The following is a 72,089-nucleotide window of genomic DNA, read 5'->3' on the forward strand; positions in this document are numbered from 1 at the left end:
GAACTATAAATTTAGGCAAACACATTAACTAACGCATCAGCTTTCTCTTCATCTTTCACAGCTAACCCTCCCTTACGCTCCAAAACAGGAAAACCCCATTCCCTTCTCACACCGCTCATCTTCCCCTTTCTCCTATGTGAAGTGAACGCAGCATGACCGGCCATCTGATACACACGCTTGCTTTTAGTCAGGCACTGTGAGAAGACACAAAATTGAGTGGAAGACACGCCCCGATTCAATACACTAGCTTACGTGGGAATTTGAGAGGACCCCACTGGCCCTAAAAGCAACATGGCTGCTAGCAGTGGGAAGTCGGTTTTATTCGTTTGCTTGGGTAAGAAAGGTGTTGCTTGTCATTCCGCTCAAAAAAAGTTTTGTGGCATGCACGTCGTAAATGTTGATTAATACAGCGGTATTTGGAACTACATAAAAACATGCAAATGTTTGCACATGCTATACATCCACCATCTGGTCATCGCAGTGAGTTCGCAGCAACAACAACGCATATAGTTTAACGTTATTCACTAGCAGTGAGCCAATAATCGACTAATGTGGACATTGGGATTCTGGGGTGTCATATATATTGGATACTTACTTGGATACTTCCAAGATTAATTGCAAACACACGTCTGTATACCGGTAGCTAACGTTAGCAAATCGTATGCTAATTTAGCAAGCACGCCATACTGGTCGCAGCCAGCAAAACGTGGAAAGTTTAAGAGAATTACACGCTCGCTGTTAGGTTAGGTTTCACAGAACGTAAATCTTCACTTGCTTACAGTTGCATTGAAAGATCATACTTATTTGGCACTCAATGGCGTCAAGCAGCAATACATAATGACACCGAACTAACTATCAATGCGAGGGTGACGAAAAGGTCCACGGCGGCTCAGTTAACTAGCTAACCAAAGAAATTAATTTAGCTATCGGTAGTTTTGGATTTAGTCTATCGCAATTGGTAAAGCAAGGGAGATTATGGTCGCAAGCCACAAACGAATGAGCACAGAGTTACCTATCGTACATTCAAACTGTGGCGCACCTATAACTGCTCCCTCCTTATAATTTATTTTACAACCGGATCCTGTAAAACGAAAGGATTGTCTTAATCTTCACTGCTTTATTTTTTTAGGCTGATGAAGTGGCGACCGGAATTTCCTAAATACATTATTGACATAGAAAACGTAAGATGTAAACGTAATAATCAGGCTGGTTCGAAATCAGCTCGGTACCATTTCACTATTATGAAAAAACTGAAACTATGACAAAACTATCAAGTGCATACAAAATTATTGTACATTTAGGGTTTTTTTTTACAATAATTGATAATTATCGTTCATCTGGCAACACTGCATGCACCAAATGGGAAGTATAACCTCTTTTTCTCGTTGCCTGTTTAGTCATCTGTCCTTCAAAGCCAACTTGGCAGCATGTGGACAAGCTCTTTTAGAGTTCATAGCGAACTCTGCCGTCGTTTTCAGGCACCATTCATTTAATGGAAGAAGTTAATCACAAAGAATTTGGTGAAGGATGCATCAATGCTCCCTTCAAATCAAATGAAGGCACCTTAGAAGGCATACTTTTTGGCACACTTTGGAATAGGATGGCACTGAACGCCTTCCTGCCTTAGAATGCCGTCTAAGGAAACATTTTTGCGGTTCTGGACACATCCAGTGTGAAAGTCCGTTCAATGGTAGTTTTTCTCCTGAGGAATGTGGTTTATCATTATGGTTGCTTGTTCGCAAACCCCAGATTCTAAAACACTTGGATTCATGTGAATTTAACCAATAATTATACAGGAAACAATAATTAACAACACAACTTGGTTCATGGTCCAGAAGACCATTCTAGCTCACTATGTTCCAAACAGCACCTGAAGCTACTGCTAAGGTTTTGCGCTCTGTTATGCAGGCACATCTATTAAATCTTTATATGATTAATCTTAAAAATCTTAATTAAAAACCGATACCGTCTATGTAAAACAATGTGTGGACGTGCGTGAACAGTTTTACCAGGAACACTTTTGGCTGCGCCGTATAAGCCTGCCCAGTTCATGACTTGTACCAAGTTTTATGAAAATGAAAGGAATTAGACTTTACATGCACACAAAAACCAAAGCTGATCTGGAAGTAATTTCTTATGTATTTGTGATGAAAATTGCACTGTTCGGAACATTGTGAGCTTACTTGGTGTTCGGAAAACACGGTGAGCCCACGTTAGCCTATAATTTTTGAAGTTCAACAATATAAAAAAAACACATTTCGAAACATAAGATTTTGCAAGGTAGCTAGTCTAATAGTTATAATTAGTTTTCAGTACCTCAATGTCTGTTTTCTCGTTAATTTGCCTGTCCTGGGTGTAGTTCAGGCAGTAAAGGTATCACCACCCATTCTTCCACAAAGACATTCATTTTACAAGTTAACTAAGCTAAATGTAACGAGGGGCTAACAATATCCTTTACATAAATCGACTTTGATTCATTTATGTAGAGACTTCGGAATGCATTGGCTGGAGTTGCGAGCTGTCCGGCCACTTGGAATCCTAGTTTTGTAAATTAGATCACTTCTATAATTATTATATCATTAGTAGCTCTTTTGTCTAGACGCTGCACCTTTAAAGTAATTACTTGCATGCAAGTAGGTTTAGAGTTAGTTATTTTCTATGGACAGGGTGGCTTGTAGTGTAGTGATTCAGGTACATGACTGGGACCCACAAGGTCGGTGGTTCAATCCCCAGTGTAGCCACAATAAGATCCGCACAGCCGTTGGGCCCTTGAGCAAGGCCCTTAACCCTGCATTGCTCCAGGGGAGGATTGTCTCCTGCTTAGTTTAATCAACTGTACGTTGCATTGGATAAGAGCGTCTGCCATTAATGTAATGTACTGCCACTGTGTTAACCTCAGTTCGTGGCCTGAGCAGCCCAATGCATCCTATCAAATCATGTTCAGTCTTACAACCATTTATTAATTACCAATGGTAGTTATGTATCTGCTGAAACATGGAAGTGAAGTTCATTCAAATTCTAATTGAGAGGGGAGTGAAAATGAATGGAGATGGGCTTGGGTTGAAGAAAATTATGTCGACGGGCAACCGTTTAACACTTGGTGCCAGAAACTTTGTGAAGCTGGTTGTTATTTCTGCATGGTGTGCAACAGGACATTTATACGCTTATAATGATGATCTTGGCAATGTTATAAAGTTATACAGTTGTTCCGATACCAGTATCAGAAATGCCTCGGCAAGTATGCATGTCTATGTACCGATCCGAAACCACATAATTTATCGTGATGATGTCTCATTTACGCTACTCAGGCAAACAACAACACATGCGTTGTTAGCAGAGAGTGCAGTAGAAGCTAGCAAAATGTCAGCAATTTGGCAATATTTTATATAATCTTAAAAAAAAAGATAAAAAAAGAGACATGACCCCTACATACGGGTAAACGTTATATACGTCTATATATATTTTTACGCACAGGTATTGGATCGGTACTAGGTATCGGCTGATGCACAAGTTCAGGTATCGGAATCAGTATTGGGAAGGAAAAAATTATATATAGTTGTTTATAGTTAAGGTGGGCCGCCTTAAACGTTGGATTAGCTTGGAATGTCCTGAAAAAGAAAGAAACCACTGGCGTACTGAGACATCGAACACGTTGACTGAGGAAAACAACAGCAGTTGATGAGAGATTGTGAGAGCTGTGAAGAAAACCCCACCAACATCAGTCAGGGATATCACAAACAATCTCCACAGGGCAGGGGTGAAGGCATCTCAATCAACTGTTCAGAGAAGACTTAGTTAGCAGCAATAGAGAGACTACACCACAAGGTGCAACCTTCAGTTTGACATCTTGCTTTTAAAAGCTTAAAAACTATATATTTTCCCTGAATTGGCATTAAGACATGCAGATTATGAAAGTCAAGATATGATCTACAAAACTAAGATAAAAGCCTATAACAGCCAAAAATAAACATTTTGACGAAATGATTGATTGATTTATGTGAAATTGGCGGTCGCAACTTACAACGGATTATGATAGAGCACGTCACATACACTACCATTCAAAAGTTTGGAGTCACCTTGTCTTTCTGCTTTTTCTGATTTATTTTCTGTATTGTAATCAAATAATTAATATGTGGTTAAGGCACAGACTCAGAGCTTTTATTACAGGTAATGTTCATAAATTCTTATTCCACCATGTAGTAATTACAGCACTATTTATATGTAGTCCCCAATTTCACATATTTTTGGTTGCATATTCTTTGCATGCCATGACTTCTTGATGTCTGTGACCCATCAATATAATCAGAGTCGGGATATCTTATTTTCAGCTTGTCCTACAAGTGATACTAAAACCCATTTCTTTGGGAATTGGGGGTTGGAACCACATTCAGCTGTAAATTATGCTGATACAGTATGCAACACATTTGTTGGCTAAATGGCTTTTAGTCATCAAGTGTCAGATATGCAGTAGATACTACAAGAATTCAGTTCAACAGGAAAAATTGTCAGGAAAAGAAATGATTGTTTCTGACTTTGATGATGATGATGATGGGTCACAGACATCAGGAAGTCATCGCATGCAAAGGATATGCAACTAAATACAAAAAATGACTCTTTCACATTGTGAAATATGTGGGGACTACATCTAAAAAGGGCTGTAGTTACTACATGGTGAAACCAAAATGTATAAAAGTACCATTTTATATAAGATTCCTGCGCTTTGACCACATATTGTTTGATTACAGAGAGAATAAAATATTAAATCAGAAAAAATAGAAAAAGACAAGGTGACCTCAAACTTTTGAACGGTATTGTATATGTGGCGAATAACTTGAATTATGTTCACTGTTTCTCAAAAGCAAAAAATTTGATACACATTCTGTTCCCTCCCTCACAAAGTAGGTGACTGCGCATGCTCGTGTGAACCATTTAATTAGTTTTGTATCTTCAGAGTTGGTACATGCAATTCTTCTAAGTGCACAGATAAACTCTTTGTTTTCCTTTAAATAAGGGAACATTTGCCGATCCCCAATTGCTGAAGCCGTCTTCAGGAAAATGGTAACAGACAATGGCGATACAAATAATGTAAGTGTGCTAACTTCTTGCATTTTAAATCTCCCTAGACTGGACATTCAACCGTGTGAAGGAATTGTGAATTGTGTACTCTTTGTATCCCATACAGTCTGTGACTCTGCTGTGATCCTATTTACTATTGAGAAGTTATTATAATCTTACACTACACAGAGGATTGATTATGTGGCTTTATTGATCAGTTTTTCTTTGGTCTACAGTGCAGTCCATGTGTATTTGGACAGTGGTACAATTTCTGTTCTTTTGGCTCTGTACTCCGATTAAATGAAACAAATGAGGTCAAAGCAAATGGCTAACCTGGTCCAGGGCAGATTCAGGCTATCGTCTTGAAACATATAAAAGCACTGCCCTTTGAACAATCAACTCTTTGGAAAGGGGCTTCTCTCCCGGACGTTCCCGTAGAATTCCGGGGTGTATTTGGCTGGCTTTCTTTGTGGTCACACTATGCAAAAGATACAGGCTAGAAACGACATAACGCAAGCTTCTTGAACCCTGCACGTCAATATCGACTTCCCTTAATTCTTGAGTTTAAGAATAAACTTTAGTGTGAATTTAATAAACCTTTTGGCTTCAGACATTTTAAATAGCCTATCGTGTGTCAAGTTTAAGTTTTAGGAGCTTGAGAATGTGTAGCATAGTTTCCGCAGCTGAAATGAACTGTAGGAAAATTTGTGAGATTATTTGTTAAGAGTGGCATGATAGCCTAAATAAGGTTTTAACTAATAAATCTACACTAGCCTGTTTTTAGTTTTTTTTGCAACCCTTAGCTTTGTTGGCAGAATCAAGGTTACTTTTTGCAATTTGCCTATGAGTATTTTATGTTCTTTATATCCGTCCATTATACACTCACTGAGCACTTTATCAGGTAGACCTGTGCACCAGTTTGTTAATGCAAATATTTAATCAGCCAATCATGTGGCAGCAACTAAGTGCATACGAGCATGCAGACATGGTCAAGAGGTTCGGCTGTTTTTCAGACCAAATGTCAGAATGGGGAAGAAATTTAATCTCAATGACTATGACTGTGGAATGATTGTTGGTGTCAGATCTGAATATCTCAGGAACTGCTGATTTCCTGGGATTTTCACGCACAACAGTCTCTAGAGTTTGTGTAGAATGGTGCAAAAACCAAAAAACATCCAGTGAGCAGCAGTTCTGCAGGCAAAAACACCTTGTTAATGAGAGAGGTCAGTGGAGAATGGCCAGACTGGTCAAAGTTTACAGGAAGGTGACAGTAATGCAAATAACCGCACATTAAGACAGTGTTATGCAGAAGAGCATCTTTGAACACACGTGTCAAACCTCTTACATGGATAGGCTACAGCCGCAGAAGACCAATAAGTTGAAAAAATATGTCTACTAAATACCTAATAAAGTGCTCACTGAGTGTATTTGTTCATATCAGTATTTTTCTCAGGTGAGAAATACACCACTCTTGTTGCCTACAGCCCATGTGACACTGTTATAGGCATACACCGCCAGTTTTATGGGAGCGGGCATAGCTTTTGGTTAACAAAGCCTGTCTTCACTTTGCAAGTTGATAACAATTTTCATAGTACTGGTAAAGCCCAAATGCGGTTGTTTGGTTCTGTGAAGCCAGGTTACACAAAGAAACCCTGGGTATGCTAAACTCCCATCGTAGTACACCCCCCCCAGCTACTCTGAAGCAGCTGAGAATCCAACTGTCCATTTACATGTGGGAATGTGCATAAAAAGGCATGTGATTCCTACATGGATCAGATCAGCTGTAAATATCCTTAAATTGAAGGTGGCAGTCTGCACTTTGACCTCATATGCATTATTGAAATCATTGTTTTGGGGCAGCATGTAGCGTAGTGGTTAAGGTACGTCACTGGGACCTGCAAGGTTGGTGGTTTAATCCCTGGTGTAGTGCCCAGCTGTTGGGCCCTTGAGCAAGGTCCTTAACCCCACATTGCTCCAGAGGGGATTGTCGTCTGTAAGTCACTGGATAAAAGTGTCAGCTAAATAACAAGTAATGTAAAATTCAAATGAGCTGGAGTACGGAGCCATAAGAACAGAAATTGCGCCACTGTCCAAATGCTTACGGACTGCACTGTATGTCAAAACACTGTATTTAAAGGCATACTAGACAGGATTTCTTTCCTTGTTTTTCCCTCCTATGTTTACACCAAAAAGTCTGTGCTCCCATTCTTAACCACACCGACACCCCTAAGATGATTCTGGCTAGATGTTGGTAGCTTTGTAAAATGATATTTGTGTGATGGCAATGAGCTAAGCAGTCTAATATGATTTGTTACTCCTGTTAGCATTTAGTTTGTAGCGAGTTGGCCTATCACGTCTCTTTCAAAAGTAGCTTATTCATGCCAGTCAAGCAATTACTTGTGTGTAAGTTCTTGCAATTAAAACAAGCTCATGCCTAAGCATATAATGAAAATATAGGTGCAATGCTCATTATTCAGGGTGCTTTTTGAATTTACGTAAACTTATCTGCTACTATATATACAATAGAGAATGTGGTTTAAAAATGGAAAAGAGGGAAGTAAATCCTTTCCTTTTGCTGTACCATAGATTGTACAGTGAGGTCTGTAAGTATTTGGACAGTGGTACAAAAACTATTGTTTTGATTTGTTTGGGGGATTGGATGTGTACCCATGTCACAGGTGCCAGGCTGTTGTGGCTGCGTATGGTTCTTCCCCCCGCTACTGAGGCTCCTGACTGTTTGTTCAATGAGTAAAATGTAAAATTACCAATATGTCTTGTTTGTTCCTTGTTACTGATAGATTTCAATCATCCAATCCCCAAAACAACTCAAAACAATAGAGTCAATACCAACAGGAGAATACACTGTTTGACACTGGCAGGGAAATTTGACACATTTCACTTTGGACCCCACCCACACAATCAGCTGTGCTGCTCATCCCACAAATGCATGATCCTTACAAATACTTACATCATTGTAAAAGGAAATTAACAGTGAACAGCTTTCCAATGATATAAGATACAATGCTGGGTCATTCTACGAAAACGTGCCATTTTGCGTTCTGAAAATCAGATTTTCAAAGTATTGTTTTTGTTGTGTTTAAGGATTTATTTGGATTAAGTCGACCCTTACCTGTCAGAAAAAAATGTGGTGCCATCTCAGGTTATCTTACTTATTTATTTATTTTCTTAAAATAATCAACATGCACAAGTGTGTTTTGTCAACCTGTTACACACATCAAATTGTATTTAAAATTATTTGAAGTCATACTTATAATAAATCTGGTATATTATGAAAGATACATCATCCCTGTTTACATTAAGAGTGTTTATAAATTAAAATAATGAGGAATATGTTTTTTTTACATGGATGAATACACTCATGTGCAATCTGCTCAGTCATTGTATCTTAGGTTTTAGGAAAAAATCATGAAAACAAACTAATGTGTTTATAAGCATATCCTAACTACTTAAGGGGGGTATTGTTATATTTTACTTAACATATCAAAAGAGTTTATGTATATTTGACTTTTATTTCTATTCATTAAATAAGAGTATTATAAGAGTAACAGGATTGACGGTAGCATACCTGTTCAGGAGATGAGTTTGTTTTTAGACTGTAGTCTAAAAGTCTTAAGTGGATTTGGCATAGAACATTATGGAAATGAATGAGGACACTGAAGACATATATGTAAAACAGTTATTTTATTAAAATTATGAAAGAGTTAAAACTAAAATAATTTGCATCAAAATGAAATGATGCTATCTGATGCATCCTCTCAAATACAATCAGTGTCAATTCAAATCATCTCCCAGGAATTTCTGATGAAAAACAGCAGAGCAGCCTCCCCATTAATAAACTGAGCTGCAAGTTCAACAAACTGGCCTGGATTCCTCAAGTTCAAGTCAGAGCCTTTTTCTCTCCTTCTTTGATCTTAAACGCCCCTCATGATGTTGCCTGCAACACAATGAAATAACAAACACATTTAGGGACAAAACATGCTATTTGTAGTATAAATATTATTTAAAATTATGTATTGTATAAATAATTCTGGTTTTGAACACACAGTAAACATTGGGACATGGCAGGGAAAGGGTTAATAGTAACAGGGTTGACGGTAACAGGGTTGACGAAATATGTTTTTGGCAGCCATTACTAGCCTTGTGGTTAACACAATGACACCACATGGTGTGCATTCTTGAGAGGCTAATATGCTTGTTTATATGTACATTTAAATTTTACATGAAATAACTTTTTAATACATGATATCATGGCAACAAGATTGACACTATGACTGTCCCCTTCTGTCAGACTAAACATAACTCAATGAAAATCCATCAAAAGAGAGGAGCACTTGTCTGCTTGGCATCATCTTCATAAAAGGCAGAGGATATCACTTCCTGAAAATTATGTCACTTTTGGGATAGTCCATGGTCCCTGAGGGGGGTGTTTATCCAAAGTAACTGGGTTGACGCAAAACGCAGGAACAGCACTAAAATGTTATTTTTTTCAATATTCCAAAAAGGTGAAGAATGAAATGCATGCATTATAGGTTAACTCACAATTGAAGCTTTTCATAAGTATAATTTGTTTTCAGATAATAAAAGCCTGTTGTAATAGAAATATTTTACGCAGGGACAAGCCATTTTTTAGCTATTTTTACAATGTTTACAAGATATACAATACAAAAAGTCTTTAAAATTCATGAAATAAATCAATGTATACATTTTTAAAATGGAGACTGTTTGTTTATCAAATGATACCAACTAAATGTTTTGTTACCAACTAAATTTTGTTGTTAATATAGCTTTATGAGGTAGTTTTTGTGTCAGGGACATAAAATGGCACGTTTTCGTAGAATGACCCTGCTAATAATATAGTGACAACAGAGATATGATCGACCAAACACAAATTTCCTAACTTTTTTGGAGGAGTTTAGTTTTGGCATGTACGGCTGCCACAGGTGCTGATTCACATGTCTTTCACTGATAACAGCAGTAGAATTAATTCTGAAGAGTACAGAAGCATCTTATCTGCTCAAGTTGAATCAAATGCCTCCAACTTCCTTCACTTTCAGTGCCCCAACTCTTGTCCTCATGTTGACAAAAGCCAAATTCCAATGACAATCAAAGGCCTTGAATCAGGACTAGATACAAAAGTTTTTCTTTTTGTACCTGCAATAAGGAAGCAATTGAACACCGCTATAAAGCCAACTGCCAAATTACTTTTGGTCCTCTAAAGTGGAGGGGGACTGTATTGAAAGGGATATAATTCCTACATGGATAACCTGATATGGCTGTAAATGCCTTCAGATTAAAGGTTGCAAGTCTGCACTTTAACCTCATTGTTTTATTTCACATCCAATGTGCTGGAGTACAGAGCCAAACGAGCAGAAATTGTACCCCTGTCCAAATACCTACGGACCTCATTGTATAGGCTGGCTATTCCAGGTATTTTAATATGTTTTTCTAAAATATGTTTCCAAAGTACCAAGTCCAACAGTAATCATGAATTAGGAGCAGGAAATTGTACCACAGTAATGTAACTGAAATGGGCGTGCGTCCTGCATGCATTGTTTTGTTGGTTTGTTTTTTTCCTTTTTTGCATAGTGGAGGATAGACAGTGCAGCGACCTCCACATATGAGATAGGCAACCCGCCCGATTACCGAGGGCAGGCCTGCATGAGGAAGCACGGGGTGCCCATGAGGCATGTGGCCAGGCAGGTACGGCACCCTCCTGTTTCCTCCTCCCCCTGCCCCGTATTAGCACCACTTCTTGTGCTCTCTTGCAGTGGCTCATAGACAGTGGTGCTGTGTCTGACTGGAACACAGGCAGCTCCCCTGACACTCGTGCTCTGGCCTGCCTCAGGAAACAATCCATAGAGACAGACCACAGGGCCAGAAAGGTATATGGCTTTCCCAGCCTCTTTCTGTCATGGTTTTTGTGTGTCCTTGTAATATTTGTAGGTCAGGATGCCAGTTCGAGAATTTCGGTGCATACCATTTTAAGCTGCATATTGTATCGATCCCCAATTTGAAATATTTGAGTTGTAATTATAAAGCAGTAACTTTTTGCACGAAGATGCAGATAGATTATACTTGTTGAAATATGAGTGTCTGTAGTGGTAATACCGAAGTAATAACAATGATTCAATGACATAGTTATAGACTACTGGATGGCAAACTATTGTAATTCAACTGCAGGTTACAGGAATTGCAATGGTAAACTGCATTGCCACTGCTTACCCAGTTCACCTAAGGTTTATTGGCACATAGTTTATTGGCTATAGTTTCGGGGCTAAGCCGAGCATACACTACATACATACATCACACTGGGGTCACACGTTACACGATTTTTAAGGATTATTTTCACGTTGCCAAGGCTATGCAAGTGTGGCTTGAGCTGGAGGGCAGCCAATAACCAAGACCAATAGGTAAAATTATTCCAATTTGTTTTGATAGCATTCTGAATAATTATTTGTGTTCAACCATGGTTTGGTACACGTATGCTAACAAGAGGTTTTCTAATGTTTAAAATCGTTTTAATGCCATCTTAAAATGACATTCGTGGTGAGAAAACACTACGTGAGGTAGTGGGCTACTATTCAGAGAAAGTTTTAAGATTACTGTACGCTGAAACAGCTGACATGATACACAGACACACGTGCAAGATCATACTGAATGAAAGGTGTGCGAAAGAAAGCAAGCTAGATAGGATAGATAGCTAGCTAGATAGCTTGTCTTCTGTGCTTCCTCCTCACCACCAGTGTAAACATCACTGCATGTCCCTCACAACTGCTGACAAAATCAAACCAGTTTGAAATTGTTGTGGGGTCCTTAGACAAATTCAAGACTGGTTTGGAACGTTGACAGTCGCTTAACAGTAATTGTCAAGATGGTGGACTTGCAGAATTCATTGTGAATTAATTCCATCCGGACTTCACTATAAGGGAAAAAGTGTGAGCTCGGCTTTAAAGTAGCCAGCTCATGACCGCATGCTCATGACCACCCTGGTTTTTACAAGCTATTCTCATCAAGCTTGGCTATGTATGTGATTTGATTATTTGTACTACGCAAATTCTTCCTATTAAAGGTAAAATCCTTTAAGTGATTAACGAAAGCAAAAAGAGAATTGACCTCGCATAAATGATTTTTGAACTTCTGCAAGTAATTGACTTGGTTTTGAAGTTTGGTGTTCTTTCCATTGTTGTATCGGACTTGTTGTATATGAGTGCTTTCAGGTAAAAAAACTGCTTAGAACCAAAATTTTACTTTTGTCAAATTAATCAAAATGTGCACATGTAGATTCTACTTTGTCCAGTTTACAGCTTTGAAATGATTAGTTAATCCAACCCATCCATTTCTTTTGACTCCCTGTTTTTTTAATATCTTTTAGGTGACAAAGGAGGATTTTCTGTCTTTTGATTATATACTTTGCATGGATGAAAGCAATTTGAGGTATGTACTTATTCCTGTTTGTCTGCTTTGAAATATTTGCATTTTATAAGATGAAATCCATAAATAAATAAAAATGAAATCCATTGACAAATGTGTGCCACATTAAATGTATGTGTGTATTTCCGTCATTGAGTAGCAGAGGCAGTGGTAGGTTGACACAAAGGTATAGTGAAGAAGTAACTGAGATTGAGTCTCTTAGATTTTATGTTAGCCTTAGAATTTTACCCTGATAATTTGGGGAAATTAAATTAAATTGTCTTTCTTTTGGGCTCGATTGGTTTATATATACTATGATCACCATGGAAAAAACAAAAAGAAGGTGAAGTGCCATAAGCTGTTCTGAGGCAGAATGTTAAATATGTTGCTACTTTGAACACTCATAGGTCATGTGCTCATGTGGATCCAGTCCGTAAGCAGCTTATGGAGTTCCTTGGATGCTTCATGTTACTTTGGGAAGAATGTATTTTCCAATGCAGTGCTAAGTGGGGTGAAAGAGAGAGAGCCAGATGGCATGCAATGCACTAAGATTTGGTTTTGGCATTAGCTAACTTTAAAACTTGAGTTTGTTTATCAGTATGTCCTGGGGATTATTGTGGTCAAACAAAAGATTCTGCAATTAAAATACTCTCTGGAGCTCTTTTGGTGAAACTTAAATGATGTCTGTTGAGGTGAAGTATAGATGTGAAGATATCTGTATTGGGCAGTCATTTCAGATGGTAATACCCACAACAAATCTGGTTTAAAAGCAATAATATACAACAACCTATACTGTACATAATCTGATGTTGTTAGTTTTCTGTTAGTTTCTGCAGTGCCTTAGGCAGTCCAACATGATTGCATTGTCCCTTTTTAGCAAAGTCAATCCTAGCTGTGCTTGCTATCATGAATATGCATGCCCTGGAATTCTTATTGACCAGTCATTAGGCTGTATAAACCATGTGGTTTTCTTTTAAATATACCCCCACCCAGCACTTTATTAGGAACGTTTTTACTTTATTACACCTACTTATTCATGTGATTATCATAAAAAAATGCATACAATCATGTAGATACGGGTCAGGAGCTTCACTTAATGTTCACATCAACCATCAGAATGGGGAAAAAATGTGATCTAAGTGACTTTGACCGTGGAATGATTGTTGGGGACAGACAGGGTAGTTTCAGTATCTCAGAAACGGCTGATCTCCTGGGATTCTTTGCAAAGAATGGTGCAAAAAAAACAAAATAAATCCAGTGGCCAGACTGGTCAAAGCTGACACGAAGGTGACAGTAATGCAAATAATTACACATTACAAGAGTGGTATGCAGAAGAGCATCTCTGAACACACACCACATCAAATAATAGATATTTCTTATGTTACACAGTACATTTTTTTTATCACAAATGAGGCAATATTCACCTGCCAATCTGAACTGGCAATATAGACATGTCAATCCAAATTGCTTAGCTGCAGTGAGACTGAACATGGGGCTCTCCTCAGTTGAAATGCATAGAGTGATTCAAAATTCATTAACAAGATTCATTAAAAAAAAAAAAAAAAAAAAAAAAAAAAATGTGTTGATAGTCAAGTGATGTGATTTCTGGTCTGTAGCACAGCCAGGTATGCCAGTTCTCAGTCAAGCTGTTGAACATGTTTCTCCTAATCCTCAGAATCAAATAGATTTTTTAGGTCAAAGGTTAATGTTTCAGTTGACAGTAGCTCCTAATAGGATTTGATAATCTTTCCCTTTAGTTACTGAATACACTAGGGCGGCGACATGGCTCATGCTGTAAAAGCAGTCGTCTGGCAGTCGGAGGGTTGCCGGTTCGATCCCCCGCCCGGGCTGTGCCGAAGTGTCCCTGAGCAAGACACTTAACCCCCAAATGCTCCTGAGGAGCTGCTCGGCGCCTTGCATGGCAGCCAATCGCCGTTGGTGTGTGAGTGTGTGTATGAATGGGTGAATGAGAAGCATCAATTGTACAGCGCTTTGGATAAAGGCGCTACATAAAAGCCAACCATTTACCTATAGCGTCATAGCAGTCAGTACTGTGTACTGTGTACTGTGAAAATGCACTGTAATTAAATTTGCCAAGTTGATTGATGGTAAAGAACTAACATCTAAAACTGACCATTAAGGACCTGGATTTTAAAGACATTTCTATGTTTTGTGAAATATCTATGTTTCATTTCAATACAGGGATCTCAACAAGAAAGCAAACTCAGTAAAAAACTGCAAAGCCAAAATTGAGCTCCTTGGGAAGTATGACCCTCAAGAACAGCTGATCATCCAAGATCCCTATTACGTAAGTTACTTTTGAACTGTTATTTGGTTCCATAGGTAGTTGGTTGCTGTTAAATTTCATGTATAAAGTTGCATGAAATGCTTTTGTCAGTCTTGTCCAATGGCTAGAAAAAAAGTTTCAGCCTGCAGCATATAATGGGATTCAGTGTTTCCTCTCAGATTTTTTTTCCCAGCCATGGAGCATAATGTCTCGGGTTTACCATGCTACTCCATGTTACACACGTACACAGCTGATTTGTGGAACTTTACAACATTTGCTCAGCTGATTCACAATGTTTGTGCCAGCATCTCTCATGTGTACAATACAACCAGTCGTCCTTTACATTACATTACAGGCATTTGGCAGATGCTATTATCCACTGCAACGTACAACAAAGTGCATAACCATAATCAGGGACAAGTGTACAGAAAACCACTTGTCCAAGTGCTAGAAGTGGCTACATACATAAGAACTTGGACCCTGTAGAGAACAAACAAAAGCAGTAATAAAACAGTCTTGGGAAAGTCATCCACCACTCGTATGTGTATCACTTGCTATGGATGAGTTAGGGTTGTGAAAAGCATGGTTTGGCATTTTAATGAAGCACAGGAACCAAAATTATAATTATACTTGGGATTATCAATCAGGGTGGGTTGGTTCTTGTATCACTCTATAGGTCTTCACCAGCTTGTATTCACCATCTTCTACACTTGTATTATGAAAGGTAACATAGTTACCAGTGATTATAACATTGAAATCTGATTTGCGAAAAAAACAATATTTTAAAATGGATTAAATTTTCACCAAAATTAGGTTATAATGTCAACACCTTCTCCAAATTCGGTCTTGGATATTTGAATCGTTGCTGAGATGTCATTACTAGCATCTGACGGTTTTGTATCGCTGATTTCTGGTTTTCTACCCTCCCTTTACCTGGGAGTCATGTGTGAAGACAGTCTGGTACTAAGTAGCACTAATTACCGGGAGAAAAGAAAACTGGGGCTGGTTTTGGAATCGAGAGTTGATGATCCGTGCTTTATTGGTTATGTATCTGTCTAACGCTGAAGAAATTATGGAAAACCATATCTAAAATGACAACAAAGTTGTCGTTTTTTTGATCTAGAAATAGCAATTAAATATGTTATAACTTGTAAAGTAGCTGGTTCAAAAATATAATTGGTCTCAACTAGACATACAGTATGATTTTTAATCATGTCAATGTAACCGGTCTTGTAATTTCATTGTTCCAAGGTTTTAATAACTGGGCGGCCTGTAGCGTAGTGGTTAAGGTAAATGACTGGGACACGCAAGGTCGGTGGTTCTAATCCCGGTGTAGCCACAATAACATCCGCACAGCTTTTGGGCCCTTGAGCAAGGCCCTTAACCCTGCATTGCTCCAGGGGAGGTTTGTCTCCTGCTTAGTCTAATCAACTGTACGTCGCTCTGGATAAGAGCGTCTGCCAAATGCCAATAATGTAATGTAATTACTTACTTTAGCCCTTACTTTGTCTTAACTACACTTTTACTGTTTTGAGGGATCATGTACCCAAATAAACTACATTGTCAGAAATAACTGTGCATGGCGTAAATAATAGAAGTACTATATACACATTTCTGTATTGCAAGGGATTGCATGAAGAGAGGACATTTTTTAACTGATCAAATTTAAAGACTGAGGCAAGTCAACAGCCTGCTAATTGGCTGAAGTGTGAACGCATGGTCACTAAAACTTGGTTGATGAATGAAGAATTCAAAGACAAAGAAAATTATGAAATGTCAAACCTGCATTGTGCTCACAATAGCCCCAAGAAAACCGGATCAGACCCAGAGATGTATTCTGATACAGTTTTATGATCAGACAAAAGCCTCCCGTTTCAGGGCTAGCCCTCAATGCTGTGATTATAGGTCGCTTGCTAGTGGGTACTGGGCTGCCAATGTCTGACTATCAGGCTATAAATCAGCGACATTGTCAGAAACGAGGCCAAAACATTAACTTGCCATACACATATACCCAAAACGAGATTGGCATAAGCTATTTAACTTGCACATGCAGTTGACTTTTATTCTGGGAATTTCCATTTGGTTCTCTACAAAACCGAAAGTAACGCTATTGGGTTCGCTTATGCACCCTAACAGTTAATAATATGCAGATAATACTGAGATGGTCAAGTTAGATAGCTAGCTACTACTCAGAAGGGTGAGAAAGAGAGAATCTCTGCCGCTGTTTGGTTGTGTCCCAAGTTTTATATGGGCTTCTAAATTTATTTTGCCCTCTGCTTGTTTCCTGTGCTACAGTATTAGCTACAGTAGCTCATGGCCACCATAGAGGCGGGGTCAGCGATGACAGTCATGTTCCATGTGGACTCATGGGAAATGGTAGTTTCCTTTGTCTCTACAGCTGCCTATGCACCAAAAAAGTAATAAATGCTACTCAGCGCTAATGTGTTAATATTAACTATCTTACATCTGCATCAGTCCTTCTATGCTCTTCTTTTCTTTAAAACTCCTCTAATGATCAAAACGATATCTGGTTTTTGGCACAGTTGCCTTCAGGTCTTTGCTTTGGTTTACTTCTTTTAGTGGCTTGAGCCAAGGTTGAAGGATCCTGGGAGTATTTCAAAAAGCTTGATTAGTGAGTTAGCTGGATAACTGTGCCGAGGAAAAACCAAGAACAGCTCTTTTTACTTAGTCCCATGTTCCTGATTTGGGAGGGTTCCAGATTTTACTCGGTGCAGTTATCCAACTAGCTCAGTAATCCTACTGTATGAAACAGGGCACAGGTCTTTCCTTCAGTAGCTCAGGCATATTTGTAATGAAACTTTTAATCACCACACTTGAGTAGGCTATTAATTGGCTATAGCTTGCAATCTGCTGCCTTTTTCCACATTAGTGCTGCCAGAGATACTTTGATTAGAGATGTCAGGTGCTAGCATTAGCTGTAACACCAGAAATGAATGGTCACAACAGTAAGCACATTTTTCATTCATTGAATGGAATGGACTCGCTATGGGTTATGGGTATCCCTTGTGTTTCACTGAATATGTAAACTGCATCACTTCCTGTGCACCGCGTCAGGTTTGGTGGGAGTGTTGTCCCCAACACCAACCGAATCCAGAGTTTGAAAATAGCTAGTGCAGAGATGTTTTAAGTAAATGAGAGCAACCATTTACGTAATTGCCTGAATATGAACAATATTACAAAATTTCTGTGATGGTAGTGTCGATGGAAACAAAGGTTTCGCAAGATGATGTAGGCCACAGCTTTACTCCTTTGTTTCAGTTCTTCTGAGCCAAAGCTAAGCATTGTTTTAAAATATTTTAACAGAGACGCATAAATTCTGCTGTGGCACTGCTGCTTCTATGTAGGGGAAACACTGGGATTTCTCTCTGCAGAAAGCGATCTGATTGAATTCCAATTGTTCAAAGGCAGTCATGTCTATGGGGGGAAAAATGTTGGTATTTTGTGATTCAGGCAAACTGCATATTTGCGTCATGCTATTTCTGTAAATCTTATTGTCATTTTATAATTCTCTCATTTTCATTCGTTCTGTCTACACTAATACACACACGCTCTGGTATGTGACCCCTTGAGAAATAAGTGGACTGATACATTGGATTGAATGGGTGTAGTTTGTTTATTCATCTCATTGATTAGTCCCTGCAATTTCAAGAATTTCTTACCATTAAAATAAGGCAGACTATAAAAAGTTGCAGAAGGTTTATGAACACCGAGGTTAGCCTACATTTGACTGAGAACAAAGGTCCTCATATTAACACAGTGCTGTATAATTTGAATGTGTCAGACCTTATTTCTATGATAAATCCGGGGCTTATTTTTCAATTGAGCCAAGTCTTTGTGAGGAACAGGGATTAGCTGGGTCAGGTTGTTGTGCAATTCGTCAGATGTCTTTGCAGTTGGGTCTTTCCTTTAATCATTCAAATATTTTTGCCCATTTTTAAAGATGTGTAAGAAAGTGGAATAAAGTCAAGAGTTCCAAAAAAGGCAATGCAATGACAGAAAAATTGGGAAAACACTGAAAAAAATGTACATTTACGGGACTTCTAATGCGCTCTAATAAGGCCGGTTCCTGCTGCCTGAGGAAGAGAGGCTGGTCTCAAAACATGTCGCCAACACAGGGACATTTGTGCAGTTAGCCTCCTTTGCTCCACGGCTAGTTATTTACATTAGAAGTCCAGTAAATTCCCAGCACCTACACTGGGCTTCAGAATGATATATTACCTATTAATAAAAATTTAGAAAATCTGCATATAATAAAGAGCAGAGATAATCTGTTATTTTCAAACATATGTGGAAACTATATACTTTTCCTCTCATTTTTCAAAGTTTTTCTGAAAACCATAGGTGTCAAAATTATTGGCACCCCTAAACATTATTGGAAATAAAATCAAACAAAGTGAAATTGCCAATTTATTTACTTAATCTTAGTCTAAAAGAACTATATTGTGTCATTCCACCACTTTATTCCACTTGGTATATGACATCCAAACTTCTATAGTGGTTATAATGTTTCATTTGGCAGTTTGCTTCTGCGGCCAGCATGCTGCCGACCAGGAAATAATACTTGTGAGATTCCGACAGTAGGGAGCAGCCACGTTGCATTTCGGCCTGTAACAGGCGGAGGAGTCATTTAGCAAGATTACCCATAATCCAAAGTGGTTTTCGCACAACCATCACCAGGTGGCAAATGTAAGCAATCTATTCCACAGCTGAGGAAGATACTTTTGTAGTACATGTCATTGATCCCGCATGCTCTTTTGTTTTTGTTGTTAATTGCTTATCATTAAAACAATAGGTAATTTCGGACTCCTAAGGGTCAAGAGAGGATTTACAGCAACAAACACCCTCAAACCACTGTTTATCCTTCCCACAGTCTATGAATATAAAGCGTAATATAAAGTGTTATTATACAGTTCCGTGTTCTCATGCCCTGTTTTGGAAAGCTGACAACAAAACACGTCAGAGCCTGCCGTCTTTTCGCAGTGTTCTAGTAAGAAAATGTTCAAACAGGTGACTTTATGAAATGTTGACTCGTGTGCTACACAACACTATTTATATTTTTTGTCTTTTTGAAGTTTTCACTTTAGCTATATTATGAGCAAGCAACTTATTTGGCTGTGTAAGTAGTTGGCTGTATAACTAAGATATGATAGTCTACCGCAAACGATGCAACTGTAACTTACAGTTTGAGACAAATAGGTTTAGCTAAACAGGCATGATTGACGATGTAAAGAAATAAAAGGCACGTGCAGCTATATAATGTTAAAAGGACAAAAACTGCTCAAGAATGCGAGGGACTGGAGTTGTCAAGTGTAACTACTCCGCCCCACCCCCCAATTGGTGGAAGGTGAACCAAGGCTATAAAATCTAGGAGGGTGTTAGACTGTTAAGACTTTCTCTTTTTTAAACATATTTAAATATTCCTGCCACCCAGAGCCATGAATTCTACACAAAAGAGCGTCACGTTCACACCCCGTACAAACAAGCTATTTAGATACGATCACATACCAGTACTGTCGGCAAATCTCCAGAGGCAGGAACACCAAATTAAACATGAAGATTAACTGTCATTTTTCAGTATGTGGGAAGCAAACATTGCTCCTGGGAACAAAAAAAAGGCATCTATATATACAGAACTATTTACATAAGAAGACTTGATATACAGTATACCAGCCATTTGTTGGTTAGAATAAACAATGAGGTTTTCAACAATCAAGAAGAGAAATGTCTACAGGCTCTCTATACTGCAGTATTACAGAGGCATGTTAAAGCCAAAGAACATAATAAAATAAGTACTTTTGCACAGTAACACATTTATGTAATAATTGAACTAATTGAATTATGTTCTATTGGAAATATGCAAGCAGTGCTATATCCAGAGTGGCCAAGTGAAACCAGAGAATAAAAGGTTTTCTTCTGTCCTGATAGTCATCTCATTGGAGAGAATATCTATCTAAATTGTGTAACTAGAGTATACAGTTGTGTCTTACTGCTAATTAAATCTTAGGTTAGAGACTTTTGTATGTAAAATGTGTGTATGTAAAGGGAAACTGCTTTTGATTTATTCCAGTGTTTGACTTGTTTTCTTTGTTTGTTTTAGGGGAGTGAAGAGGATTTTGAAAAGGTGTATGAACAGTGTCTGAGATGCTGCAAAGCATTTTTGGAAAGCCATTCCTGATGCCTTATTCATCAGCTTCAGTAGCTTATACCTTATTTAACTTGTTGTCGCTTTACAATAAGTAAGCAGTAATAATTTTTCTGTGATCCATTTCTGGCATGGCAGTAATTAAAGCGAAACCTTGATAGAACTGGTGTATGTGACAGCCCAATTAGCAGTGAATGATGTCTTGTCAAATTTTACATTGTATGATGTGAATTGAATGTCAAGTTGGGTTGTTTCCTAACTGGTTGATTTAATGTAGAAGTAAGAATAAATACGAGATAAACCTCACATGCAGTGCGTAATTTGTGCCGCATCCTGCCCAAACTTCTCAGTTTTCAACTGCCTGTCACCTGGGAATTATTTGCTTGGGTCTGGCAACTCTCGAAGGGGAAGAAATTGTTGCATCCACGATAGTCAGTGGTCCTCTGGTTCACAAGTACTACGCTCCCCGGCAACCTTTGCTTTGATACTTTCTGTTCTTGTATTGATTTGCAGATTAAGCATGCACGCATGGACACCTAAGAATGAATGTTTGAATGAAGTTGATCTGCAACAGACAAAGTCCAGGAAATTTCGGAATATTTATATTTTGTATATAAATTTCAAGTGGAAGATGAATGTGTATGTTGGGCCAGCTGGTAGTTTCATTAATGATATTTAGTGAAATCGAGATTCCTCAGACCAGGCTACGTTTTTCCAGTCTTCAACTGTCCAGTTTTGCTGAGCTTGTGCCCACTGCAGCTTCAGCTTTCTGTTCTTGGCTGACAGAAGTGGAACCCAACTTTGTCTTCTGCTGTTGTAGCTGTTGTGAGATGCTTTTCTGCTCACCACAATTATACTATATTATTTGAGTTACCATAGCCTTTCTTTCATCTCGAACCAGTCTGGCCATTACCCGTTAACGTCTCTCATCAAAAAGACATTTCCAATTGCAGAACTGCTGCTCACTGGATGTTTTTTGTTTTTCGCACCTTTCTGAGACGCTTCTGTGTGGAAAATGCCAGAAGATCAGATCAGCAGTTACAGAAACACTCAACCCAGCCTATCTGGCACCAACAATAATGCCATGGTCGAAATCAGAGATCACATTTCTTCCCTATTCTGATGGTTTATGTGAACATTAACTGAAGCTCCTGACCTGTATCTGCATGATTTTATGCATTGCACTGCTGGCACATGATTGGCTGATTAGATAATCACATGAATATGTAGGCGTGCATACACTCAGTGAACACTTCATTAGGTATTTATTACTTATCTTTTAGTCGTATTGGTCTTCTCCTGCTGTAGCCTGTCCAGTTAGAGGTTTGATGCATTGTGTGTTCAGAGGTGTTCTTCTGCATACCACTGTTGTAATGTGTGGTTATTTGCATTATTGCCTCCTTCCTATCAGCTTTGACCAGTCTGGCCCTTCTCCTCTGGCCTTTTATTAACAAGGCATTTTTGCCCGCATAACTGCTGCTCATTGGATGTTTTTTGTTTTTTGCACCATTCTCTGCAAACTCTAGAGACTGCTGTGCGTGAAAATCCTAGGAGATCAGCCGTTTCTGAGATACTCAATCCACCCGGTCAGGCACCAACAACCGTTCCACAGTCAAAGTCACTTGGATCACATTTCTTCCCCATACAGACATTTGGTCTGTAAAACAGCTGAACCTCGTTTGCATACTTGCCTGCATTTAGTTGCTGCCACATGATTGGCTGATGATATATTTGCATTAACTATCTGGTGTACAGGTCTACCTCATAACGTGGTTGCTGAGTGTGTGTATATTTATATAAATAAATAAATACATAAACACAAGTGCACATTGTCCCGACGGATGGTGAGGAATATGGTGAAGCCATAAAGAACCCATAGATGAGATTGGTTACATCTTGGGGTCACCAAGTTTAAAAAAATAACCATAAAATGACACCTTCATACCAACAAACTCTGCATGATGACAGCCCTTACTGAGTACAATAAACAAAACCAAGCATCTGGAGTTTGCCAGACCTCATTGGAATTATGACTGGAAGAGAGTGCTATGGTCAGATGAGACCACATTTGAATGTTTTGACTGTACTTATCTACATGTTTGGTGTGAAAAGGAGATGCACCTCATACATATTGTCAACATTTTGGATGTTTTGGAGATATTTTGCTGCCAGTGGTCCAGGGGCAAAATGAAATCAGAAAAGTACCAAGAAATTTTGGCAAACAATCTGGTTTTCTGCTAGGAAGCTGTGAAACCTTGGTCATAGGTCACTTAGTCATAGGTCTGCCAGGCAATGACTCCAAACATACATCAAAATTCACACAGAAGTTTGGTTAAGTGAAAATAACATCCATGTTCTGCAACGACCATCTCAGTTTCCAGATTTAAATCCTACTGGCAGGATTGAAATCCCACTCCATCCTACAATCTCACTTAAAACCTGTGGTCTGAACTGAAGACGGGGATCCATAAGCGCAAAACCCAACAATATCAATGATTCTGAAAAGTTCTGCATGGAGGAATGGTTTAAAATCCCTCCCAATGTGTACTCTAAACTTATCGCACCAGGGGTGCGAATAAATGTGAAACTTGGGGAAATATATTTTTTCTTTGAAAATACTTTGGTCGATTCTATTGAAACGTTGGAAAATAAACTATCAATAACAAGTAGTTTTTAGTTTACAGTTTTTTTTGTGTATATTTATCAAAGGTGCCAATAATTATGATGCCCATTGTATGTAAATGCTGGAGCACAGAATTTTGTATGACTAGAATGCATAGTACTGGCACACATTATGGGAACACTGCTTAAAGATATTTAGTATATTGACTTTCATTTGTGCCCTCCTGTTGTTTCTCAGAGCCATTTTTGTGTATAAAAATGTTTTCAAAACAGTTATAATATCTTAAATTACCAAGATAGTTTACAAATTCTGTTTTCTAAAATTCTAGACAAAGAAATGCATGTTGAAGTTGATTAGAACATTTACAACAGTAAGATAAATGAAACTGCTTAATTATGTAGGTATGAACTAATGCATGCAGGAACGTTAATGATTATTACTGAACATTCTGAAATATTTGAAAAAATGTTTTCCATTTGTGTGGACAAAACCTCCTCGATTTCATTTATTAAGATTTCTTTGTAAAGTAAATGTTTCCATTAGAGCTCTGTGGATTACGGGAAAACATTGCATCACCATTTCTGTTCAAGAGGACACACTTCTCAATTTTGCCGACAAGAAGACATGGGTTTAGTACATGACAGTTTTTAACAGATTCAAAAAAGGTGTTTACAGTATGGAATAAAGCAGAGGAAATAACTGGTAGGTAGCAATATTGGGTAATTTATAAATTTGTTGGTATAAAGCATTTATGAAAAGATTTCTAAAACATAGTGATTGGTCACACTTTCTAGGTCTTTATATACAATTTGCACAAGAGGGCATTGAAGAAAATTTTTTTCCTGGATGAAAGTATTAGATATGTCCATTCTTTGTTTTGGAGAAGTACGTGTTTTAAATCTATTGTCCTATTTTCAACCGGTTGAGAATGTTTTGCTCTTAACCACTCTCCTTATCCCTCCCCTATAACTTGTGACCCATAGTTTGCACCACTAGACTGGCAGGCAGGACAATGCAAATATTTAGCTCATGTTAGGTGCACTTAAATTAGACTGCCTTTTAAGGACTATTAGATTATTTCTGGTTAGATTAATTTCATCCAGTTTGCTCTCGTGACGTTATTGATAACATTAGCTAGTTTGCTTTCATAAGGACGCTATAGTTGTGCTTTCATATTAACTTTGTTAGCTAGCTAGCTAGCTTGATTTATTGTTGCCTAAAGAGAACTGGCAAGTGTCACATTCAACCACCATGTTGTTCCTTTAATGAACTAGTAGCAAGTAGTGAATGTGCATTTTATCAACTGTGTGGTCAATTTCATATATGTCACATCTAGTAAAAGATGCCATTGTTGCATGTAGTAGAGTTTCAGTGTTGCCTTTAACCATTTTAAATGGCTGGATGTGTGTACATGTATGCATATTATCTTAGAAACATCTGTGTTATGCATTTTGAGTTACTTTTTCTAATAGCATTTTGAAAGTGCTTAATCATTGGCAGGCATTTCAGAAAATAAATTCATAGGTGTATTATGGTACAGTTTGATGACAGCCAAGTATTTCACATTCACAAATTAAATTACAACTTGCTTCAAATGTGAAAATGAGGTAGAATAAATTGGTACCTGTACTTTGCACATCTTTGTACACCAATCATTTTCAGCTGTGAACACTTTTGCTCTTGTACTGCAAACGCTGAAAGAAAAATCCAAGATCCTTGCCCCTTCAGTCAAGAAAAAAGCTTATAGTATTTGTATGAATTGTATAATTTATTGAAATATATTTAAATATTTTTATCTCAACACCCAGTTGATAATGTATGTCAAACAATTTCATTTATTGTTAATATACTTCTTTTTTTCTTTTCTTTTTTTACAGTATTTACATATTGCACGTGAGCCAGAATATTTATACATTAAATGTACAAAGAAGCAAATGACAATACCTGGAATATATAAATGCACTATATACCACACTCAACTGAGTCTCACAGAAATGCTGTTTATGTTTCCCAGCAAGTAAACTGTAACCAGCACTTCTATATAATCTATTGTATTGTCTCAGCTTGAAAAGAAAAAAGGCAAGAAAATTGTCATGCAATTAATAATTTAATCAAAGTTTTCCCAGCATTTATGAATGTGTGACTGTAGTTATCCAAGAAAGCCTTTTCTCAAGTAACAGCCAGTGCTGAGAAGAAACAAATGTAAATTTAAAAAATACAACCGGGAAAGGCATGTCAAACATTAACTTAACAGTTGCTTTAAAAAATCCCTTTTTCTTTTTTCTGAAAAATAAGACCTAGATTATTTTTGGCAGCAGGACAGAAACCCATTTAGTCATGTTTTATTGTTTTAAAACTATATCTACACATGTACCATTTTATTATCAAGCTATCCTTGTCAAGACGTGTAGTGACAAAATACCAAGTCTATGGAAGTAAATCTTTCCTTTCGTAAAAATAAATCTTTGTTCACAATGGCGTATGACGGGTGTTATAAATCATTTGTTCTCTGGTTCTCCAAGGCACTTTTTCTTGGTTCTTCAATGTATCTGGTTATGCTGAAATATACAAGAAGTTTAATTTAGTGCACTATGTACTTAGCTGAGGTTATAATTATTTCCTTATAAAGTACATTCTAAGCATAATAGATATGACACTGCGTAGAGTGTTTAACTCTGTTGAGTGCAGGAATTGTCACAATTACAATGGGACTGATTATAGACATTTAATTCACTCCACCTTAACATAATATCATTTTTTTTACAATAGGAGACCTGCCAAGTATATATAAAAAAAAATTCTACGAGTTGCATTTCACTAAAATATAGTTTATACCAATTAGTAGCTCAGAAACAAGAATATCCTATATAACTGCAATAATAATAATAATAATAATAATAATAATAATAACAATAATTAAATGTAACGTATAATATAATAATACATATGATATTATTATTATTATGGTTATTATCAAAAAGTAGTTCACAATCAATACAGTGATACAAATTGTTTTAAAAATCCAGCAATTAACTATACAAAGTCTGTTTCTTACCTGCTTAAGCTAACCTTCTGTACATCTTGGACTCCCAGCTAACCTTATGAGAAGTCTGGCACATCGTTTGTAGTCTGAAAAGAAAGGACCGTTCACTGAATTATATTGTTTACCCCCCTCCCACACACTCAGATTACATGAAATACACACAGTAGTATCTTCAATTGCACTCCAAAAATAATAGCTTGACAGTAATTTCCGATATTTACAAAAGTGATATTACTGGAGCAACACAATAAAATTAAGAAATGCTACAAAAGTTATTTTGCCATACACAAGGAGACACGTCTTTTTTTAAATGCCCAAGCCAACCCAGAAAAAAGTAATGATGAATTATGACATACTGCATTTCTTAACTGGTTAATATTGTCTAATGCAGGGTCACAGCACTTACAGGCTGGTATTGTGCAGTCCCTGGTGTTGTGGTATAGTCTGTAAACATGTTTCCTGCACTTTGGACTGAAGTGCAGAGGACCTATAAGGAAGGGAAAGAACGTGAATGGATGCTTCTCTCTCTCTCTGCCAGATCACCCACTCCAACCACACGCACGCACGCACACACACACACACACACACACAATGCAATTGCATATAGACCTACCTGTGAAGTGTTTTAAAAACTTTTCCTTCTTTCTTAGATCTCTTGGGAAGATCTCTGAAAAAACAAACATGGATATTTCTTGGTTTGTTTGATTGACACAGGTCGATATAAGCTGGCTCACATCTGCTAAAGTTTGGCATTCCCATTGAATAATGCAAGCTTTGTGTGGATTTTGACAAGAATTGCAGTTTAAATGGTTTCCCTGCCAAGGTTACAGCTAAAGCAGCATCATAACTTTCTGAGAAGTTATACAACCATCCCTTGGAACAATTCCCTTGGAATAGTTGCGGCCAGCTGCTGATAGTGTGCTCACCAAGAATTTGATCCTCATTATATGACTTGTAATCGTGCACTTCCTTTGGATCGATTGAGTAATCTTCTGTTTTTGAAGTATGCTGCAGTATGCATCCGCTCCTTCCCCGATGCTCTCTTGCATGTCTGACGATGTCCATGATCCGATCAAAAAGGCTTTTGCCTTCCCGTGTGTCTGTGGGAACTGTGTTCTTCTTACAGTATCCAGCGGTGCAGATCAACAGTATGAGTCCAATGATAGCAGGGTTTCGCAGTCCACTCATTGCCACTGAAATCTCAGAAAAGCCAGCCTCTGTGCTTTCAATCGTCTCTTATAACCCTGCAAGAATGATTTAAGGCGAAGAGATTAATTGACACCAGACTAAGCCCTCATATCACAAGATATCTTTTATGTGTTGAATAACACTCAAATAACCAAATCTACATTTACACTCATTCCTCATTGGTGGTTTTCGAATTAAGCGTCATTTCAGAATGTCACGCATTTCAGGGAGATAATGCTTGATTTATTTTTTCTTTATTGAGACACCGTAAATTATAGGCTATATCTTATCTTAAAGGTAATCAAGTTGTAAATATAGGTTTGCCAGAGACAGCAAACATTAAGAGTCCCTCTGAACAATTAACTCTGTCGTTTGTGTAGCCTACCGTCGGCTAACTGAAGATAAAACAACATACAATTTGCTTAAATACCGTGTCGACATGCTGTTAGTTCAATGAAAGTGAAAGCTGTACAGTATAATTGCATAAATTATCAAATTACCTGTTCTTTCTTGTTGCAGATGTAGGCTATTTCCTCTCCTCTTTAGCGGTCTTCTTAGTGTTCAATTATTTTATTTGTAATTGTGATTAGAGCTAGGCTATAGAAATTCGGTCTTCATTGCCATATTGCTCCATATATAACCAGGTCCAAGATCTAGCACTACACCATTAAGTAGTGAGAGGCAATTTCTTATATATGTACACTGGATACGCGTGTGGTCATCCTGTGTAATATCGATTTGAAAGTGGGTGGAAAATAATAAAAGTTCACTAGGCAACTTCTGTGTGTAGCTACTGATCGAGTATCAGGTATTTTGTAGCAGCACGCTCACTTTTTATTCTCTGTTGTAGACGTAAGGACCTGTCCCTTGTGGATTACCCCGGAATGTCTTTAATTAGAAACGCGATAAGAACGGTCCCTGCAAAAAAACATTTCCTCGATCACCGTCCCATTCTGCATGGAGCCGAATTATTTTCCGTCAGTCCGTTTAAATTGGAAAAAAACCTCTTTACCAGGAACTTTTTTGTTCCGTTAAACGGGAAGGTCCTGTGTCTGGGCACTACCAGATACTACCAGATGAGGTAAATTCACGTTTATCTGGGATGCTTCAATCGATTCCAATCGTTTCACTTACATATTAGATCAATGGCTGGAAATAGTAAATACAGTTACGAGCAATTATGGAAGGCTAAGTAGGCATTTATCTGTTGGGGCAGGGGAAAAGGAGCTGCAGGACGATTCGCCAATCGGACTGACGAGAAGGACCATGTGAAGACTGGTTTTGTTTGCTTTCACTGTACTCTCCCATTAAGTAAAATATATCTTAACGACCTTAGTCTAAAGTTGCCTTTTATTTCCGATGCCCTCTTATCCTTGCGTCAAGGTAGCCTACACTGTAGGTATATTATTTGTAATTTAGGCTAATAACATAATCTTGAAGATCTGAGGGTGATGCGGTGTCATATTTTTAAAAGGACAGAGGCTGCGTAACCCGCAAATCAACGTAGCAATACCAATTATTAGAACCAGCAAGTTTCTTTTCAGTCCGAGCCTGCTGAAAAAAACATTACAGAATTCCTACTGGTTTGAATGCAATATTTCGTTTTTCAGCTGGTTTATAATGGTGACTAAAGGTCTCTGTTAATCCTATGGTTTTTTCTCTCTGGTTTCTAATGGTCTTTAATGGTAGCCTGAGGGTAGGGGCTATTGGTACATAATGGTTAGTTAGGATACAGTTCTACAGTAATGGAACATTCTTTTGATGGAATGACACCGAAATGAATGTTTTTTTGTTTTTTTTAACATATTTTTATTGAACATTTTAACTTGTTTTTCTATGTAACATGCACATTTTATAGAACATGCCTGTTTCCAGAACCAACAACTTGCTTGGGATGTCAGTAATAAAAAATAGATAAAAGGAATTGGAACAATTAGCTTTAGAAATTCTGGGTAAATGTTGTGCAATGCTTTGCACAATGAAATCTTTAGTAATATGCAGAATTGAATAAGATTATTTGTTGTTTTTGAAGAAACACAGTTGACATTAATTTGTTTTTATTTATTTGAAAGAATTACAAATATTTTTTCTCAATCTGTTTTGATACCATATTCAGTTGCATAACTATAAGTACAAATGTACGGCAACAATATGATTTTAAAAAACCATGTCTGTTTACACAAACCACATGCAAAACAGTGCTAAAGTTATAGTTATCACCTTCAAGTGCAGAATTTTGAACCTTTCATCTTTTCTTTCATCTTTTCAAAGTTTCATCTTTTTAATGCATATTTCAGAAATTTCAAACATAAGTGTCATCCAGTAAGGAAAGCGACAGATTAAGGTGATCAGCGGCCTTGGGCTACATGCTCTTCACTTTCTTAACCCCTTAAGTCTCAGGGATTTTTTGCATTTATTCCTTTTCAGCCTGCAATTTTCAATCACTATGGTAACAGGATATACCGTTTGAAACCATTAAAACTCACGGTTCTATCTGTATAACCTATTTTAAGATGCCATTGTTTTAGTGACAAGAGTTCCTTATTTTCTAACATGTGGGTGGTAAAACAAGTTTGGGGGGACCTCACCCTCTCTGCATGGAAATCTACATACGACAGGAAATAAGGTAAAATCAGTGTCCATTGCATAATAATTTGTCATACTAAAAATGAGCTAACTAGGTGAACCATTGATAGAATGTCCTTTGTTTAATAAGAATTTCTCTAAGAATTATCATTGTTTGCCGTTTCGCCATTGTATACTTCTAACACAGTACAGAAATGCTATAATCTACATTTTGTATAGGCTCTCTGGAACATAATGAGCCCAAGTACAACCGTCTCTGACCAGTATTTGTAATTTAGTTGCAGAGAAAATGCGTTACCCCCATTCCTGGGTAAGAAAATTCTGTATAGCTTCAGCTCAAAGAACCGACGACAGGCATGTTATTGAATTGATGACTAAAAAGAATTTTAGCTAACGACATTACTTTTCCAACAGTGTATAAATTGTTAGGCTTGCATACAACAACACAAAATATTTTTCCGTGCGAAATTGTAGCATTGTCAATACGCATGCAGATTATGTTGCACTTCAGCAATAACAGGTCTTGAGAAGCCAAGCCAACCCTGCTGCACTAGCCTAGAATAATAAATAGCATGTGGGTATTCAAGAAAAACTTAGATCAATGGACCTCAATGAATATATTAGTATACAAGGTGGTATTATTGTTATGTTTTATGATGATGTATCCAGTCAAAAACAGAAAATCTTTTCAAGGAGAAAAAACTCTCACTGCGTTTGAGCTTCTGTAACTTTGTTTCAGTAATTTTGAAAGAGCAGTTCAGCAGACTGATTGGAAAAATATACTTACTGGGAGCAACGTAGAAGCAGATTGCAAAACGCTTACAACCAAGTTACATAGTTTAGTTGAGGAGTTCACTAGAAAAGTGAAAGGAAAGAAAAAAAACAATCCACTTCCTTGGCTCAATACTGAAATATTTAACCTGATGAAGGAAAGAGACTCTGCATTGAAAAGAGCTCTGAAGACTAAATTAAATAGTGATAGGCAGAGGTTCACCTCATTACATAACAAAGTAACCAAAGCAATCAGAAAGGCCAAAGCCAACTTTTTTATAACAATTATCAATGAGGCAAAGGGTAACACAAAGCTGATCTGGGAACAGATTAAGAATGTAATGGGGATCAACCACAGGCCTAGGAACCAGTTAGAGCTGAAACTGAATGGTAAGCTAATGCAAGACCCAGCACAAATAGCTGTAGCCTTTAATGAATATTTTATTAATTCTGTAGCCGAAATCGCACAGAATTTCCCCTTAACAACAGAAAATATTATTAAGGTTGACGAAAGCAAGCCTTCCTTCAGCATTCAACCCATCTCTGAACTTAAGACTCAAGCAATCATTAATTCTCTTAGAACCTCAACGGCGAAGGATATATATGGTATGGATTCTATAATGCTTAAATCTCTGAAAGAATACATAGTCCCCCCTATCACACAAACTATTAACCTGTCAGTATTACAGGGGACATTCCCAAGTACCTGGAAGACTGCAATTGTATCTCCCATATTCAAGTCAGATGATCCCCAGAACATATGCAACTATCGCCCAATCAGCATTTTACCTGTGATTTCCAAGGTTGCTGAGAAGTGGGTATCAGAGCAGCTTGTTTCTTTCTTAAATAATGGTCCATTTAATCTCCATCCCATGCAGTTTGGCTTCAGGGCCCATCACTCCACTGAAACAGCTAACTGTTTCTTCTTAGAGAAGGTCCGCGCAATGGTCGACAAAGGAGGTGTTGTCGGTGCTGTGTTCTTAGACCTTCACAAAGCTTTCGACACAGTCAACCATAAGGTCCTTATTGCCAAACTTATTGCCAAACTTTAACTTCTCCTCGTTAGCACTCAAATGGATTGAGTCATACCTAACTGGTAGAAGCCAACATGTTTCTGTGAACAACCACCGTTCATCAGCTCTTAACCTATGCACCGGTGTACCTCAAGGATCAATACTTGGCCCGCTTCTGTTTAGCCTATATATTAATGATCTGCCATCTGTCTGCCCTGATGTTGAAACACAATTATATGCAGATGACACTGTAATATATGTGCATGCCAAGACCAAACATCTGGCTGCTGCCAAACTCATCGCAGCTATGGATCAGATCACAAATTGGCTGAACCGTTCATGCCTTCAACTTAACGTAAATAAAACTGTAGGAATGTTTTTCACTAAAAGACAATGTAACACCGTGTCCGATATATCAATCTCAGGTAAAAATATTAGCATTGTGCCACAATTTAAATATCTGGGTATCATTATTGACTCCAATCTGTCATTCAAAGCACACATTAAGAAAGTATGCCAAAGAGTCAAGTTTAGCCTAACTAATTTTAAATACATCAGAAATGTAATGCCTTTTAATGCTGCCAAATTATACATGAACGCCATGATTATGTCACATCTGACATACTGTTTGACAAGTTGGGGACAAACTAACAGCTCGTCACTCAAACCACTAGCAATTCTCTACAAGCAAACCCTTAAAGTCCTGGACCAGAAGCCTAACAGCTCTCATCATTGTATCATCCTAAATAACCGTAAACTTCTGAGCTGGGAAGATGTGATCAAATACAAAAACATCTGCCTGGTCTACAAAGTCTTGCATAACACTGCTCCTCCTCCTCTTAACTCATTCATAATCCAATGTAACAATACCAGTCAGATCACCACACGAGGCGACTTCTTAGTCCCATTTAGGAAAAGTACATTTGGTCAATTATCATTCTCTGTTATAGCAATACAAAACTGGAACTCAATACCTACCTACATAAAAAATATACATACATACTCCACCTTTACAACACACCTTAAAACATGGCTTTGCGATAACTACAACTGCGTACATTAATCTCTGTCAGATGTGACGTGTGTTATGTACACCTCCATCTTTGCTACCCACCTGCATATGTCTGTGTGTGTTTCAATGTCTGGATGCTACTGTGCCTGTATGCTGCTGTGTCTGTATGCTACTATGTCTGTATGCTATTATGTCTGTATGTTGCTGTGTCTATATGTCTGCTATGACTATTTGCTCTTCCCTTGTCCCCTTGTACTGTTTTATCTCATGTACTGCATTGATGTTGCTGCCATTTGTGCTTGCATGTCTTGTCTCCCCGCATGTTTGTGCTTGCTCCAATTGTGCTTGATATGTTTGTATGTCTTGCTCCATTTGTTTGTGCTTGCTGCAACTGTAATTTTATTATTTTTTTAACTAATGTATTTTAGGGAGCCTATTGTCAACTGGCCGGGGACTACAGCTGGAAATTAGTCATGTAGGCTAAAGCTGCTCCATTTACTGTTTACAGTTAATTAATGGGGACTGTCCACGACATTATAAACAAATAAATTCAAATTCAAATTCAAATTAATATTTGGCGTAGTTCTGACTCTTTGAAACCCAGGATTCAGAAGAGACCAGAATTATGCCTGTAGTCAAAAGGGTTAAAGAATAGAAACTATTTAACTTGGGTATGTCATTTCTAAGCTTGTGTCAAGAAAAGAGGCGATACTTAAGGGGTTAATGACAAAAACAAAACAAAGATGTTGCCATAAGTTTAAAGTAAATGTTAATTAAAGAATTGTTGCAATAAAAAGGATTTTCGAAAAGGTCTTGGCACCCTACCCACCCAATTATCACACTATTATCATAAAAAGTTCAGTTAAATTTGGAGTCAAGATGAATATGTTGTGGCACACCCATGTCCTCATGCCAAGCACAGTAATAGCATAGGCTATAGGCATAGGAGGATTGCAGTATTTCTTCTCCTAGCTAAAATAAAGAGTTACAAAGAGGCAGAATAAAAAACTACCTAGGCTATGACATTCATCAAAATGATATTGAAGTCATAAATACAATGTACCATTTTAACAATATTGCAAATCACAGGCTTATAGCCTGATATGAATCTGCACAGAATATGCCCACAATCAAGGTTAGATATAAATAGTTACACTCGGTGAGCACTTTATTTGGTATTTATTAGACTTATTTTTGAGACTGTCCACTTAGAGGTTTGACACATGTTCAGAGATGCTCTTCTGCATACCACTGTTGTAATGCTGAAAAAAGCAAAACCTTTTTTTCTGAAATTAGATGGCATGTGGATATAGGCAAGTCTATTTAAAACTGCAAAAATTGCTTTAGCCACTATTTATTTACATAATCACACAAGGAAGTGAGCAAAGTGGTAGGTGCATTTTTCTTTCCTTTGAATGTTTTTATACTCCTCACACTTGTGGCCTAAGTAATAGCCTATATGAATTGTAAAGTGCAGCAATTATTTTGCTTATTTATCCTTTATCAGTGATTATTCTATTTAACCAAATAGAAGATGCATTGATTATAATGAGATTATAATGAAAATGTATAGCGTATGGATAGCTATTTCAAACTGCTAAAAGCATGCAATAAATATGTTTGCTGTCAGTAAGATTTAAAATAGATGTTTGTCCAGATATTTGACCCTTCCTCCATAGTACATACCAGAGATGGGGAATCGAGTCGCACATACACAGACTCCAGACTCGACTCGGACTCATCCAAAAATGACTTGAGACTCGACTCGGACTCGTCAATAGGAACTCGTGAACAATGTCACAGCCAATGATTTTCAATAATTTCTATGAACGATATTCTTTAGTTAAAACAAACCAAATGTAATTTTACGCGCCACACCGTGCGCCTTTTAGCAACACCCTACACTGCCTTTCTTGAATAGAATGGTTATTTATTTTATGAATAAATAAATGAAATATTCACCATCTTTTTGTGTGCCCCTGATAATACTGCTTCTTCAGTTGTCACACACTTGATGTCATATAAAATCATGTCTTCTACACTTCTGCTTTCTATATCTTCAATTAGCATAAGAATCCTGATGAATTCCTATAACCATACTGTTGTTTCGGCTGCACCATTCTGGAGACTTGAGACTTGACTTGGACTCTAGCTCAGAGATTTGGGACTTGACTCAGACTCTAGCTCAGAGACTTGAGAATTGCCTCAGACTTAGATTTGATGACTTGTGAACATCTCTGTTACATACTCTTCCAAACAAGTAGCGAACTCGAAGTATTTCCAATAAGGGTTTTTATTGGCAGATTGGCAGTTCAAACAAGCAATGGTCAAACACAAGCAAACAAGGATGCCAGAGGTAAACCAGTTTGTAACCGATAATCCAGGCAGAGGCCCGTAACTGGAGCAAACAGACACACCAAGGATAATCAGAATCGTAGTCGATATAACAGGCAAAACTTTGTTATCAGGAAGGCAAACAGGACAGGCAGAAAAGCAAAATGAAATCCAAAAGTAACAAACTGAGTCCAAGCAAAGTCCACACACAGCAAATCAGAAGGATAATCCTGGAATCAGTGGTTGGGGGTCACACAGGCAGAGCGGACCAGATACACAGGCAGAGCAGACCGATCGAAAGCTGGAGAGAATGGCAGGAGCACATTACAATTTTGCACTGAACTAAGGAAACAGACAGGTTGAATAGTAGGGGTGATCCGAATACTCGGACTAGACAAGTACCCGTTATGATTAATGACATTTTCTCGAATATGATTGCTATACGAGCAATTGAATCATTATACGCGATGATCGGAGAACTGGCGTATTTTTTTTATTTATTTGCTGAAGTAGCTGTACATCAGTAAGGAATGTGTAACATTACTGTGGGAAATTAAACCCACCGAACGTTGCACTTCAAAAAAATCTACAAAACCATCCTGGTAACATTGCACAGTGAACCAAGTGTTTATAAAAACTTGATGTCCCTTCAACTCATTTCAGCATGCAAGTTACGGTACACAAAACAGATTTCTTATTTAGAATATCATTTGTCAATTAACGCAAGCAACACTGGCAAGCTGTTTGCTATATTTGTGGATCGCAGATCACAGTTGCTGTCTTTCCCTTGTGCATTGGTAAAAAGAAGAAAAAATACTTCAGCTCCTTATCTCTATTACTGAATTAAAGTTTTCCGTCTCTACCACGGTTTTCTGTGATATACAGTACTGTGCAAAAGTCTTAGGCACCTGTATAACATTCTGTACATACAGTAACAAATAATTCAATAAAAGGTTCTAAATAAACATACGATACATTTTACATTACATTTTAGTAATTTGGCAGAATAGTTAAAAACTATTCTGAAATGAATCATTTCTTGAAATGACTCACTAGGTTCTTTTAAATAATTATTATACCAAAAGTCATCCCTGAGCTGCCGTTTGGAGGAGAGGAGGTAAAACAAGCCTGGGGATATTATGGAATTGTAATGTCAACACACGGATAACAGACAACTGGCAAGTATTCATTAATCATGGAAGTCTATTGGACCTGTTACTTTACTGTAAGTTCTACATTTACATGTTTTTCTTCCTTTTGTGGGCGTTAACCAGGTTGGAAATGTAATAGTGAAAGTCGTAATAGCCTACTGTATGTTAGGTCATAATGCATTTCAAACAACTCTGGCTCATGTTGGCATTATGCTAGCTCTCCATAATAGCCTATATTTATCTTAGAATTTAACATAATAATATTCAATGACAGAGAATATTAAGGCCTTTGAAGTTCAACCAGGGGGAATGGGATTGTGATGATGAAAAAGTAGTTGATATAAATTTAGTTTGTGATAAAGAAAACTAAAGGAACTGAGTGCATAAGCTCAAGGCCATTTGCACTCTAGTGCAGGACCTTTGGTATGTTTAATAAATAAAAATATAAAAATTACTGAGCATATGCAGAATCCAGAATTCAGCAGCTCGTCTGGTCTTCAACCTTCCCAAATACTCACACGTCACCCCCCTGCTTACTTCCCTCCACTGGCTGCCTGTCATGGCTCGCATCAAATTCAAAACATTGGTGCTAGCCTTCCAAGCAGTTAAAGGGTCTTCCCCAGCTTATCTACAAAAAATCATCAGACCCTACACCCCTGCCAGACCTCTTCGTTCAGCTTCCACAGGCCGCTTGGCACCTCCCCCTCTCCGAACCTCCACATCACGCTCACGACTACTGTCTGTTCTGGCTCCACGGTGGTGGAACGAACTCTCCGTTGAGGTCAGAACTGTAGAATCTCTCCCCACCTTCAAGCGCAAGCTGAAGACACACCTCTTCAAGCAGCACCTCTCCCCATCCCTCCCTACCTCCCTGTGAACCTTAATTGTTGTCTCTGTGACTTGCTTTGTGTATCGGTATTCTTAGTTGCCTAGGTAAGCAGTGTTTGGATAGTTAACTTTGGTCACTTTTGCTCTGTTTCTTTGTTTCTTTGTTCTCAAAAAAAAAAAAAAAAAGGGCCCTGGTCCTTATCTTTGTTGTACAGGTAGCAGTTGAAATTGTACTTCCCTCTAGGGTCTTTCGGCGAACTTATCCCTGGTTATGGGTATGCACTTTGTTGTACGTCACTCTGGATAAGAGCGTCTGCCAAAATGCCAATAATGTAATGTAATGCATATGATTAGTATCTGTGTTTATTGTATGCAGCATTTTTTTCTTCATTTTAATAAGGGGTGCCAGTAATTCTGGAGCTGACTGTATACTTCCTGAGAAAAAACAAAACATTGTTTTCTAAATGTTTTACTCTGGCAGAGTCAATTCTGAGGTTGTTCTGTAAATAGTTGGTTTGCTCTCTTGTTCCTCAGCTGTGCCAATTCTAGCCTATATGCCTTTCATCCTGTGACTTCCATGTAGATTGGCTTTCTTCTTATGTTCTTGCCATTCTGACTGTGCTTTTTCCTTTTCCTGCAATTAAAAAAAAAAATCACCTGATTTCAAATAGCAAGGCCCCTGGATGGACTACATAAATGACAGTCAATTCTTTGTAAAGGAGAAAGTCAGAAGTAACCATACAAAGCATTGGGACTGATCAAACAGCTGCTGGATGAAACCCCGCCCACTTCCGGGTTAAGTCACACGCATTTATGAAGATATGGATATAGATAATATAGTTGGATGAAAGGATACAGATACAGATATAGATAGTGCAGTACTCACTCATCCCTATTAAATAGACAAATAACAAGGTAAAAAAACTATCAGGTATGCAAACGAGAATCAAGAAACAAGGAACAAAATAACCAGGAAATAGAACTACGGAAAGCCACAAGGTAAAAAAAGGCAAACGCTGGGGACTGGGAAAAACACAGATCATGACAGGATTCATATCTGGAGACTGAGATACCAAAACAGTTTAATTGTGGTCAGTTACACATAATCATACAGGAAGAAACTGAAGATTTACTTGTTCGTATACACTGTCTCTTTCAAAAGCCTGCTAATACTGAAACCCCTTTTACCTAGTGGTGATTAAAGGTATGGTAGTGCACACTGGAGCTGTACCCAAAATATATTACCATCTCACAACACTTCTGAAGTAAAAAGTATAAAATCAAGGGTGTAATTACTTGTTCCACACTTGGGGTCACTTGAGCTGTAAAAACATGCATGGCCAATCATCAATCAGCTATCCAAGACAACAGTCCTGACAATCATGCTGCAATATAATGTAATGAACTGAATTCTATCAGTCATTGAAACAGAAGCATTATTGAAAAATAGATATTTGGACTTTTGGACCCCTGGATGAATTTTTGATTCTGATTGGATGCTAGGTGGTAATTCAATATAATTGTATATCTGTTCAATCGTTTAACGTTTGGCAGATAGTCCAGGTAAATTCTATCACAGTTCTAAATTCATACACTACTTGCAATTTGCCGCAAGACCCAAAGCCATTAGTGTGACACAAGTAAAAAAAATAAAAATAATTATTGACCACAACTTGTCATCCCAATAAAGATATTTGCTTTTAAGAATTGTGAAATGGCATCTGATATAACTATGAATGGTTTTGTGAAGTACAATAACGTTACATATATATACTGTGTTAATAGCTGTAAGCTCTCTAATGTTTTGCGAGTTTGCTAACATTACTACGTGACATTACTACGTGACATCCTGAAATGGTTGTTTGTTAATGGGGACAACTCTCAATTAGCTATAATCTTTTCCTTTACTGACTAGCTATCATCAGCACAAAATAGAGATGGCTGTATGGCTGTATTGTGTGATGTAAGTTGCAGCTGCAAAACCGGTGTAGAAAATGTAAGGTGGACTAGGAATTACGAACAAGAAGTTGCAAATAAGAAACCAATTTAAGCCTCGTTTAAAGCCTTGAATTTACTAAATTAAAAATAATCAAAACGACTTTACAATAGATGGCTAGCTTCTCTATCTTGAGCAGAACTTAAGCAACACTTATGTAATAAAGCAACATGAACTACTCCAAAGGAAGTCTTTTGCCGAAGCGCAACAGATTTTGTGTGCGTATTGAGAATACTACAGTTTCGTTACACAGGCATATTGTTTTATGCAAGCCTAATTAGCTTGAATGCTTTTTAGTCGTCACTTCAATAACATGCCCGTAGTTGGTTCTTTGATGAGCTGTAGTTATACTGAATTATCTTATATGGATGGGGGTAACACATTTAATCGGCAACAACATTACAGATACTGGCCAGAGACTGTTGTACTCATCATGTTCGAGAGAGCCTATACAAAACGTAGATAATCGAACTTCTATGTACAAGTACTTTTCTAGAAGTATACAACAGTGAAACGGACAAGAGTTAGCACAGTTTTAGAATGAGAAACTATTATGCATTTGGACCACCGGACACTTGTCATGAAAAGGACACTGACATTACCTTATTTCTTGAAGTATGTGGATTTTCAAAATGCAGAGAAGGTGAGGTCCCCCCATACTTGTTTTACCACACACATGTTACAATATAAGGAACAATGGCATCTTAAAATGGGTTATACAGATAGAACAGTGAATTGTCACGCTTTCAAACTGTATATCCTGTTACCATAGTGATTGAAAATGACACAATGAAAATAGGAATGAATGCAAAAAAAAATGTCCAGTGAGACTTAAGGGGTTAAATGCAAATAGCTTTATTGGTATCACAACGTTTTGGTTAATAAAAAAAACCTTTTAACCTTTAAGCAAACCGCCAGCACCGCATGAATTTAGAACGGTGATTAGACTTGACCTGAATTGAGTGTCTTCAAGCAACTCCGCTTCCTTGATTTAACCTTTGGTTAAAATCACTATTGCCAAACATATTGCTGTCTCAGGGCAGGGAACGTCAGCATATGTTGAAGCCTAATATATGTGCCAGACACACATGCACACACACACACTTGTACACTATATAAATCCTTTCCCCCATGTAAAACACATATGGTTACTATTACAATTTGGAAGACAGTACTCTGGAAGTCACTACTACAATTGAGTTAATGTGTTTCATGTGTGTGTCAGTGTCCTTGGTTAACTTGTCTATGAACTTGACAATGCCAAGTTAACCCCCAGCATGTGTTTATTAGCATGAATAGCTGGGCACATCCTAGCTGAGTCACAATAAAAGAAACAAAGTATCAAAAACACAGTAAATGCTGGAATTTATAAAAAGTTAAAATATTCAAGATGAGATAAAAGGAGCACTGTCACGCTTGTTTCAGTTGAGATTATTTGGATTAAATGCTTAAATTCAGTGTGTAGGCATTTTTCAAATCACCACTAGTGTAGCTATTTCCTAAATATGGGGCAAAACTTCTAAGGGCAAACACGTCCAGTGACGTCACTGGACGTGTTTGGCTTGAATCTCCAATCTGTGTTTCCCAGAAGGTAAAGGGCTCTCAGTCTCCACCCATGAATGTAGAGACAGACAGTGGATGATGAGACAGTCAAACCTAACAGAGAGCAAATAAGTGGGAACAGAAATTGGTGTCAGTGTGGGAACTGTGAACCCATGCATACCAAGATGGAGAGCCTTTGCCGCCACGAATGGGATCGAGGGCAACGGCTGGGAACTGTGAACCCATGCATACCAAGATGGAGAGCCTTCGCTGCCAAGAATGGGATCGAGGGCAACGGCTGTTGGCAGAAACCGAACATGGATCACTCCCAATAATAACTTCCAGGGTGTCTCGGTGGCGCAGCCTGTAGAGCACTGACCGCATGCTCGTTGCGAGCCGCGATGTCGACGGTTCGAATCCGACCGTCCGACAATTTGTCGCACGTCTTCCCCTCTCTCGCTCCCATTCTTCCTGTCTCTCTATACTATACTGTCCAATAAAAAGGCCTAAAAAATATATATATTTTTTTTTTTTAAATAATAACTTCCAACCCTTGCTACATCATTCAGTACTTACCAACTTCTTCTGCAGCAATAGGAGGATTCATTGGAAGATGTATCCACAGCCAAGGGGTCCAGGAGGGCAACTAAGCGACTAGTAAGTAAATATCTAGCAACAAGCTGTATCAAAATCTTGGTTGTGGATACTGTAAATCTGTAAATTCTGGTTCAAAACTCTAAGGTTGTATGTCTTCATCAAAACTGTCTGCTGTTTCGCTCAGGCTAGCTAAATTAGGTAGATATTTGTAAGCTAACATTACTGTATTTTCATGGGAGTGTCATGTGATTGCCTGGATGGGTGGCCACCCATAAACCAGTCACTTTAAGTTTGAGCACCCGTTACCTTCTAGGAAACACAGGCTGGAGATTCAAGCCTTGCATTGAGAAGTTTTTCCCGATATTGAGGAAACAGTGACACTGGTGATGATTTAAAAAATGCCTACACACAGAATTTACGCATTTCATCCAAATAATCTCAACTGAAATAAGCGTGACAGCGCTCCTTTAAGAATGCACTATACAGGATAATAATGGGCTCAGTCCTCGGTCCCCTCCTCTTCTCTATCTACACTAGATACATGGCCCTGTTATATCTGCTCATGATATGTCATACCACTGTTTTGCTGATGAGACCCAACTCGTTCTCTCCGTTCCCCTATCTGATACACAGGTCTCTACCCGCATTTCAGCCTGCCTGAGAGACATCCAGAGCTGGATTGAAAACCACCATCTAAAGCTCAATCTAGGTAGGGCAGAGCTAATCTTCATCTCTGCTCTAACTTTTCCCATCTGTAATTTTTCCAATTCACTTGAGGACACCACAGTGACCTCATCCCCCAGTGCAAGGAACCTCGGAGTGGTGATGGACAACAGGCTGTCCCTGTCTGAGGACAATGCAGCAGTGACCCAGGCATGCAGGTTCTTCCTGTAATCATCCAGATAATCCTTCCCTTCCTCATGACCTACTCCACTCAGCTTCTCATTCAACCAATGGTCCTGTCCCGCCTGAACTACTGCAATTTTCTGCTGGCTGGCCATCTGGCATCTGCCATCAGACCTGAGACGGCTTGGAGAAGGCATGTCGTTCTCAGGGTCGCAAGACATCTAAAAGCTAATTAGACCCTACATACCTGCCAGACCTCTCCATTTTGCTACATCTGGACCCCTAGCACCTCCCCCTTGTCACCCCTGCACTTCTCGGTCACGACTGCTGTCTGTTCTGGCCCCACGGTGCCAGAACACCCCAAAGGTGCAGGCTGCACCTGCACCTTTCCCTCCCTACCTCACTGTTATAATTAGCCATGCATGCTATGTTTATACTATAGGTAATAATTGCTTTTGTGTTGAATTATTTTAGTATTCAGGGTATTCTAGCTGCCAACTGTGGCTTGGAAACCTGATTATTGTTAAAGTTTTATCTCCATGATTACTCTAGGACTTGGAAACATACTTCCCTCTAGGGTCTTCAGCACACTTGTCCCTGGTTCTGATTTGGACTTCATTGTACATCGTTCTGGATAAGAGTATATGGGAAATTACTAAAATGTAATGTAATGTAATGTAATGTCATGGAAACAACGACTCTGTTCATGAAGAAACTGCATATAGATGTTGAGGCCCTTATCAGACATAACAACATAGAACAACATACAGCTAAGCATAGGCAAAACCAAAGAGATTGTCCTGGACTTTCACAAAAACAAGCACAAACTTCAGCCACAGCAGATAAATGGGCAATTGTTTGAAAGGGTGGAGAGCTTCAAATTCTTAAGTACAATAATGATTGCTATAATAATTGTCATCAGAGCCTCTACTGTTTGCTCCGGGTTGCTGAGGAGGCTATGATGTACTTCTGCTGGGCAGTAGAAGAACATCATGATGTTCTCAATCACTGGGATAGGAACACATCAGCACAGGACCGGAGTCCACACTGCTGTCAGGTTATTTGGCTGCAACCTCCCTTCTCTGTCCTATATTTTCCATTCTTAAATCAATCTCAAGGCCCTCAGATTGTCCTTTGACCCCTCTCACCTGGCAACTTACTGTATTTATTTGACCTGCTTAATCGGAGAGGAGATGAAGGTCCATTGGTGCAAAAACTAGATTCAAAAATAGCACTTACCCTGTAGCACTCTGAACACTGAACTCTTAACAAGCCTGTGGCAGCCTGTAGCCTACTGGCTAAGGTACATATCTGGGACCCAAAAGGTTTGTGGTTGAAGCCCCAGTGTGGCCACAATAATATCTGCATAGCTTTTGGCCCCTTGAGCAAGGCTCTTAACCCCCCATTTCTCCAAGAGAGATTGTTCCCTAATCAACTGAGATTGAGTCTAATCAACTGTTTTTGGGTAAAAGCATCAGCTAAATACCAAATTATCAAGTGGCAAGAAAAAGTAAGTGAACCCTTTAGAATTACCTACATTTATGTATAAATTTGTCTTAAAATATGGTCTGATCTTACAGTTACAGTAATGAATAAACACAATCTTTAAAGGTACAATTGGTAATGTCAGACTCCTAACGGTCAAGAGAGGAATTGTAGCAACAAACACCCTCAAACCACAACATGCACTGTTTTGGAAAGTTGACAGTGACAAAGGCGACAGAGCCTGCCGTCATTTTGTAGTGTTCTAGTCAGGAAATGTTCGCCGAACAGGTGACTTCATGAAATGTTACTGCACAACGCTATTTATGTTTTGTTTTTTTGAAGTTTTCACTTTAGCTCAACTATATTATGAACAAGCAACTTATTTGGCTATGGAACTTGCTGGCTATATACCTAAGATATGATAGTGTACCACAAACGATACAACTGCAACTTAGAGTTTGAGACAAATAAAGGTTTAGCTAAACACGCATGAAGTAAAGAGATAAAAGGAATGTGTAGCTGCCCAAATTGCACTCCAGACAAATGATTACTGAAACACTGTATACTATTGCTTATTATCCAAGCAAAGAATACATATCTAGTTATAAAACAATACCAGTTCATTATCGTTAGCAACAAGCAAATGAGCTATTAGTTAGCTTGCCAAATTTACAAATATCCACCTGCGACACAACAAGTTAGAGCTTAGGCTACACCATTTAATTGACAAACACACTCAACAAGCGCCAAAATGTGCCGTCAAACAAACCATGTAGACATGTGACACTGCACTGTTGCAGCAGTGCCAGACATAACACAACGCTCGCTACTATGTTCGTATTGCCTGTTATTTGTAAATTTGTCACGCTAACTATGGCTAATTTGATTGTTGCTACCGATAGTGAGCTGGTATTGTTTTATAAATAGATATGCAGTCTTCGCTTGGATAATAAGCAATAGTATGCAGAGTTTCAGTGATAGCTTGTCTGGAGTGCAATTTGGGCAGCTGCACGCGAACAGTCAGAATAAGCCCCCACGCCATTGGCTGTGGCAATTAGAACCATTTTTCAACTTGAGCTTGAGTTATTGTACAGCTGTGCAATGTTTTGTTACAGAGTGACGGCCCTTCAACTGTATACTTTGAAACCAGAATTTAAGGACTATAAACACAGGCAGAGGATGAGTCAACATGACAGTGAGCCTTTTTCAACAATAGAGTGGATTTACCATGTTCTTGTAACAATGTTTTAACACAAAAACCTTCCCTATTGTCCTTTTAACTAATGACACAGAAATGATTGTATTGTTTTCACATTCTCAGTATATTGGAAAAAGTGTGGGAACCCCTAGGCTAATGACTTCAACAAAAGCTTATTGGAGTCAGGAGTTAGCAAACATGAAGTCCAATCAATTAAATTAGATTGGAGGTGTGGGTTAATGATACTTTCTCTCATAAAAAGCACTCTAACATTTTGTTTTAGTATTGAATCTTGAATCAAACAGAGAGCTTGCTGAATAATGAGTGCAGAGTTTTTAATTGTTGTTGTCCTTGGATCTGATGCATGTATTTGGGATTACCTGGCACACAGCCATGTTGGCCAAGGATACAGAATATGGTCCTACCCTTTCCATGACATGTTACAGCTGCCCTATGAAAGTGTGTCCCTTGAGGAAGTAAATGCCTCATGCATGCTGGGAAAAAGAACAGGTCATGCAGTGCTTACAGTTAAATCACAAAGCTAAAATTATCCTGATCAATCATGCCCCCTCCCCTCAGCCCAGTCCATATCATTATCATTAATGAGGATTAAATCACTAAATTCCCATGTCCACATTCCTCTGCATTTGTAAACATAAACACTTGTTTGGAGAACCAGGACTTATCTTTGTTTCTGAACAAAGTACACTTAAATAGCCTCTTAATATCTTTCTCAGTAAATATTTTGGGTAAATATTTTATTAAAGAATACTGATGGGAATTTGTTACATTTTAATCACACAAGTACACAGATGCTGTTTGTATGTCTGTTGTCTGGCCACAAAGAACAGCCATACAGCAATAGAGTGGACTTTGTGGATTCTTTGTAATCATTCTGTTGGTGGTCCCTAGGCTGGGTGTGTACCCCTGCTTTTTTGACAATCTCACAATTCTTAAATCTATTTATAATGACAAAGAACATATGGGAGATATTTTCATATAGTTAACTTTTCTGTGTTGGGGAAGTAAAATTACCATTAGAATGCATCAAGCTCATACATTTGCCCGACTGTTTTGAATTGAAAGGAATTTCTGAAAAGCCATTGCATAGCTGCCATTGGCCCTCCTTAAAACTGTTGTTCCACATTGAACCATGATGACCACTGATTATTCCTCCCCACTGATGTAACAACATTTAGTATGTGTTGAATTAGAGTATAGGACTGTGTGTATTGTATTACTCTGTTGATTTATTTTATTTTCATGTTTATACATCAAAGAACGGAAAATGCAGGACATAGAAAATGAGGCAAAATATATAAAATATTGTTATGTGAACTGTTGACTGACCAAAAATATGTTTTGGGATTGCTTTGATTTTCTTTCTGCAGTTCCTCTTCCCACAATGTAATGTAATGTAATGTTCCTTAGGAACAGTACTGCCAAAGCACAAGTAAGCATGCCAGTGTCACCGAGAGCAGGCACACTTGTCTGGACATAAATGAAACCTAACAAATCTGTGGTATCTGTTTTAACAATTAGTTACATAGCCATAAATAAAATAGGTGTCCAAATGAAACTGTCTGAATATAGTAGTATATAGTATATAGTAATTCTAACACATGCCTTCATCTATAAACAAAAAGCCTGTCCACATGACACATTTAGTCTTTCCATGTCAATGAATGCTTAATAGAAAATAAAAATCAAGATTATAATTTTTTATTAGGAACAATCATATTTTGACTTAATTATGATTTAAGATTTCTGAATCAATCATTACACCATGTTTTGAAAGGTGAACTACCTTGACATGTAAGTCACAAATGCATACAATTCAACTGATATTAACTGACATTCTCTGGAGAGTTAATCAAGTTGATTTTAGTATGAAAACTAATGCCAGGGAATACATCAAATCAATTAAGCAAATGCAAGGGTGATCTATAGATGCTTACTAATCTTATTGAGTCGCCTTCTAAAGATGTTTCTAATTCTAAGCTGTTTGTAGATAGCAGGTCTCTGCCAGAGACTAGCAAGCATATTTTTTTTGAGCTCATGACAAAATATTTTGCTCTCTTTGCTGATGGTGGTTGGGACTTGATTTTCATGGAATAGCTTCTGTAAGCCCCCGGAGGACCACAAATTTTAAATGGAAATTACATCATAGAACAGAAAGCCACAAGAGCACAGATTCTTGGCAGGTGTTAAGACAGTCAATCTTAGTACTGTTTTGTGAAGCTCATTATTGTAAGATTACATGGCAGATACATTTCTATCACGAGACAGTTCTTAGAAAGTGATCCTATCTGATGTTTCTTTGTGCTGCTGTTTATTAGTCAATTTAATTTGTCCTCATGGTCAGTTAAATTATTTAACATGAATATTAAAGCAAAATTACTTATTCTATTGAAAATATTTTTTACAGTGAGGTCTATAAATATTTGGACAATGGTATAATAATTATGATTCAATGAATTCCAACAAAGTTTAAAATAAAAAATGTATTTCCCCAAAAAAACAGATTTAAATTGTAAAGGTGACATTGTCAAAGGTGACAGCCATGAATCTTTTCCTATCATTTGCGATAACCTAAGAAGAACACGTTGAGGGATTTCCTTAGGTCCAGTTGTACCAAGGGTAAAGTCCAAACTAGAGGCTTAGTTAGCTAGTAGTTACTTCCAACATCAGCTAATACATTTTGTGGCACCATGATTACTTAGGTTGCATCCTAACTGCTGGGTTGGATGCAAAGTCATTACTAAAATGAGTGGATTATCAATAATCAAAATGTTCTCTCCTCATAATTAAGTTACTGATTGCTACTTGGCATAGCTAGTCTGCTAGATCGCCACTGAAATATCATATCCATTAATGAAACCTCAACTTCATTACGAGTTGCAAAATTGAATCTGAAAAATTATGCTGTGCACAGAAAAAAAAAAAGTTTTACCAATAGTGAGTGACTGTATGATTACACATGCTGAGTGTAGGTGTAGGCTATTAGTCCATTGTTAGCCTATTCTCACTTATTCTCTCAGAGTCCAAGCAGGCTGTCATATGCCTTGTACTCAAAAGTTGCTTCTGTCTAGCCACTCTTCCATAAAGGCCTGATTGATGGAGTACTGCTGAGATGGTCATCCTTCAAGCAGGTTCCGACTTCCGAAGCTCTGTTACCATGACCAAGGCCCTTCTTGGACCAGATGGCCAACTCTCGGAAGAGTTTTGGAGGTTCCGCACCAGGAGGAAACTGCACCAGGCCCACACATCGGGGGGCCCATGGGAGCTCACATTTACAACATATTTAATGGAAAACAATTGCTGTAACTGCTGTGATGTACCATGCAAAGTCAACAAAAAAGTGTACATATATATAACCCAATAAAATGTTTTGTAACTGTAATAGAATAATACTCCCTTGCGGATTAACGTCCTCTTTGTCAATGTGATTGTTCGATGTTTGGTGAATTATGCCCAATCTAATCTTGTGTACGCTGTCATCATTGTTGTATTACAACACACCTACTTGCATGTGATATAGGCTAATGCACTTAATTCTTAAAAACAATAGGCTTGGTTATTAGTAGGGAATATGATTGGCCTTCTAACTTTATAGCCCAGTCTGTTCTATCAAGCTAAATCAGTCTATTGCCTTTCTAACTACATTGGTTTGGTACTGTTGTGCGTGGTGCTGCACAAGATTAGGCTACCTGTTTGAATGCATTGCACAACTTCGAAAACATTGCAACAATTGCACTGTATTTCCAAATCAATTGAGTGGTGGGGACCCCGGAAAGCTAATTGTACCCCCTACCCTGAACGTTAAGCTCCACGCCTGGGTGGATCCATTATGCTTTGGGGTTGTGTGGCAGCTGGGGGCACAGGAAATATTGTGTGAGTGGAAGGAAGAATGGATCAAGAACTTGTGCAGGCTAATGTTCAAAGGTCAGTCCAGACATTAAAAATAAAGAAAGGTTAGGTATTCCAGCAAGACAATGATCCAAACCTCAACATTAACCATGAAGTACCTTCAGGAAAGACAGATGGAGGTTTTGGAATGGCCACCACAGTCCCCAGACTTGAATATTATTGCAAATCTGTGGAGAGATCTCAAACATGCTGTACATGCAAGGAGGCTGAAGAATAATGGAAAAATCTCACATATCTCTGGGATATGTGATCCCAAGGTGGATGTAAGTTCAACAAATGGGTCAGTAACAGCCGCACTGTACTCGCTTCCATCCCTTATGCGCATAAAGCCAAGCAGATCAAGGAACCTTGAAAGAGAAAAGCCTCTTGAACTAGTACTCGGAATCCAATGGAACATTGAGAGTGATCTATTCACCTTCCGTGTCACTATCAAGAACAGACCAGCTACCAGAAGAGATATACTCTCTATTGTGAGTTCGGTCCATGATCCGTTGGGTTTCCTTGCTCCCTTTATCCTGAAGACAAAGCAGATTCTCCAAGAGCTCTGCAAGATCAAGTGCGGCTGGGATGAACCCATGAAGCTATAGCAAAGATGGCTCTCAGAGTTGGAACAACTTTCCAGATTCCAGGTCAAGCGATGTATGAAGGCTAAACACTTTGGTGCAGTGAAGTCCACTCAAATGCATCATTTCAATGACGAAAGTGAACAACTCTACGAACTGTGAGCTATTTGAGGTTCACAGATAATGAAGAAAATGTGCACATTGCATTTGTGTTGGGTAAATCCGGATTGAATCCACTTAAACAGATGACAATCCCCAGGTTTGAACTCGCTGCGGCAACACTGGCTGTGCAAGTAGACAGGATGCTTCATCTACAGAACTTGAGATCAAACTTGAAGACTCTACTTTCTGGACAGATAGCCAGTCTGTATTGAAGTACATCAAGAATGAGACCACAAGGTTCCATGCGTATGTGGCCAATCAAATCTCTGTAATCTGAAATCCTGGCAAGGGGTGAGTAGTGGAGATACGTCAAAACAAAACAGAACCCAGCAGATGACATCTCACAATAATTGAACATCAATACCTTTCTGGATTCCAGATGGCTGACAGAGCTCTTGGATAAACCAGAAACACAATGGCGAGATAACCCAGATCTTAGCTCTATCCCTCAGGATGATCCAGAGGTAAGGAAGGAAGTCACAATCAATAGTGTGAACATAACCGAGAAGTGTCCAACAACCAAGCTTATTGAGTACTACACGACATGGAATAGCCTCAAGACGGCCATTGCTTGGATGAAGCTAAGAGGATTCCTTCTGAAGTTGAGCCAGAACAGGAAGCTTCGACATACCTGCTCAAACCAACTCAAACTGTCAATCACGGCTCAAAGCCTCACCATGGAGGACATGGAGGAAGCAGAGATGGCCATCATCTGCCATGAGCAAAAACAGCACCAGACAATCCATGCTGAGGTAAAGAACCCCATAATACTGCCAAAACATTCACACATCTCCAAGTAGGTTGGATATGCCATCGATCTAGAGGTCGCCAGCTACTTAGACACAGCTTCCTGCATTAATTCTATCCCCCTTCATGGAGGAGTATGGGAGAGGATGATTCGGCTAGTCAAGAAGATTTTAGCATCAGTCCTTAAAGAACAAGCATTGGATAATGAGGCACTGCATACAGTGTGAGGTTGAGGCAATCATAATGGTAAATGGCTGGCATTCACACACAGTGAGCACTTCATTAGGTATTTATTAGACTTTTTTTTTTTACTTCTACATCTGTAGCCTATCTACTTAGAGTTATGATGCATTGTGTGTTCAGAGATGCTCTTCTGCATACCACTGTTGTAATGTGTGGTTATTTGCGTTACTGTCACCTACCTGTCAGTTTTGACCTGTCTGGCTCCTCTGACGTCTCCCATTAACAAGGCTTTTTTTTTTTTTTTTGCACCATTCTTTGAAAACTCTAGAGATTAGTGTGCGTGAAAATCCCAGGAGATCAGCAGCTTCTGACATACTCAAACCACCCTGTCTGCCACCAACAATCATTCCACGGTCAAAGTAACTTAGATCAATTTTTTCCCCCATTCTGATGGTTGTCGTGAACATTATCTGAAGCTCCTGACCCGTATCTACATGGCTGTATGCATCACAATGTTGCCACACAATTGGCTGATTTGATTATTACACATACTTATTCATGTGATTAAGGAAAATAATTTCTAATAAAGTGCTTGGTGAGTGTAGATATTAATTGTAAAATTATTTTTGACCAGGGTGCCCAAAATTATGCATACTACTGTATACACTCACTGAGCACTTTATTAGGAATACTATACTAATTCTGGGTAGGGCCTCCCTTTGCTCTCAAAACAGCCTCAATTCTTTGTGGCATGGATTCCACAAGATGTTGAAAACATTCCTTTGACTATACATGTTGATAGTCTAAGTGGGAATATGTCTGACCCGCTATTCAGTAGCAAACTGAACGACAGAGGAGAAATCAAAAGTTTGTATTGGTAGGCCGACATTGGTAGGTCTTTACAACAATTAAATGGTCAAAGGTTAAATGGTCAAACTTAAGGCTAACATAAATTATTGGACTAGGCAACTGTCATAGCCAGTGATGTTGCTTTGGTCCTGACTCCTGAGGGGAATTTCCCCTCGAAAATTGTCCAAAACGTAACGTCAATAGGCACCGATGTTTGCCTATTTAATTTGATGACAATAATTAAATAAATTGTCAACAAATGTGGTCAAAGGCTTATCTTGGCAGCAATGTCCAAACATCATCCAGATGTGTTTTTTCCTTGAAAATGATCCAAAAATGCTTCCATCACTCATTTCTTAATAAGATGTCACATTGGAGAAGAATGTGTCTTTTGAGGTCAACCACATTCCCCTTGTGCCTTTCATGGTCGTGGGTCGAAAGACCTACAGTCCCCTCCGAATGTTTTGGAACAGCAAGGCCAATTCCTTTGTTTTTGCAATACACTGAATACAATTGGAGTTGAGTTGAAAAGAGTAACACAAGACAGAGTTCAGAATTTCAGCTTTTATTTATTTTTTTAATCAGCTTTTTATTTCGGGGCAGCCCGTAGCGTAGTGGTTAAGGGAAATGACTGGGACAGGCAAGGTCGGTGGTTCTAATCCCGGTGTAGCCACAATAAGATCCGCACTGCCGTTGGGCCCTTGAGCAAGGCCCTTAACTGTAATGTTTCTGTATTTGTTCTGTATGTTTTCATGTTTATTATTCATTTTTCATAGTTACCTGGTTTATGTTTTCCATTACAGTTCTCTATTGTCCTCCCCTGTTATGTCTGCATCTGAATGTTTGTCTAGTCACCTCTCTGTCTGCGTGCCCCACTATTCAGGTGTTTACGGTATTTTCAGGTTTCCAATTATTTTTTGTCACTCACGTTTTCTTACTTCCTGCTTTGTCTTGGTAGTTAAATGTTATAAAGCACTATTCTTAATAACTACTACTAATCTAGGTTTTGTACAGTACTAATACGATTAATACACTTACTGTCTGTCTAACTAACTAACTAACTAACTAACAATCACTTTTATTGGGTATATTCACGTTACTAACTCACTAACGTAATCTCTTAGCATTTCTGCGCTGTTCTATAACTCCGCCTTCCTATGCTATCCCTTGTTACTCATTTGTTTCAGCGAAGTGTCTGCACCTGTCTCTTAACTATCACTATGTCTTCAACCTGTGCAATGTCTACTCCCTAATCCGGAGCCGTATGTTTTCTACATGTTGGTTTTGTGCATCCAGTCCGCGTTTTCGTCTCCCCTCTGTTATTATGTTATTAACCCATTATGTTCCACCTGTTGTCAATTTGTTTAGCCCACCTTTTTCTCTGCCCCGCCTAGATTGTCACCTTCCCTCTTGTATTTAAACCCCATTCTCAGTATGCTTCTTTGTCAGAACGTTGATCGTAGTAAGTGCCAATTTTGTGTAAGCCTGATTATTGAGATTCATGATAGACACCCCTTTGCCTTGACTTCTGTACCTGCCTTGCCCTCTTGTTTTGTCTGCTCATCTGATCTTCTGGTTTTTCGACGTGTTGTTTTGTATTTTTGACTACGAGTTTGTTTTTGCCCTTTTGTACCGTCGCCCTTTGATTTCCTGGATTTTGACCTCTCGCTTGTTTTTCGACTATTCTTTTGCTTTTCGTTCTTGGCTTTGTACTGGATCTCTTGGCTTTTGACCACTGAACATTAAACTACGATTTTTGGATTATCCTGTGGTCTGCGTCTGGGTTCTCTGCACAGTACATAACATTAACCCTGCATTGCTCCTTAGTCTAATCAACTGTTCGTCGCTCTGGATAAGAGCATCTGCCAAATGCCAAAATGTAAGGTAATGTAATGTAATTTCCTGGTTTTTACCCCTAGATAGTTCTATGCTTTCAAAGTTAGAATTTTCACATGTCTGTTATTATGCTGGGCGGCACGGATGCTGCAGTGGGTAGCACTGCCGCCTCACAGCAAGGAGGTCCTGGGTTCGAATCCCTGTCGGCTGGGGCCTCTCTGTGTGGAGTTTGCATGTTCTCTCCGTGTCTGCGTGGGTTTCCTCTGGGTACTCCGCTTTCCTCCCACAGTCCAAAGACATGCAGGTTAGGCTGATTGGAGAGTCTAAATTGCCCCTAGGTATGAGTGTGTGAGTGAATGATGGACTGGCGTCCAGGGTGTATTCCTGCCTTTCGCCCAATGTATGCTGGGACAGGCTCCAGCCCCCTGTGTCCCTGTTCAGGATAAGCGGGTTAGGATAATGAATGAATGAATGAATGTTATTGTGCCACTACATGACCAATTGGAGCCATATTAACAGGGATTTCACATAGCACTGGTCTCTATAAGCTTGGAAATAAATTTAAAAAAAGAAGAAAACAATTAACATAACAGTTATGATAAGGATCAGCTTCTTGGGCCCGTAATAAATTGCTGCCTTTCGGCCACCCCAGCACTTGTATTTGTGTGGGGCTTCAGGATTGAAAAACAAATAAATTACAAAATTGCAACAATTCACTGGCAAGAAACATAAAATGGCCTTGAAAATGTTTAATTGGAGGGAGGGTATGGGTGAAGGGTGGTGCATGCAGGGCAACTGGGGGGTGTTGGAAGGGTTGAAGTGGCCCTTTAAGAATGAGCAGGAAATCATTCATTTCAAATGTCAGAATACGTTCACTTAACACTCAGTAACCATATATGGACAAATACATTCTATTGGCTGCTGCTAGATTTAGGCATTTTACATCAAAGGATAACACTGTATGCACTTTGTCAATATAGAGATGGCTCAAGTGGTCTTACTTTATTTTCTGTAAAAAAAAATGCTTGAATTAATTTTCCCTTCTTACTTTTTTTGGTGGGATTGACGTCACTCACTGAATATGTGAAGATGCATAATCACCATGTCAAGAAAGCATCAGGTGTTGGAATACCTAACTGAATGGAGTAAGTGCAGATTGAAATGCAGTTTGCTTTCATTTTAAGCCTGAGGTTTATTATTGTCATGGTTTCAAGCTCTCTCCTTCTGAAGTCTTTGAAGTTGCATTTCTATTATTGCATAGTAGATGGCTGACGCGTGAAAGTGCTTTTATGTTGACCATGACATACAAAACTATATTTTCAAATGTTATGGATACTCTGAGGGGGAAAACCCTGATCAATACTGAGGGTTCCAGGCACAAAGTGCTGGCACCCTAGTGTTTTTGTTCCAGTTCTTTTTATTATTAGGGGTCCAAGAATGAAGTGTTGGAACCATATTGTTTTTGTTCTGTTTATAAAATGTTTTCTTTGCTAAAACTGAATGGGCAGCAAAAACTGTAAATTGTAGGGGTACAGAGGTTTCATGTTTCATTTGGTGCTTCTGCTTCAGGAGATCTGCCAGATTTTTTGTTTTTTCCATCGTAATTACTTGTTGTTCACACAACCACCACCAGGTAGCATATATCTTAGCGCACTAATCCACAGTGGTCTGGCGTACTTGTATTCAGTCTATAGTCTATAGAAACAACCTGGTGAAATCACACTTAGCTCAGCTGTTGCAAGAAATTAGCTACAAATAAATATTTCCATAGTGTTCCCAAATGTCCTGTAAGGTTAAGCACTTGCACTTTATGGTGTACTAAGTAATTGGTTACAAATTTTATTCATAAGCATACTTTTATTTAGGGGAGACACAGGGCATGTTGAAACATGGGGACTTTGCGTAGTTGCATTTGCGCAAGAATGATGTGTTTGTTTTTAATAATGTACTATAGCAACGTGCTTCTCATGTGTGAGTGGCCGGACGATTTGAAAGCTTCATCAAGAATTATTAACAAATTAATTAATAAAAAAATTGAAAGTAAGGTTTTTTTGCCAAAGTATTTTTCGAATAACTGATATGTGACCGACATAGACTCCAAATATGTGTAATTTACATCACTATCTTGTGGGTTATAAGACTTTAGAGATTTGATATGTCACAAGCAAGCAGAAACTGTGAGCCTTGGTTGAGTAAAACTAATGCACATTGGAAGGCTGTGTTCCAACATGCCCCCGCCTGTTATAAATGCATCACTCACAATAACTTAAATGTATTCAGCACTCGCTCTTATATAATGCCACCACACTGAAACATTGACTGACATTAAATAAAATTAATATAGTTAACAAAAAATACCTCAGATTGGTGTAATTGGCTTTTGACACATTCCTTGGCTAACCATCATGTTCCTTGCTAACTTGTATCTGCAATGTGAATAAATAACCCTTCTTTTTTCTCCATGTTACAAGACGGTTTTTTTCTTAAACAATGGACACATGTAAGTTAAAGGTACAATAGGTAAAAGTTTTGTGTTAAAACATTGTTACAAGACTATTGTAAATCTCTTCCTATCACTGACATGTTGACTCTGCCTGTGCTGATAGTCCTTAAATTCTGGTTTCGAAATATACAGTTGACGGCCCGAGATTCAAGAGAGGAACTGCAGCAACAAACATGCTCAAACCACAACACTGTTTATCCCACCCCTTCTCTGTGAACGCGCTGACATTGAAACGCCATTGGCTGGTGCAATTAGAACCAATCTTCAATCAATGAGCTTGAATTATTGTACAGCTATACAATGTTTTGGTACGGAGTGCCAGCCAAGATTCCTGATATTAGTCTCTTTCTTGAGACGGGTGCGTGGGGGTTGGACCCAAAATGCACGACTCAGAAAAATAGTAATATAAAGTCCCGTCAGGGCTTTATTCGGGACGAATCCCAGGAGCGTAGTCAAAACAAGCAAAGTCCATACACGTAGATACAGCCAATAAAACAATAAATAAACCTAAAACACGGTGCCGAGGGAAGAGGCAAACTCGTAGTCGGTAGACGTGCAGGGAGGTCCGGTAGCAGGAGAGCTGTCAGCGGGGCAGAAGTACAGGCGGCAGCAGGCAGGGTCGTAGTCGAGGGCGATGCGGAAGTCGAAACCATAAACAAAACAGCGAGGCAAAGGTACAAAAGCAGTAGGCGAGGACGTAGTCAAAAACAGGCGATGGTCAACGAAACAGAAATCAATAACAATGGTCGAAAAACAGGCTTGGATCTTAACGTGAAATCAATGGGATATAATGCTCAAGAGTTGCTTTGACGGACAAGAGGCAGACAATTTCGCAAAGAACAGAAGTGCGACTGGGCTATAAATGTGGGTGTAGACAGTTGTAGACAATTAGTTAGAGAGCAGGAAGGGAATGGAAAACAGGTGCGATGGATGACAAATTAACAAGGTAATTAGTCATTGTTAGTAATAAACCTATCCTGCCCTAGCATTAGTAAATTAGTAAATGACATGCACGAGAAACGTAAGGTAACATGAACACATGATTAGTATGTTAGTATTACCCAATCCTGATCTAGCATTAGTAGATTTAGTCAATAGACAATAGAAACAATTAGGGTGTGAGTGACAGAAAGGGAGAGAGAGAAAGCCGGAATGCAAGGTTTGCGGAAAGACATGTAAAAGTGTATGTTTAAACAACGACCAGTCTACGTAACAGTAAACATAAATCAAAACATAACACTAAACGAACTAAGACGATAACCACTCAACATAACAAGGTGAAATAATCGTAACGAAAACATAACTAGACACGACAAGACAATTAATTGTAAAAAGAAATAAATTAAACAACATGACGAACCTAGGCTAACATAATACATGATAAGACAATACGTGACTAAGACAAATGATTAAACGTAAAACAAGGCAAGCCAGACCTGAAACGTGACATTTCTAAGGAGACAAAACATTACAATTTTAATAGGTACTCAAGCTCAGTTATTGTATACCTCTAAAGAAAGCATTTCCTTCTGCTTCTAACAATAGAGATGATACTTGAAGACAAATAATTGTTAAATACAGTCAGTTGAACCTGCACCTTCAAGAAACAAGTGTCTCATGTAACAAAACCAAATGGATGGTGTGTGCTGTTCTTCCCAAGCCAAAAAGTAATAAACTCAGCATAGTGGGGGCAGGATAGAGGACAACCAGATAACATTTCACCAACATGGTTTAAGAGCAAGGTCAACTTAGACACATGGGCAATGAGAGATTTTCCTAAAATAATATCAAGTCTGTCTCTCAAAGACAATATTCAGACTAATTATTAAGTTCTTGAGATTTTCTGCCAAAAAAGGTTGACAGTTTACAACAAAAGTTGTACTTTGCGATGCCTACATCTAAATAGAGGACTCCCGTTTGGAGGACTTCCAAGGAATCTCTCGTCTGAGAGAATATTTCTGAGGAAGAGAGAGAAAGTGAGACTGTGTGAGGAAGAGTTACTCCACAATCAAGGGCATTTTCAGTTACGGGACCCCATTTTATATTGGTGAGCATCCACAGTTGTGTTCAAGAAAATAGCAGTACAACATCAGTAACCTGATGAACCACTGTTATTAGTAGTAGTGATATTTCTGCATGGAAAATACTTTACTTGTAGATGTAGTAGTGTAATAGAAAAATAACAGACCCAACTGTCATGACATGCACGCTGCTTGTTCTGAGTAATTGACTCATTCATTGAAAGGGGCATGTTCAAAATAATAGCAATGTGGAGTTTAATTAGAGAATTTGTTCATTCTGTGAAAAAACAGGTGTCATTAATTGTCATTTATTAAGGAAAAAGGGAAGCAAATGTTTCACACATTGTTATACAATATATTTCCTTCTGAATTGCTAAGTAAAATGGGCCGTTCCAAACATTGTTCAGAGGAGCAACGTCATTTGATTAAAAAGTTGATTGGGGAGGGGAAAATGTATAAAGAAGTGCAGCAAATTATAGGATGATCAGCTAAAATGATCTCAAATGCTTTAAAATAGCAACAAAACCCCGAAACACGTAGAAGAAAACGAGCAACTACTGTTAGAACGGATCAAAGAATAGTCAGAATGGCAAAGATTAAGCCATACATCAGCTCCAGAAAGATCAAAGAAGTTTGGCCGGCTCATGTGGAGCAGCATAATTGGCTCGCTGCTCCAGGGGGAGGGACTGGCAGGATCCTAGTAGTAGATCCATTCTCAAAATATTGTATTGTTATTCAGTACGCTTACAAATAACTTTTCAAAAATGAATTGCTGGTGAAATTATGGAATGTGTTAGACTTGTTGATGGGGGTTAGGTATTTGACAAAAATTGTAATCAATGGACCTCAATGAATATATTAGTAGACAAGATGTTATTATTTTGATTATTGTACTTATTTTTTAAATAATCTGCTTGAATGCAGTATTTTACACCTCATAAGCAGAGAGAAAACAATGCAGAATGCTCATGTTTTTGCAATATTGTCATCAAATTTGAAAGGGAATTTGTCCAGTACACAATAATCTGTATCCAGTCAAAAACATTTTTTTCAGTGAGGAGAAAAACTTCCGCTTTCACTGTGCTTGAGCTTCAGTGACTTTGTTTGAGTAATTCTGACTCTTAGAAAACAAACTCCACAGGGTTATATTTCAGAAGAGACCAGGATTATGCCTGTAGTCAAAAGGGTTTCAAGCTTGTGTTAAGAAAAGGGGCGATACTTAAGGGGTTAACTGGGGTTTAACATATAAAAATGTATTACAACACAGACACCCACTACTCTGGATATAGTCTTCTGAATTCAGTTATGAGCAAGGTTATGTTGGATCAGAGTTTAGGTAAAACTCCCAAGGTATAAATTATAATCAATCTACAGTACCTAAGGTCAGTTCAACAAGATACTCCGCTGAAATGCTGGAATGATTGTCTGTCGCTAGTCGCATGCCATTCTATTGAATCATATTATTTCTTTCATGTACTAAAAACCACAAAATGGGGGAAACCTTTTTCATGATTGGAAACAGAGACAACAAATATTTGTAAACGTTCATGCCAAATTATGGATTGATTTAAAAAAGTGGTGAGTAAACAGGAGGGGTAAGTGTGGTGGGCCTTAGGGGATGAACAGGGGATAAGACGTGTGAGTAGATGGGTGGGAAAGTATCAGCAGAGGAGAGTGAGATTGGAAGAAAGCTAGAGCCAGAATGGAGGGGAAAGGAGGGAAAGTGTGGAACTGGGAGTGGAGATGTAGGGGGGTTAGTTGCTGAAATCAGAACCCAAATTAAGTAGGCAACAGAGCTGCGCTGTGTATATTGATGGGTATCCTCCTGGATAGAAGTAAAAAGAGCACTTGCAGAACTGGGAAGAAGTGCCTGTCATTCCAAGATCACACCAGGAAAGGAGGGAGGTGCGGGGCATTTCAACCAGGGCCGGGATCCCCATCTCTGCCGGTACCTGCAGCATTATCAACAGTCCTCCCATGTTAGAATGCATTCCAACCCCCTGCTTGCATGTTAGATGCCCATTAGACTAAGTGAGCTAGTCTTTGATGCACAAACCAATTACATTCCCAACCAACCATTTATGTGTAGGAATCACAAAACTATTTTTTCCCATAATCCCACTGGACAATTCCGTGACATCCACCCCGCATGACGTCTAGTTCGGTTCAGCCAATGCCGAAATGGCCGGAGCAATACTGTAGGGTAGGGGCAGGGTGGAGGGCCAGTAGCGACTGAGGTTCGACCCTTGAAGGCAAACTCACAATAAAGAAAGTGGTATACAACAATAAGACCTTCTCCCGGGACACAGGGAGGAACAGAAACTAACCCGTAGGCGGTAATTGGAAAGAACAGTAATTAAGCCCAAAAAACGGCTGTAGAAAATAAAAACAACCCTCAGAAAACAGGGTGAATACACAAACCAGATATAGTGCTGGGAAGTGAGCACTGTGAGTAATAATAGTGAATTTCCCAAATAAAAGTACAACCTAGCAAAAACTGCTAGGCACAAAACAAAAACCCATGAGGCCCAGCTCAGGAAGAAAAACACAAACTAAAATACAATACCGGGGACAACGTCCCTCTACCACCGGCTCTCACGAGCCCCAAACAAAAAGGACGAAATGAAAACCTTTCAGGAAGGCGTCGGTGAACAAACACCACAACCGAGCGCCTTCCTTACCTATTTTTTGGTAGTCTCAGAGATTTTTGATAAATAACCAACACCGTACCTGACTCTACCAGTACAGAGTCTACCTGGTGTCTTACCGGCTTTGTGCAAGAGCAAACGTTGAACACAAAAGCACTGAAGGGAGTCAGCACTGGCTTTAAATACTCTTGGGGAAGGTAATTCCCCAGGAGTTAATGAGGAACAGGTGGAACTAATGATCCTCAGCCCTCTGGTGGACCCACCGGGTACTACCTCCCACCATGACAAATACACTTTCCATGTATAAGAGCATGGCATGCTCTTGGGAAATCTCTCTTTTCCGACTCACCCTTTTTCGACACTCTTTTCTTCACCTCAGCAGCCTCCGGCCTCCTGCAACATTCACGCCTTGTCTCAACACTCAGACAGAGGCCTCTACAGCGCACCACCAGGCCTACGGGCACACCTAGTTTACCTTGCGGTAACTTAATGGCCTATAGCGAGTGGAAGCTGGTGTATGCAGAACGCTACAGCAGTTTACCAATGCCAACCACAGCAACAAACTTTTCCACCCGGAAAAAGGACCACCGAACATCTTTTCAGACGATGGACCAGACGACAACCAGAGGACAATGCACAGCCAAGAACACCCCAGCGTTGTGCACCTCTCCAGGACATCATTGACAGCACCATTGCGGCTTCTACAAGAACAGCACGTCTTTTGGATCCAGCAGTGCATATGGACTCAGTAAGACAACAAACATTCAGCCATAGCCAGTGTTTAGTTTAGTCTTAACGGATATTGTGAATCTTTCTATATTTGCTTTGTCTTATCATTTGAGTGTATTTTGTTAGCCATATACACTGCTCAAAAAAATAAAGGGAACACATAATCATTACAATGTAACTCCAAGTCAATCACATTTCTGGGATATCAACCTGTCCAGTTAGGAAGCAACACTGATTGAGAATCAATTTCACCTGCTGTTGTGCAAATGGAACAGACAACAGGTGGAAATGAGAGTCAATTAGCAAGACAGCCCCTATAAAGGAGGTGGTAGCCACAGACCATTTCCCTGTCCTCATCCTTTCTGGCTGATTTTTGGTCACTTTAGCATTTTGCCAGTGCCCTCACCACTAGAGCACTGCCAGAGCCCTACAAAATGACCTCCAGCAGGCCACTAATGTGCATGTTTCTGCTCAAACTGTGAGAAACAGACTCCCTGAGGGTGGTATGAGGGCCCAACATCCACAAGTGGGGCCTGTGCTCACAGCCCAACACTGTGTAGCCCAATTGGCATTTGCCAGAGAACACCAGGATTGGCAGATTCGCCATTGGCACCCTGTGCTCTTCACGGATGAGAGAAGGTTCACACTGAGCACATGTGACAGACGTGACAGAGTCTGGAGGTGCCGTGGAAAACGTTCTGCTGCCTGCAACATCCTCCAGCATGACCGGTTTGGCGGTGGGTCAGTGATGGTCTTGGGAGGCATATCCTTGGAGGGCCGCACAGACCTCCATGTGCTAGCCAGAGGTACCCTGACTGCCATTAGGTACTGAGATGAGATCCTCAGACCCATTGTCAGACCATATGCTGGTGCAGTTGGGCCCTGGGTTCCTTCTGATGCATGACAATGCTCGGCCTCATGTGGCTGGAGTGTGTCTGCAGCTCCTGCATGACGAAGGCATTGATGCTATGGACTGGTCTGCCCGTTCCCCAGACCTGAATCCAATCAAGCACCTCTGGGACATCATGACTCGTTCCATCCACCGACGCCACGTCGCACCACAGACCGTCCAGGAGTTGTCTGATGCCCTGTTCCAGGTCTGGGAGGAGATCCCTCAGGAGAACATCCGTCGTCTCATCAGGAGCATGCCCAGACGTTGTAGGGAGTGCATACAGGCACGTGGAGGCCGCACTCACTACTGAGCCTCATTTTGAATTGTCTTGAGGAATTTCCACAGAAGTTGGATCAGCCTGTGATCTGATTTTTCCACTTTTATTTTGAGTATGATTCTGAATCCAGACCTCCATGGGTTAATTGATAGGGTAAATTGACCATTTCTTTTCAAAACACTTCAAAAATGTATCTTCGGAAACATATTCATACATTGGATTAAGACACTCTATCACTCACCTAGGGCCGCAGTAATCACCAACGGAATAACTTCACCAAGTTTTATACTTCAATGTGGAGCTAGACAAGGTTGCCCCCTCTCGCCACTATTATCTGCCATTTTCTTAGAACCACGAGCAGCAGCTATCAGACAGAGCAAAACAATTATCGGCATCCCCACAGCCACCATAACCCATAAATGAAGTCTATGCGCAGACAATGTCATCCTATTTCTCTAAAACCCAGCAAAATCCCTACACTAAGTAACAAAACTCATTACCTCTTTCTCAAAAATATCTGACTATTCAATCAACAATCTTACATGTATATGGAAACAAACAGCATACTGAATCAAACTTTACCACAAGAAGCATTACATACTTAGGAATAAACATCTCTACTAGACTGCTCAAACTATTTCACTTATATTACACCTCCCTTTTAAAAAGCATTAAAGAAGACCTTTTCCACTGGATAACATTACTATTAACCCTAATAGGCAGAATCAGTACAGTAAAAATTAACTACCTATTCAACATGATCCCCACCCAACCGCCCTCTAACTAGTTTAAAACTTTGGACTCACTCATCGCAAAATTCTAATGGGAAAAACAAGAAACCAAGAATAAAACCTACAGAAACCAAAATCAACAGGAGGTCTAGACGCTCCATATTTCAACCAGTATTACTTAGCAACTCAGCTTACAAACCTAGCTTCACTCTTCACCTCTCCAACAACCTTGGCTAGATATAGAACAGACAGTATGTAAAGAGTTATTAATCAGTGACCTACCCCTTCGTAGCAAATCCATTTCAAAACATAGCTGCTTCAAAAACCCAGCCATTGCCAACACTTTAACAGCATGGTGGAAATCAAATAATATCATTCATTTCACACTCACTCCATGCGCACTAACTCCAATATGGCACAACCCGGATTTCTTAATTACTAACCACCCAATTAGAGGCATAAAGTCATCACCCACCTTCATCATCTTTTTTCAAACAATACTTTACTTTCCTTTGAACAGCTGATGCTAGAATTCAATATTAGCAAAGACCGATAGCTGCAATATATCCAAATAAGGAGCTCCATCAAAACCAAAATTGAACTGATAAACAACCCCCTGGGTCCATCTCCACTAATAGCCAATATCAGTGAAATAGCAAATAGTCCCAAGCAACTCTCCAAACTGTATGAAGTCCTGTCTACATCAGACGCTACAGTATCATTACCAATAGTACAATTTTAATAAAGACCTCAATTTCAACCCCGACAGCAATTTCTGGACCCAAATCTGCCAATCCACCTTCAGCATGTCAAAAAACATCAATCTACAACTTATCCAATATAAGGTATTACATCGTACACATATCACAGGTCACAAAATGCATGCAATGGGTTTTACTCATTCATAGCTCTGTACACAATGTCAACTTTACACCCCTGACAACTATATCACCCTATGGTCCTGCCCCCCAGTCCAGAGTTTCTGGGTTGACGTAACCACTAAATTATCACAATTTATGGCTTGCAATATACCACTTACCCCATCCACATGCCTGCTTGGCGACCGGTCAGATCTCACCATAACAAACAGTGAACTGGTACACATAGCCCTAACAATCGCCCAAAAAAACATACTCATCAATTGGAAATCAAGAAAGCAACTCTCCACCAAACAATGGTTGACCCACCCTCTGTTAGATCTTTCATTTTGTGTGCGCTTCTGTGTAATGCGTTTCAGTTTCTTAATTTGCTGGCTTATTGGCTGCTCTTTTCTTCTTTTATTTTTTAATATTATTATTATTTATGTATTAATTTTTTGGGTTAGTTTTTTCTTTCATGGTGTCCAGCTGCCTGTTTCTGTGTTTGCCCAGCCAAGACTGACAGAGAAAACAGGATATAAATTGACTTTAAATATTATGTATTTATGCATGTACACGATCTGGTACATTATCGACAGAATAGCCAATGTTAGATGTTACAAATAATTTTAATAAAAAAAGGATCATAATTTTTTTCTGCATTGACAGTTTGGGGGTAGGGCAGCACCCTATGTGCCCCTATTGACCGGCTGCCACTGATTCCTATTCATTCAAATACCGATTAAGTGAATGCATATTCTACCTTGGAGAAATGAGTATTCTATCGTAGGCCAACCAAGACAAAACTTAAAATAAAAAAATTGTTTGTTTTTTTACAATATTAATGCACATTGTTTGTGTAATTGTTTGCTCATAAGAAGATACAACCAAAGTCATGCCTCTGTGGGAATAGATTGCTTCAGTTTGTAGTCCTAACAACGTCCTCTGTCGTTCAATTAGGTTTAACGGGTCAGACACATTCCCACCTCGGCTATCAACACCTCTTGACTCGTATTGTCTGTTGGTGGGGGTGTTGTTTTTGTCATACTACATAAATGGTTAATCAGCATAAGACTTGGTTCTCGTAGCTAAAGTTGGTGTGGTTGATGTAGGCTACAGCTTGGGCTTCAAGAAGTTATTAGACTTAAAATAGATAAACTTTTTTGAGTTTTCTAATTTTTTTAATTTGTTTCCCATTTGTATCCCAATTTGGTTGCCACTCGCACCCTACTTTTTTCAATTGCCCATGTATATTGAGGAAACACCGCTTATAACCCTGTCCCCCAGTGACCAGAAAGATATCAACAAGCTTTCTTCCATCTGCATTGTCTCATGCTCCGGAACATGGTTCCGGGGTATTCAGGGGAGCTTGCATGCAGCGATCCTCCCCGGCGAGTCCCTTGCCCCACCCTCAGTCCGTGGTGTGCAACTGCATCAAACTGATGCCTGGATCAGTGTGATGCCTTAACCTTGCTCCACCATGGCGCTCAGGGCTGCACGATTTTGACAAAAATTATAATCACGATTATTTCCATTGATATTGCGATTGAGCAAGATTGTCTGGGATTGCCTGGACAGCCAAAAGTGAAGTGAGACAGTCAAAGTCTGCAGAATAACGCTTTTCTGCAATAATTTTGGAACAACCATCCATTGTTGTTTTGGGTGTGTTATTTATCCATCATGGCTGGCTATTTTTCCAAGTAGCGCAGTCAAAAGCTTAATCATGGTTCTTAATTGAGCCTGGTCAGCTTGTTGTCTGTGAATGACGACAGTGAGTAGCTAATCTATTTTGACTTAGTGTTGCCAACCATCCAGTACAATCTGGAATCATCTCATCATTGGAAAGTAAAAGCCAACTTAACTCAACACAGTTGGTTGGTTCGGTAGCATATATTGGAAAATTATTAGCTAAGTTTCTAGTTTAATAAAGAGAGATAACTCCCTTTCACCAATAAACCATGTTGTTAATGTTTCCTTTTGCAAGAATCCACCCACAAACCCACAAGAACCCACATCCCCAGGAAAAGACAAATAAAAGATAAATTCATAGCTTTGTTAAAACAGAAGCTATACATACATGCCCACACATTTTTGCCTCCCAACTTCCTCATCCTTACTCTTGGGGCAATTCCCTCAACATATATTTTCCCTTCCAATGGAGGCACTCTGCAGGTAAGCTACACTTGGCACTCACAGCATGCTCCCTCAAAGCCCAGTGGAGCAGAGCATTGTCACTCACACTCACAGTACAACTTTAGAAAGCAGTCAGTGACTCCCAGGCCAGCCCCCTACGGCATGCCTCACCTCTCAGATTCCATTATTTTACTAGCAAGAGAAGCAGGCCACACACAGCCGTAGCCCTGCCTACTTATTTATGTCTTCTGGATCGACTGCCACTCAGGTTCTTCCCTGGACATCCCTCCAGCCACTAACCCACTGTATAGCTCAGTCAGTAGAAAGATACATCAACAGACTCAATTACAGATATACCCCAAAGTTTGGAAAATTGTCCAGGGTAACACAGTCCCCACCATCACTTATAGAATCTGGTTTGGGTTTCTTCTGCAGCCGCTTCTTCGAACAACACTGCACTTCTTCTCCCAGGTATCTGTTCAGCACCTCAGGCCACCAGTGATTCATACCAGGTAAGTGCTCTCATCACTCCGACTCACACTCACAACTCATGCCACTCAATTCAGTGATTAAAAAGAACACACTACCATGTCTATTAGCTTGACAGTTACAATATAAATTATTGGTTTATATCGGGTTATATTAGGTTATATTAGGTTTATAACCTAATTTTGAAATAAAGTTCATATTTATATGAAGTTTATATGAAGTACTTCTGACTTAGAAATTGAGATATTCAATGCTAAACTGGTATTTTAATGTATATTAAAATATTAGTTCTGTCTCAAATTTCTGAATGGTACAAGCCTCTTCTTTAAGTCTTTAACCATGGGTGTACAAGTAAATTATTTTTGAGATATTGACACTTTTATAGGACTAGTACAAAATAGGTGGAAATTTCCCTCTAGGGGGGCAAAGTGGAAAGGGTTAACAGCTTTTTATTTATTTATTTTTTTACTTAAATATAGATATTTTATCGATCTCAATCACAGCTTGCTTAATCTTCTTATGAGAATCAGAATAATCCTCTTCAGATTCAATTTGTCATTTGAACATTCCAGGGAAATTGCTGAAAATTTCCAGGAAAATTCCCCCCCTTTGAAGTACTTGCTGAAGAAACTGGAACATAGACTTTGTTGCGTCCCCATAGAGCACTGATGTCTGAGTTGAGCAGCATCCTGGTGCCATGGCCACAAGGGGGCTTACGTGAAGGGGTTAATATCCCAACAGTAGTAATGTCAATGACCTGAAGGGATAATTTTAAATTTGTATAACCACTAAATTCTGAAGCCTCTTGTCAGGCCTATAAAGAAACAGGCATCGTAATGGGTCCCAAGTTTCCCAAACAAGGCTTCATGGCCTCTCTCCCTATCTCCCTTGTGTTCCTGATGCCAACAAGAAATCGAAATATAGCATGCAAGTTTGTGTGCCTGTGCATTTCTATTTCTCTCCTCCTCTCTCACACATTGCAGGCCCTGTAGCATTTGACCTATTTCCACCCCAGTCTCAAGGTGTTATTGCCATATCGCCAGAGCTGACACTTCATCGCAAATCCTGAAAAACATACGACTCTGGAAGACCAAATAATTATTGATGATTTAGAACTTGTTTGTGTAATGTTGAAGGTTGGGGCTCACTGTGTGCTCATCCAATATACATGCCATAAGATGAGGCATAACTAATCATTTACTTTACTTTTTTATTTTACTCTTATGCTTATGTATTAACCATGTGCTAATCATAGGCACTGTAGAATCACATATGTTATTAGTAAAACAATTTTTAATTATAAAATGGCGGAAACTGCCTCTGCCTCTTCGGTTCATGCTTGTCCACCTTGTTGTGTGAAGTACTGAACTCTTTCTGCAGAAAATAAATCTTTCTTCTTGGAGACACCTTGTTGTGCCTAGTCATTATAAAGAGAGAATTTATTTTAAGGATTTTGTTTCAGTCTGTACTCTTCCCCCCTGTGAGTCCATGGCATTGCCATTTCCCATTAAAATCACGCCCACTTCCATTTTATCCACATACACATAATGTTGCTGTCTCAATGAATGCAGATACAAATAGAAATAGGGGGTTCTCTGAAGACCCCTAGCGTATATATATTACTCACATAATGTCACAATACATGCTGCTTTGGAGTTACTGGAAGTGTATTTTCTTGCTTTCAACCAAGAACCTAACAACCAAGGCCCTAAATAAAACATGAATGAGAAGCTATGGTTTTGTGCTCCCTGTCTCCCAAGAAGAAATTGTACTGTGTTATTTTGAGAGCTTCCTGGTGTAAGACCAAGTTGAATAAACTCAACTGGGTAAAGGCTTGGCTGAAGGAGTCACATCCTGTCTTCATCTGTCTGTAAAGGGACCAAACTCCTGTTCTCAAGCACTTGCTTCATTTAAAGAGAGGCTACAATCTAAGTTTTCATTGGAGGCACTGATTGGATTACATAATAATGGTACTGCCCTGAAGCCAGTCAGAGAGTAGGTGTAGGCAGTCATAATCTATGAAAAAAAACCAAATTCTTAAATAAAAAAAACACATTGACCCTAGATTTATGTATTTAAAACATACAAAACATAAAGATTATTCATACACAGTACAAGGGATCACATGAACATCAAAACAGAGTCAATCTGAAATAATCAACTGTCCAATGTACACTCAGTGAGCTCTTAAATAGGTTTTTATTAGACTTATATTGTAGACTTATTGGTCTTCTGCTGCTGTAGCCTATCCACTTACAGATGCTCTTCTGCATACCACTGTTATAATGCATGGTTATTTGTGTTACTGTCACCTTCACGTCAGCTTCAACCAGTCTGGCCCTTCTTCTCTGACCTCTCTTTTTAACAATGCAAACACACGAAACTCTAGAGTCTGTTGTTTGTGAAAATCCCAGGAGATCGGCAGTATCCAAGATATCACCCTGTCTGGCACCAACAGTCATTTCATGGTCAAAGTCACTTAAATCACAGTTCTTCCCTATTCTGACATTTGGTCTGAAAAACAGCTTAACCTCTTGACCATGTCTGCATGCTTTTATGCATTTAGTTTCTGCCACATGATTGGCTGTTTAAATATTTGCATTAACAAGCTGGTCTACTTAAGCTGGAGCACTTAAGTGCTCTGTGAGTGTATATTGTGTGACCATATTGATTGAAAATTTCACAGTGGAATAAAGGAATGAATCCAAAAAAAAACCATTCCGGGCCAAGTATGCACCAGTGTACTCATCCATCCATCCATCCATTATCTGAACCTGCTTATCCTGATCAGGGTCACAGGGGGGCTGGAGCCTATCCCAGCATACATTGGGCGAAAGGCAGGAATACACCCTGGACAGGTCGCCAGTCCATCGCAGGGCACACACACCATTCACTCACACACTCATACCTATGGGCAATTTAGACTCTCCAATCAGCCTAACATGCATGTCTTTGGACTGTGGGAGGAAACCGGAGTACCCGGAGGAAACCCACGCAGACACGGGGAGAACATGCAAACTCTGCACAGAGAGGCCCCGGCCGACGGGGATTCGAACCCAGGACCTCCTTGCTGTGAGGCGGCAGTGCTACCCACTGCACCATCCGTGCCGCCCCACCAGTGTACTCATGGGGTTTATAAACTATTATTCCAACTGTAACCTGCGCAACCCATTTGATTATTTGCTGTGCTACAATTGATTACATTTCTGTTACATCAATTCTCCCTTTACCCTGGGCTGGCCAGTGGAGGATTGGTTCCCCCTCTACAGTTGGGTCTTTCCGGAGAGTTTTTTCTTGCTTCTGCTCAAGTGTTTTTCTCTTTCCACTGGGGTGTTTTTTAACTCACTGGTTGCTTTTTGAGGCTCGAGCCTGGTTTTTAACCCATTTTCCTTCTGTTACTCTGCAAATCATCTTTGTGAAAAGTGCTATACAATTCAAATTGATTTGCTCTGACACAAGATAAGAGATGATGCCTGCATCTATAACAGTGATATAGACCTCACTGCATTTTTACCAAAAAGCAATATGCATAAAATATGAATTACGCAGAATGTTTGACCACAAATTATTGCATCACATTGATACAAAGTATCCCCTTAACATTACAGACCCATTTGAGCCATCCACTTGCTGGGCAAGAGACAGGGTTAGTTTCACTTAGAGATAAATAACTAATTCACCTCTTAACCTCAAGTCTTTGCAATCTGAGATGTGCAATCCGAGAATGCCCAGGCATGATGCTGATCGCCCCAGTCCCACTTGAACGTTGAACCTTGGACTCCCTATTGCCTGGATATGCCGTTAAATTAATTATTTCAGTGATAAATACATTATATCAACATTTCCATCTTTATGCTCATGCGCCTCACACTAAGAATTGTTGTGAGTTGTGACCTGGATTGACATGAGTCAGCTAACTGGATTAATTTGAGTGGGGCCTGGCAGTGCCGTTCTGGAATTAGAAAGAGATCACATTTTTGACTCAAAAATGTCCTGCAGTGCACGGAAGCACTAGATCACATCTCTGTTATCACCTATTCACTGGACTTTTTGCTCTTGGTTAGGGATATGGTGAATGTCTGACTTACTAGGAGGAAGAATACATGGTACAGAGGGTTCTGAATCTGAATATGAGGAAGTTGCCACCCTTTCCCAGTGATAACATTGACAAATGTCAGATCACTTAATTGGATGAAGTGGCACTTTGAGTTGGAGGAGGAAAACAAATAGAGTAACTGATTCTGCTTCACTGAGACCTCGTTACAGCAGGACAGCTGCATGGCATTTGATGGTTACATTGTCATTAGATCGGATTGACAAGGTAACATCTCAGATATCTAATGGATGTTGGCTCTGCATCCTTTTTGTCAACTGATTGACAAAACAGTACGAAAGTAAAAACTGGGTGTGAATTATCATCCTGTGCATATGCCTCAGTTATGCAGATGTTAACACTCAACATTGATAAATTGGAAATGTTATATTGATTGTTCTAATGTGGATGCACATTACAGTTTTGAATATACTAGACCAAATACAAACGTGCATATTTAAATGGTAATGCATCGAATTCAGGTAGTTGCTTGTGGGACAATCAGTGAAAGGAGAAAGAAGCCCTTCTTGGACAGAGAAATACAGTACAAGTTTTTGTGACTGAAGTTGGCAACAAAATACACATTTTGTATGGCAAACTTGGGAGTAGGGTCTCTAATCAAATGAAAAATGCAACAGGGCAAAAAATAGTGAATATACTTCATGGCATGCAAGCCAAGCCAAATTAACGGATTGTTAAAATTCTGAATGGCAATTATGATTAGAACCAAAACCAGGATACACAGGGGGCCCCCAGGACCCAGTTTGGGAACTACTGTCAAAGGGGTTTTGTTGATTTAAGCTCATGACACCTCGAGCAGGCTAACAGGTGACACCTAGCGTCCCAGGTGCACGCCTCTCCGCTGTTACCCCAACTGCTGGTAGATGGTCATCCAGGAGCCAAGTTGTGATCCTTCCTCTTCAGCCAGGAGGTGCTTCGCTCTGCAGCCTCTGATAATGACTTGATGGCTTGTCGGAGGGCCTGTCCTGTCCTGAATTCCCATCCCTTTCAGCAGTCTGGCAGTTCATGTGGGTACAAAGCCTCGGCAGTCGACCTCCACCGGGTTCCAGCCATGTTGTACTGCCTCAGCTGCTATGTATACTTCAGCATTTTACATTGAAGCGTCAACTGCTGCTTCCCATGGCACAGTTAGCTTTAAGATGAGCAGGGACTTTTGTGAGGTTGAACACAAGATCAGGTCAGGCCTGAGATTGGTTGTGATTATCTCTGGTGGAAAGATGACTATTTGGTGTTGTTGACATGCTCCTTAAATGAGAGAGTGCGGTCCAGGGTTAGT

General features: G+C 39.1%; 2 protein-coding genes across 4 annotated transcripts; one reads left to right on the forward strand and one right to left on the reverse strand.

Moving 5' to 3' along the window:
• Positions 1 to 207: 207 nt before the first annotated feature.
• Positions 208 to 21,242, forward strand: acp1 (acid phosphatase 1). Of its 3 annotated transcripts, XM_061241842.1 has the most exons (7): positions 208 to 334; positions 5,012 to 5,085; positions 10,663 to 10,776; positions 10,845 to 10,958; positions 12,449 to 12,510; positions 14,689 to 14,794; positions 20,892 to 21,242. In XM_061241842.1, the coding sequence occupies exons 1-7, from the start codon at positions 292 to 294 to the stop codon at positions 20,967 to 20,969; spliced, it is 591 nt and encodes a 196-aa protein (XP_061097826.1). In that variant the 5' UTR covers positions 208 to 291; the 3' UTR covers positions 20,970 to 21,242. The 3 variants fall into 3 exon arrangements, with proteins under 3 accessions (XP_061097826.1, XP_061097828.1, XP_061097827.1); XM_061241844.1 differs by lacking the exon at positions 10,845 to 10,958; XM_061241843.1 differs by lacking the exon at positions 10,663 to 10,776.
• A 4,643-nt stretch (positions 21,243 to 25,885) lies between these two features.
• On the reverse strand, positions 25,886 to 28,580 carry LOC133129801 (ALK and LTK ligand 2b-like). The gene is made up of 6 exons (XM_061244111.1): positions 28,291 to 28,580; positions 27,529 to 27,846; positions 27,216 to 27,269; positions 27,009 to 27,089; positions 26,615 to 26,688; positions 25,886 to 26,117 (listed from the first exon to the last, which is right to left on the reverse strand). Exons 2-5 carry the CDS (start codon positions 27,788 to 27,790, stop codon positions 26,624 to 26,626), a joined length of 462 nt encoding a protein of 153 aa, XP_061100095.1. The 5' UTR covers positions 27,791 to 27,846; positions 28,291 to 28,580; the 3' UTR covers positions 25,886 to 26,117; positions 26,615 to 26,623.
• Between the last annotated feature and the right edge of the window lie 43,509 nt (positions 28,581 to 72,089).

The sequence above is a fragment of the Conger conger genome, chromosome 5 (genome assembly GCF_963514075.1).
Source record: "Conger conger chromosome 5, fConCon1.1, whole genome shotgun sequence".
NCBI lineage: Eukaryota > Metazoa > Chordata > Actinopteri > Anguilliformes > Congridae > Conger > Conger conger.

Bases quoted from the DNA above. Each gene is read 5' to 3' on its own strand.
- acp1 (XM_061241842.1), top strand. From the start codon at position 292: ATGGCTGCTAGCAGTGGGAAGTCGGTTTTATTCGTTTGCTTGG. The intron at 5,086-10,662 runs GTAAGTGTGCTA...TTTTTTGCATAG, and splicing joins ACAATGGCGATACAAATAAT to TGGAGGATAGACAGTGCAGC. The intron at 10,777-10,844 runs GTACGGCACCCT...GCTCTCTTGCAG, and splicing joins TGAGGCATGTGGCCAGGCAG to TGGCTCATAGACAGTGGTGC.
- LOC133129801 (XM_061244111.1), bottom strand. From the start codon at position 27,790: ATGAGTGGACTGCGAAACCCTGCTATCATTGGACTCATACTGTTGATC. The intron at 27,270-27,528 runs GTGAGCACACTA...TTGTTTTTTCAG, and splicing joins TAATGAGGATCAAATTCTTG to AGATCTTCCCAAGAGATCTA. The intron at 26,689-27,008 runs GTAAGTGCTGTG...CTTTCTTTTCAG, and splicing joins GGACTGCACAATACCAGCCT to ACTACAAACGATGTGCCAGA.